Raw genomic sequence first — 69,754 nt, 5'->3', positions numbered from 1 at the left:
CGCCCCGATCGGAGGGGCGGGCGCGGTTGCCCATGGCGGCGGGGCGGGGCGGGGCGGTGCTCCCGCTGGAGGGCGGCCGGGGCCGGGGCCGGGGCCGGGGCCGGGGCCGGGGCTGGTGCCGGCGGGGGGCGGCGGCAGCGGCGCGGCGCTGCATGGCGCGGCGGGCGGGGAGCCCCCAGCCGCGCGTCCGCAGGCCGCCAGCCCGGCGCCGGGTGCCGCCGCCGCCGCCATGCCGGGGCACGGCCCCCCAGCCCCGCCGCCGCCGAGGAAGGTAGGGGGGCGCGGAGGGGCCCGTGGCGGGGCCGCGGCAGCGGCGGGGCTTGCCGGGGGCGAGCGGGCGGAGGGGCCGGGAGGCAGCCCCCGCCGCCTGCGGACCGCTCGTCTCCCGTGGCGGAGGATCGGTGCCGCTCCAAAATAATCGCTGATGCTTTTTTTCCCTTTAGCCCCCAAATTGGCTTTTCTTCCCCCGGTAATGCGTTTGGCTGCAGAGACGGAAACCGGGGGGTAGGGGGGTGTGAGCCGAACCCCCCCACCCTCCCGGCCGCTGAGGGCACCGCCGCTCGCCCCCCGCCGCTTTCCCGCCGGGACGGGGAGCGCTGCTGCTCCCTCCGTCCCCGCCCGGTGCGGGTGGGAGAGCAGCCGAGGGGACGCGGGGAGGGCGACGGCCCCGCGGATGCACGGCCGGCCCGAGTGGTCCGGGAGCGACGGGGCGGAGGAGCGGAGGCAGCCCAGGCGCCCGGCGTGGGGCCCCTGGGTGGACTCAGCCCTGCCTCGGTCTCCCGCAACAAAACGAGGAAACCCTGAGCAATTCTTCGGGGGAAGCCCGGGCCCTACCGGAGCAAGCAGCAGTCCCCCTCGGTTTCAGCAAAGCCCTGATTCCCTCTGTGATCTTAACTTTGTTTTTCCCTCTTTCTGCTGTGGATAGCCTGCTTTTCTCTTGGTTTGCCCTCAGCAGGAGGAAACATCTGTGCTTGGGTGCAGTCCGTAGATTAACAGGGTGGCATTTCTGACTCTTGCTTGGGACCCATGAGAGTATTCACCTGTCCCGAGGCGAGAAACACCAACTCACCTTCCTGTGGTACCCAGGGATGATGGGTGCTAATGGATTAGGCACAGAGTCAGGGGGAAACAGCAGCTGGGAAGGGAATGAGGAAGAATTTACAGCTGTCTGCTGCCTTGGTCCCAGGGTGTCAGATACAAACTGGAGGGTAAACTGTGCAAGGTGCATTTAGGATGCTTTCAGAGGGTTTGGTTTTATGAGTCTCTAAGGAGCCTGGCTTTTGATGCTCGGTGCTGGAAAAGGGATGGTCTAGGGGGAATTGAGGCTTTCGGACTGCTTGGGGCTGCACTGCAGCCTCACAGGAGCAGGTAATAAGGGCTAAGCACGGGGTGCTTAATCCTGCTCTTTACAAGAGCATAGTTTGTTTCCTGGATGGGTCAGCAACTTGTATGGGAGCTGTTCCTGACCCTGGGGTGTTCCCAGCCGTGTTTGCTCTTGCCATTTAAGCAGGGTTGTTGCTTTTGGAGAGGAACGTCTCCGGTGCGGAGCTCAGCTGGGAGGATAAAGAGAAGGGCTTTCATTTGCTACTGGGAGGCAAGCTGGTGGTGTTGTTGGTGGATTAAAAAGATGTTTTCTGTGTTGGCTGCCACCTTACTGACCACTCATTCTTGGTGTGTGGTAGCGAAGTCCAATAAAGTGTACTGGCTCTGTTTCTGAACCACCAGAAAGGGAGTCGTTACTGCATCCTGCCAGAGGAAAGGAATGAGTTTCCTCGATCCCTGTGTTGTATTCTGAATTGTTGTCATTGGGGTAGTGTTTGTGGAGTTTGGTGGTTGTTGGGTTTTGGGTGGGTTTTTTTTGGTTGGTTGTGTTTTTTTAAAATAATCCAAACAGTGTTTCAGCGTGTGAGAATGGATATCTACCATGTTGAGACAGACTTGGAAACAACTGAAAATGCTAAGTATGGAAATGAGAGAAGGCCACAGGATTTCCCAGGGTAATACAGCGCCTCTTTGAGAAACGGAAGAGAAGGCACTGAAAACAAAGGGCACTGGAGCGACCCGGGATGTAAAAAGCAGACTAAAGATTTATGGCTCAGCTGGGACCTCTCTTTGCCTGTGGGTGAGAAGGTTGTGTGCTGAAGCCTGTGTTGTCCTTTGGCACGTTCCCTGTCCTGACAGGCAGCACAGAAGTGCTCCCTGTTCATCAGCTCGGATCCCCAAGCACGGTCCTCCTTGTAGACCACAAGTACATGTGGAGTGTCCCAAAGTGCTGCTTTCAGTAGTGTCCTCAGCTCACTGCCTTGGGAAATATTTTAGGGCATTTTGTCTGCAGACACAGCCACGTGATGCTTTCTGTTCTCCAAAAACAAGAAGGGCATTTAGATCCTTTGTCAAGCACTTACAATATGGCTTGTCTTTCTCCCATGCCTGGTGTGTTTACGTGTTAGAAATGTTCATTTTGACAAGGAGATGATAAATAAGGCCACGTAAGCTGCAAGGCTGTGGTTTTCAGAGGTGATCTTAACTCAGTAGGAGCTTTTCCACCGAGTTATTCAGAATATGAGCCATAACAACTAATTCATATGGACAGGAATTAAAACCTCTCTTGTGCTGGGTGCTCTGGGGACACAGAGACAAATGCAATCCTTGCCCCAAGTGTAAGAAATTCTCCAGCAGATCTTCATGCAACAGAGCCAGACTGTTAAACATGGGGAGATGCTGGGCATTTCAGAAGTGCCCGATAAGCATTGTGTTCTTTTGGATCCCCCTGAATGCATCATCCAAGGCAGCTGTTTCTCCCTTTTGTAGCACCTGACATTTATTTCCTGACTGGAACTGTGCTGAAGCTGCTGCTTTCTAAGTGGAGGCCAGACCAAGGGGAGAAGGGGCTCTGTAGTGCAGTGTTAAGCCCATGAGAGCAGAGAAGAACCTCTCTTAAGCTCTTGTTGAGGCTGGTTAATTTTAGTGATCGGCTCTCTTAGGCATCCAGAGCTGGGGTATAAGCTCTTCAGGGGAGCATTTTTTAGCGGAAGGATTTAAGTACTAGTGGCTGATAGGTCTGTTGGCAGGATCCCAAGAGCTGGCTGGAGGAGGCCTCTACTGTGAAGGAAATGCTGAAATAGGACTTTTAATGAACTTGCATAGCAGTTCCTTAAGGACTGAGAAGGCTCTCCACAGGGAAGAATGGAGTGGGATGTAGCTAGAAAGAAATTCCTTGTTGTGTGCAAGTTCTGACAGTAAATGAGTGAGCCCAGTTTTGCCTAGATACAGCTCAGATAACATTGCATCTGCGGGGTACCGATCTGTAAGCACCATTTTACCCAGACCAGGCTGGAGAAGAGACAATGTTTTCTTGACTGTAGCTCTGAAGTGCAATGGAAAGGACAATAGCATGCTTATCTTGCTTATGGGACTTTTCTCTGGTTTTCACCTCTAAGTGGCTTTACCAACTACTGGAAATGAAAGCAAAGGCTGAAATATGTGAATATGCATGTTGTTTGGTGCTGGTTTCAGCCCAGACTTTAGTGAAGACCACTTTTATTCTTGGTGCCCGTGGTCAGCCTTGTGTACACCATATGATTCAACTCCAGGCTCCTGGCTTCATGAAGGCTGTGCTTTTGAAATGTAGGCTTCTGCAGGGGCCTTGGGTGATCTTGAAGTTGGGTGCCTAAGACAAGGAAGCTAGAGCCCCTGGAGCTGCTGACCCTCTACAGCCTGGTTTTTCAACTGAGGGCCGTGTTCTTGGGTGGAAGCCTGGCACAGAACAGGCTGAGGACCAGTTCAAGGTCTGTGTTGTCGGTATGGCACTAAAAGGCATCATGGCTATCTTCCATAAGTAAGTACTGAAGGTCCTATAGGGCAGTCCTGTTCAAGATCTGTCCCAGCCTTTATGTGCTTCACCACGTAATGGGGTCAAGGTACTCTCTGTCTGTAGGCATAGGACTGATGAGGTGAAAGTCGTAAGTCCCCAGCCCGGTTCCTGATTGGAGCAATGGATACTTGCCTGCCGCTCATCCGAGCCTTCAGCAGTTCATGTCTTTTAGCGAGCCAGCAGCTCAGTAGGAACTCATGTCATAGAGCCTGCAGCGAAACACCTTTGGGGCTCTGCCATCATGATGGTCCTGTCCCTCCTGTGCTGAGACAGCTCTGAGCAGCTCTGAACCAGCTCATGTGGTTCCAGCCTGTCACCGTTGCGGCTGCCAACAGCGGCTGTGCTCTTGGGATAATCCTGGTGTGATGGCCAGGGTAATCCTACGCTGAAACTCCCTGGGTTTTTACTGCTCTGAGGTAAATACGTTGCCTAAACATTTGCTGGTCAAATGTGGGGTGCCACGTATGTGCGACAAAGACCCCAAAAGGGGGCTCACAAGAAATCTTCCTTGCAAGAAGTTTGAAACACTAGGACTCCTTTAATGAAGATAACATGTATTGAGAACCTTATTTCTGTCTTCTCTGCAAATAGCACTGTCCCACGGTAAAGCTGAGGGGAAGTCAAGCATAATTGGAAAGATAGAAGCTCAAAAGAGTAATGTGCTGCTGGAATGAACGCTGTGAGTGGTGGTATACTCTTCAGCCTTTGTTTCAGTGCTGCTTCCCCTCCCTAGGTTAGGGAAGCCAGCTGCAGCTGGCATACTGTTAGTTCCAGGGATCTAGCAGGGCAGATTCAATAGTTACAGTGGTGATTAAAGGTCAGTTTTTACTAATTAAACTTGTTAGGAGTTAGTACATCTCTGAGGCCTTCTTGTAAATTGTGGGCGAGGTCATCATCCCACCGCTGGGACACTGCCAGCCAGGTTTGCTTGGGGTCTTCTGGTTTGGTTTTTTTTTTCAATAGCTCATGTGAATGAGAATTTGGCTTGACTGTTACCTGTTACCTTATGTGCTGTTACACGTGGTCCTTTGCGGTACGTGAGACACGTCTGTGTGGGCCATCTGATGAGCAGCTCATGGGTGGCTGGGGTAAGGCCTCGGGTTGCTCATCGGGAGCAGGGGGGCCAGGAGAGGAGGCGGTTGCCCTGCAGCCAGGCTGCTGTGTTCAGCCCGTGCAGGAGTCGCAGGTCCTCAGTCCCCGTGCGATGCAGCCAAAGCTCTCGCGCAGCCAGCAGCGTTTATGCGATGTAAGGGAGCAGAAGATGGCTTTTCCTGAGCGCTGCCTTTGCCCATACATGTGCTGGCCCAGAGCCAGGATGGAAACTCTGTCCTCATGAGCAGAGAGAGGGAGATGGGAGGGGCGAGAGATGGAGAGGGGCCCAGAAGCAGAGGGAGTTAAAATAAAACCACCAACCCACGCCGAGAAAAGCCTCTAACAGATGGGCCTGGCCGTCCCCAGGGTTCTTCACGCAGTTGGCTTCACGTGCAGTGCTGACGAGGTCTCATCTAGGAGTGTGGGTTTGGGACATGGGTCATTTTGAAATGCGTGATGGGAGATTAGAGTAAAGGGCAAAAGGAAGGAAGCTAGACAGGTAAGTTAGGTGGTGTTCAGCTCTATCTGTCACGCCTGAAGTGTGGTTTGTGAGTTGCTACTGGTGCTGTGCACTAATAAGGCAGATGCTGCTGCGTGAGCTGTTGGAGGGGCATTACTTTGTGTTCAACTGTGGCATCCTTTAACTGTGGCAAGTCTTGTCTCATCTCCTCTGTAAAGTAGTATTGCTAATGCTGATGGAGGATTGTTTCACTGGTCTTGTTCCTTCTAGCACATGTACATAGCAGACAGCTATCGATCTGGATTGAGAGGACCGTAAAGATAGGTTCTGCAAGTAGATGCTGGCAGCTCTATTTTCGTATGCCCACCCAGCTCCTCATTTAGGCATCACAGTAAGTAATCAGATTTACTGAACAGTTGAGCATACGGGGTGCTGACCTTGCTTGGAAGGGTGTTGCCTTGGTTAGATATCTGTGCAGGAGACTGTGCCTGGCAGAAAATCTGATCTCGGAGAAGCAGTCAGAAAAGCTTGGCTCTGAAAATTGGTTTGAAAATTTGGCCGAAACACTTAAAACGTTGAGAGCTGATGATGGTTAGGGACAGCTCAAGTGGGAAAAGGTGCCACCTCGCTTGGAAGTGGACAAAAGAGTTCTGGGTGGGACCCTGCCAGGCACTGGGACCCCTGCCAGACACTGAGACTCCTGATCCTGCAGATCGCTGAGAGCAGATGGCTCCTGACCAAGTTCAGGCATGTTAGTTGTGTTTCTAGAAACTTACTGGGGACTCTGGCAGTCCACCAGAAAGACTGTTTGAGGGGGCAAGGACTTACTGCTCTTTGTAACCAGAATTATTTTAAATGGCTAGATGCTCTCTGTTTTAATTAAATTTCCCTTTGGGAATCAAAGTGGTGAAGTGTTTCTGTGATCCTGCTACGCTTAAATATTCCGTACAGTGCCCCCAGTTTGGCAAATCATTTAAGCAGACATGTAGGTCTAAGCGCACGCTTAAATCCACCCAGCAGAGCACTGTGGCTCCCAGCGCAGTACATCATTCCCACTCAGGGAAGTCTGGACGGGACTTCATGCAATGCAAGCTTCAGTCTAATTGAAGATAGCGGGCTTTGAGCATAGGCTTAGAATTAAACACCTGCTTAGGTGTTTTCCTCATCACAAGTGGTCTCTCACACACCCAGGTGTATTCTGTAGAATCATTTTATATTAGCGATGTCCTTGAACATTGCTTTCCTCTTAATATCCTGTGAGACTTCTTGCCAAGTGCTTGCTGACAAGCCATGTTACTGTGAGCAGTTCAGGTGAGATGCTGTCACAGCCCTGGTATTTTGCTAGCGTTGTGAATAGGCATGCATATGTGAATGATTAAATCAACCCATCAGGGTGTCATCTGGAGAGAAACAAATGCCGAGCTTGCTTTGCAGGCAGGGGGAGGATGAGATCCCCCTCTGTATTTTTTGCTGAAAGCTTTTCTCCTCTGCAGATGTGCAGCTGCTGAAGTTCTGTGCCAAAAGCAGGCCGTGACTTACAGAGCTGGGGAACGTGCACACATCTGTTTGCAGAGGAGAGCAGTGAAGGGGCTCGGGTCTCCTGTCCTAGGGGATTATGTTCTCGTGATAGACAGCGCTGACTGTCATGGAGGGAAATGGCTGATTTCACAGGGCACTGTGAGGGCACTTCATCAACAGGAGTTTGCTTGCCACTGTCAGCCAAACACCACCTTACTAAATTAAAAAAGAAAGAGCTCCCAGAGACTTTTCAGACTATTGGAGCTTTTTTCTTTAAAAATGTTCAGCCCCCCCCAGAAGATGGATATGTTTTTCATGTACAAAAATACAATGTGCTTCAGCTGCAAAGCATGCTATGAATATAGGCTTCACCTTTTAGGTAAGGGTCAAGTCTTGGGTTATCCAGAGCTCAGAGTGGCATAGTAGCAAAGGGAAATAAATGCCCCTTACTAAAATCAAGAAGGGTGTCTTCTCCAGCACATGTAGCATTTCAGAAATCAACATCTGGCCAAAAACAGACCCTGAGGCATCCTCCACAGTCTACTGAAGTCCATGGGAGCTTTTCCGTGGGATGAGGCTGTAACTGAGAATCTGTTTTTCCCTGCCTTGATGTGTTAGGCTGTATGTGCGGCAATCTGTAGTCAAATTCTGCAAGAGAATTTCTTACTGAAAAGAGATGTGTAAGGTATTGAGCTTTTTCCAGATGATGTAAGAAGCCCTGATCTAGCTGCCTGCCATTTTTCAGCTTTGTCAAACTCGGAGAGAGGACTGAGAGGTTTCCTACTGGGAAGCCAACACGCGGTAACTGTTTTTTGCATCAGATTTCTGTCTCTGTCCCCCGGGATTACTATGAGTGACTCCAAGTTCAAGTTTTGCCATGGTGTCGCCTCTTGCATACAACAGTCCTGTACTTGTGTTGGTGAAGGATACTGACGGCTGTTGCCACTTAGTCTGTGCTAAAGCTTGCCCCATTGGTATCCTCTTGTTTGCACAGTAGGAAACTTTCCTTGTAGGAGGCTTTAGCATACACAGATTCAGTGGGAAACCAAGGTTTCCCCTGTTAAATTCCTAAATTCCTCCACTAGTTGGAGGAAGACACTTTTGGGTGTTTCAAGGAAAAATAGGATCACCTCTAAAAGGCAGAAATTTCATAAAATGTTGTCAGAATTTGATGTTGGGTTTTTTTTAAACTAACTTATTCTAACATGTAATATATTGCTTCATGTCCCACTTGCTTAATGTTTGCTTGCATGGGGTAAAGTTATTTTTCTGATCCAAAGGAATCAGGAAACATTATCAGAAACAGAGGACTTGTCCTGTCAGAGCAGTGAAGGACTTCAACTCTGACCAGCAATCGCTGCAGGAATAAAAATTCTAGCTTTTCTGTTCTTCAAACCAAACTACTCACATATGCTGATCCCAGTCTCTCTGCTCATTCATGCTCAAGGCAGCCTTCCATTTGATTTTTATTATTGTTATTGTTAGTAGAACAGAATAGAGTATTTCAGTTGGAAGGGACCTACAACAATCATCTAGTCCAACTGCCTGACCAATTCAGGGCCAGCCAAAAGTTAAAGCATGTTATTAAGGGCATTGTCCAAATGCCTCTTAAACACTGACAGGCTTGGAGCATCGACCACCTCTCTAGGAAGCCTGTTCCAGTGTTTGACTGCCCTCTCAGAAAAATGCATCCTAATGTCCAGTCTAAACCTCCCCTGGTGCAGCTTTGAACCATTCCCATGCGTCCTATCACTGGATTCCAGGGAGAAGAAGAGATCAGCACCTCCCTCTCCACATCCCCTCCTCAGGAGGCTGTAGAGAGCAATGAGGTTGCCCCTCAGCCTCCTTTTCTCCAAACTAGACAAGCCCAAAGTCCTCAGCTGCTCCTTATAGGACATTCCTTCCAGCCCTTTCACCAGCTTTGTTGCCCTCCTCTGGATGCATTCAATAGAAGTAGTTTTTTTTTACTTCAGGCTCCTGGCAAAGATCTGCTTTTTGAAAAATCAAGCCTGACCCTGGATTACATTGATTTTTCTTTCTTTCTATTTTTAAGTAAAAAGAAATTTTAAAAAAAGCCTGGAAACAGGTAATCACCAACCCATTCTTTTTTCCTGAAGGACTTAAGAAGTTCAGCTGCCTCACTGTCTCCGTTGCACATGTAACTTTTTTCTTTTTTTTAAAACTGAACAATATTTTGTGATAGCAGAGATTTTGGTATGACTTGCCATGAAATCCTTGAATGCAGAATTAAGCAGAAGATTGTATAATGCAAATCTTCTTAAGCAGTTGCTTCACAGAGTCAGCATTACTTAGTGATACACTGATGAAGCACAGTGAGATGTATGTGGATGAGACCACCAGAAAAACAAGGTGGTGTCAACTGTCATTGCTCCATTAACTTTAGCTAACCAATGACCTGGAAGTGAGGTTCGGGGCTTTTTGGTGCTTTGGAGGAAATTTTGTGGTATTTCTTTTTCAGTTTTGTGGTTGAATAAAAAAGTATATAAATAACTATTTGGAGAAAGGTGGCAGGGTAGCACCATCTCTTCCATTCCTTCCTTTTTTCCCCTTCCAAAAAAAAAAAAAAAAGTGGGAAGGAGGGGAAGCCTAAACAAAGTGTTTCAGCTCCTTTTGTAGGGAAAGTTTAACACGCACACACCCCCAATCTAGCTAAATTTTGGTGGGTAATGTAATTTCAAAATAACCTAACTCTTGTATACTTCCTTCAGATTACATTAAACATTTTCATAAAAGTTTCTCTGTCACTCTCTTTTTTTGGGGAGGCACACTGAATTTAGATCAAACCTGGCAAAAATTATTTCAGTTGATCAGAAACTGTAAGTAATTTACTCATCCAGCAACACTCAAACCTGTTTGTGATTTATGCAAATTGAATTGCTGAGACCATGCACCTGTATTCCAGGCATGTCAGTGGGATGCACCTTGCCCAGATAAGTTAGTTTCTGGACCATTTCTGGTCAGATAAGAGAAACGGGCAGTTCTACAGTACGGTTCAAAGTTTGTGAGATGCCTGCCTTGGGAAGAGAGAGTACTTCTAGAGTACAAATTACCTCTTGCAAGTATGAAAGAGGCTGAAAGAGTAGCTCACAAGTGGACATCAAGAGTTAGCTGAGATGGATTGGCCCACTGTTCAGTTTAGTTCCTGCATAGAAAATTACGTTAATCTGAGGTATCTGGGAGCAGATTTGCCATAGAATCATAGAATCATTTAGGTTGGAAAAGACCTTTAGGATCAGCCAGTCCAACCATTAACCTAACATTACCAAGTCCACCACTAAACCAATTAAGGATAGAGTAGCAATTTCATGTTTCCTGGCTTGGTGGCTGGATTATTTATAATGAAAGTAAAAACTAGGAATCATTAAGATTTGAAAGGACCTCCAAGATCATCAGTCCAACCATCAACCCAACACCACCATGTCCACTAAACCATGTCCCCAAGTGCCACGTCTACCCGTTTTTTGAACACTTCCAGGGATGGTGACTCCACCACCTCTCTGGGCAGCCTGTTCCAATGCTTGACCACCCTTTCTGTGAAGAAATTTTTCCTAATATCCAACCTAAACCTCCCCTGGCGCAGCTTAAACCCATTTCCTCTTGTCCTATTGCTAACTACTTGGGAGAAGAGCCCAACACCCACCTCGCTACAACCTCCTTTCAGGTAGTTGTAGAGAGCAAGAAGGTCTCCTCTCCTCAGCCTCCTCTTCTCCAGGCTAAACAACCCCAGTTCCCTCAGCCGCTCCTCATAAGGCCTGTGCTCCAGACCCTTTACCAGCTTCGTTGCCCTTTTCTGGACACGGTCCAGCACCTCAATGTCCTTCTTGTTTTGAGTGGCCCAAAACTGGACACAGTATTCCAGGTGTGGCCTCACCAGTGCCAAGTACAGGGGGACAATCACCTCCCTGCTCCTGCTGGCCACACTATTCCTGATACAAGCAATATAGACTGCTTACTCTTATCTCAGTGTACAATATTTTGAAAAGTCAGTCTTGCCAATCATATGACCAGAGGTAGGACTGATTTCTTATTCATCACCATTTTTACCTGTCATCAAAAGTCAGAATTGTGTGAAGAAAGTCTAAAGAAAAGTGATTTCTTAGTTTTATATGATGACTATTTACAGCACAATGCATCTCTAATATTCCTTTTGCTTGGGGAGGCATATAAGCAAAAATAACTTCTTTCTAACCTATTTCTAGTGCCAAAATGTGTCCTTATCATTATCAAAAGATTTGTTGTGTTCAGCCATGGATAATTGAAGCAACATAATGCAGCTTCTACCTTTGCATAAAGAAGGTGGTTCTGGTGAGGATTATCTGTGTAACTGGCCTGTTCATAGGGTACCGAATCTAGAGAACACGTGTGTTTGTTAAAACCGCCATCTTCTGCAAGGAGAAAAACATTTATGGACAGCCTCTTTGCTGAGACAGACCTTTAGAGCTGAGTGTGTAACGCTGATATTTTTGGGGCAGGGGGAGATGGGAACTTCACAGCAAATCTACATATCATCAGGGTGTTGTAGCGGGTAGGTCACTTGTCTCCTAGTGCTGGTCATCTACTGTGGGAGACCTCCTCTCTCACCCTGCTGGAAACCTTTGTATTCCTTTAACATCGCACGAGAACCTATGAGACTCGTCCCCTCCAGAGAAGTTTTATGGACTTGAGCTGAGGGGGCTCTGCTTGGGTTTCCGTAGGTAGACCTGTGTTGGTGAGGAGCAGAAATGAGGTGAATGTGGAGGTTTTGGTGGGTGAAATGCAAGCCACACCATAATCACTGGAGTCAAATCAGTACCTTCAGTACAGCTAGGATTTCACCTCGCATCGGACTGGAAATGAGATGTTTATAAGCATTTAAGATGAAAGGGGATGATGTTTATTGAATCGTCCAGGGGACAGGGGCTTCCACAAAGGGTTTGACTCCAGAAGACTACTTTGATAGTTTGTTCTGGGTCCTGTAAAATGTGCCCTTGTGAAATGCATTCAGTGCTGGCTGCTCTGTAGTAATGAGCGTTTCCTGTGCACAATAAACAGTATCGGGGCCCAGTCCAGGACAACGTTCAAACATCTTGGGTGGAGTATGCCCTTGTGGTTACCCTGGAATACAAAACTTGGATGCACGTTCTCCGTGTTGGAAGCTTCTGTAAGAATAGCTCTGCTTTGGTTGTGAGATAAGGGCTCAATGGAGGAAATCGTACATGGGTGCTCTGCTTCTGCTCCATTATCAAACAGTTTGATGTATATGAAAGAAAGTAAACAATGGAAATTGAAGGTCTCTAGAGTATGTATTGCCTTTAGCACATCCCTTGGAAGAGAGCAGTGAACAATATATGCCTTTTGGATAACTCCAGTTTCTAGGTTTTCTGTCATGAGAAACCCAAAGTAATGCTACAGCAAAGAAAAAACCCAAATCTCCCAAGTAAGTGCTTTCAGTATTTCTCAGGTGTTTTGTTTTTTAAATTTAGTAATGAAATAACTTTAAGCTTTTTTTAATTAAATTACACCCTCACTGGTGGATATATGGCCTCCCTAATAGCTTTCACTGAACTGTTGAAGTTTGTTAGGCACTACAGAATTACTGGGGACAAAAGACCATGGAAGTGTGTTAGTAGCATAACTGTATATCTAGTTTTAGCAGTCATTTTTTACTGCTTGCTTGCTGGTCAGATGGAGAGTTTTAAGAGATGGAAAGCAAAAAATATCTCTTGGGGAGGAAGAGGCACCTAGTAATAGTATTTTGAAAATATTTTTTTTGCAGTTTTTTGTTTGTTTTGTTTTCTACGGAGAAAATGGGAGTGAATTCTGTCTTTTACAGTAATTAATGACAGGTTGTCATAGGATAATCCAGGTTGAAAGGGGTTGTAGAAGGTCTCTACTCCAGCTTCTTGCTCAAAGGGGTTCAGGTCTGAGCTCAGACAAGGCTGCTCAGGGTTTTGTCCAGTTGAGTCTTGAAAACCTCCAGCGATGGAATCTGCAGGGCTGTTCCAGAGCTGTATTATCCTCATGGTGAAAAAAATTTTCCTTATATCAAGTCTCTACTTTGGTTCCACTTGTTTCCATTGTCTCTCATCCACCTAAGGGAGAAGCGGCCAAGGAATTGGCTTCAGGTCACACACACTGTGCTACACCAATGGTTTTGGTTTTATGAGAGGTGTTCAAAAAGTCACAACAGAATACAGAAACCTGAGTGTCGTTTCTGAAAGGGACTGGGACGTGTGGGTGGCAGTCCAGATGTGACTTGGACACGCTTAGGTGCAGAGTGTCACTGGGTCAGTCTGTCCGTCTTCTGAGCTGTCAGGACATGAGGAAGCTCTTTAGACCATGTCTGGATTAATCAGTTCTTCTGGAAGTACCTTTCCAGGACTGTGACCTGTTGTCTCAGACATCTCCCACATTGGCGAATTCTGCTGGCTCTGGAACTGGATCTGGCACCTGGTAAGTGCCAGAGTTTGCAAGGTATGTAGGTGCACGAAGATGCAGATAGATGTTTTCTCAATTTTCCCAGCAATATTTTGACAATGTCTCCTGCTGTAACCAGTGAAAAAGGAATGAGTGCTTACAATTATTTGAAAATGTTAGCTGCTTTTACAATGTTTGTTTAAAAAAAATCTGATCCTCACTTGGTTTTGAAAATGAGTCTTAAACTTCAAAGTTGTGCAGTCATTTCTGAAAATTTTACCTTTCTTGATTTTTTTTTTTTTTTCGGTGCTTTTGTGCCCCCACAGTGGCAGAAGAATGTGCTACCTAGCCATCCTGGTGTTGTGCCAGCATTTTTGCCTGATGGTACCAGAAGACCAGATCTTTTTTCCCCTCCTGTTACACAGTTTTCTTTTATAGTAAGAAGCAGCACCAAAGCCCCATGGGGGAGAATGTATGGCTGGTTATAAGGAGTAGACTTGCTTCTTACACTCCACCCTTGTCTGGTGGGTCAGGGAGCCAAAGAGCAAAGGGTCCTTCCCCAAGCTGTTTTGCGCTTGGGTTGCTAAATGCCTGGTTACTGAGAGAGCGTGGGCAGATGAGCAAGACGGTGATGTGAGTTTTCTGTTTCTGTTGCTTTCTTGTCCAGGGGTGCCAGCGTCAGCGCAGGGGGAGACCCTTGTGTCGCTCTAGGCCATTGCCCTCCCGACGTGCTCCTCTGCCGAACCCCTTCAGGGGTTCCTGTGCTCTGGATCACCTCCCAGTGCCTGGGAGGGAGATAGTATCAAACCGCACCTGAGAGTGAAAGGGTGGAGGAGGAAGAGCAATTTTCCCTAGGATTTGGGGTTTTTGGGTAGGGGTTTTTTTCCCACTTTTATTGGCCGTGAGTGCAAAGACCGCTTAACCACATGGACTGGGCTCGCTCCCTCCCCCACGCTTCCTCTCCCTGGCAGAGCACAGGCTCTCAGATTTCCTCCCAGTGCGGGCGGATGGCGGCTCTCAGCTACATTCCTCTAAGTACAAAAGAAAAGGAAAAACTGCTCTCCACACGGGCAGATGGCCGACTGTTTCCTGGCAGCTCCGCTCCAGTGTCCTTTTTCCTATTGTCCTGACAAACACACGCACGCACACACCCACAGAGAGCAGCTTTCCTCCTGGAAAACTAAATAAATGCAACCCCTCTTTGCAGAGGTTTTTCTTCTTTGGAGCTGTGCAGGTTTCCTCCTCGTGATGGGTAAATCTTCGGTGGCTCACGTGCTGCCTGGCCCTGCTCTCTGCTGAGGAAGCTTGAACAAGGGGGTGGTGTGCTGTGCTGCGGTTGAAAGATTTCGATAAGATCTGCAATAAGCAGATTCTGCATTTGTAACGGCTGAGATATGTGGGAGAGGGAGGGTGGGAAGAAAGAGGAGGTTGAGCAAGGCAGGGGGAAGTGGGGTCTTCGGAACCAAAAAAGCAATCTACAGGTGACTTTCTGCTTGATCTCAGAAGGTGATGCTTAATAGAGGCAGGCTGTAGCAGCAGGTCATGGACTTGCCTCTGGTGCAGGAAGGTCTCCTGGAGCGTGCAGCTACCAGGGCTCTGCAGATGGTGCCCCAAGGTTGTGGTGATGGACGCTTCAGGAAGCTGTGTGCTAAATCCTCATCGGGAGGGACAAGAGTCAGCATCCTGCAGGGTGAAGGCCACCGAAGGAGAGATTTGCTGAGGCTCCGTTTGTCTTCCCTGATGATAACTTACTTTGGAAGAAGTTGAGGTTCTTCGTTTTAATGCTCTCATTTCCTTTCTGAATGTGAGACAATTTGTCTTCCTGCCAGGAAACTCTTTGCAGAGTTGTTCCTCGAAGGGACCTCTTTGAGTCCTGTTTATGCTAGACTAGCAGAGGTTATCTCACCACAATGAAAATGAATTCCAGTGTGTTTCATGAGCTGAACACTCTATTTTAGTGGCAGGTTGTTTCCTATGCTGTCAAATGTTTGGGTTTCTTATAAGCATAATAATAACCCTGAATTCTTTCCAATTCTTTTTACACTAGCAGTGATTTACTGTTGTAGTAGGACTGGTATATTTGTAACACAGCATTCCTGTCAAAGGAGGAAAAGTATCTACACCAGTTGGCTATGCTGGTAGAAATGCCTATTTGCCAATGCAGCTTCATCTTTGTTGGGGACTGAAGCCAGTTCCACTGCATCTGCTAGGAATCCTGCCTCTTAGTGTGGCTGGTAGATGGTTCTGCTGGCAAATGTCTGCTCATGTAAATCTGGTCCATATTTCTTTTGTTTTATTCCATATTGACTACAGTCGTCTTGTATGTGGGTAGTTTCAAAGCCAAAGAAAACAGGTATGAAACGCCGGCTCCACTGATGTCATCAGCGAGCTCGTGTTTGCTTCAGTAACACAGGATTCACCACTAATGTCTTCTTCAGCCTTGTCTTAATGTAACTGAATTTTCATTTATTAGGCTGAAAAGCATACGTAAATATTATCCCACTTTGAAAGGCGCTGAGCAATCCCACTTTGTGCACACATGCGCTAATGCAAGATCTAAAGCACAAGGAGATGATCTAGTATTGCCAAGAACCATCACAGAAGAGCTGTCCTCTACTCTGCCTTCACTTCCCAGGGTCTTGGTTTCTCCATCTGGAGTTATAATTTTTTTTTTAATCTTTTGTTCATGACTTCCTTGTAGAAATCTTAGCCTGAAATGTCATTCCACTAAACACTGTAATTAGACTTCATTTTAGCAGCCAGGCTGGGAAGTACTGAATCTTTCTCTCCCTTCCCATGTGAATTTTTTCTTAGTATTTGTTAACCTGCCTTCAGGAGTGAGGACTCAACATGTCTCTAAGCAGCAATACAAACCATACTTGCCACCACAAAGAATAACGGTATTTACCTTCTACAGAAGGAAATATGCAGGGCTTAATCTGTGCTTGTGAGCTGTGGATTAGAAAAAGAGCATTGCTGTTTTGTTTGACATGGTCATGTAACATCCCACCGCTAACCCTGGAAATGCTGTGTTTCCAGCTGAGGGTGTGGTTGCCTGAAGGAAACTGGAGGGATGTCGAATACTCTTTGAGTTGTTGAGCTTTTCTTCTGTTTGTCATATGTTTAGAGGGAGGAACAAAGGGAAAATAAGACATTGGGAAATGTGGGACAAGCTTAATAATAGTGGGTGCAGCGAGCCCCACCTTTAACAGAAGACAATTCACATTGTGAGACCCTGTTTTCGATTTCTGCCTTCAGGTCAATTTTTTGTTGTTGTTTCAGTGTGCAGTTTTCCATGCTGAGCATTGCCTCTGGCTGAATTACTTTTGAAAGCCTTCAGCCAAAATGTTTTAGCTGTTTCAAAGAGTGAAGTGAGGGGAGAAAAATGTGCTGTTTCCCCTGTGTTAGAAAATACATCAGGCTTTCCTTTTGCTAAGACTAATCTTACGCTTTGAAACAGAAGTGTTACATGCTGGTTTGGATCAGGAATTTGTCCTGTGCCACTCCTGTGTCATCTCTACCTTAACTTCAATTAATTTCAGTTGGCACGTGGTCAGCAGAGGCTTTTATTTTTAGTAGCTAAAATCTTCAGTAGTTACCTTGTTCCCGAATGTGCTGTCCTTCCAGCTCCCTGTGCCAGGCAGGTGACACTGGTGCTATCCCTGTGGAGTTCACCTACAAACTTCAGCAAACGGGTGGTGGAGGGAAGTAATGGACAGGAGGTGAGGATAGTTTCTCAAGGGTCCAGCTGCTTTACTACAGAACAGGAATGGCCTAAGGATGCAACTGAGACCCAGGGTGACCCACCAGTATTGCCTACAGCAGGTCCTGCTGCTTTCCCTCTTCTCGTTGCTGAAGGTTAGCTTCTTTCCAAGCTGAGCCTTGTTACCAACCCAGTCCCAACACTGGTCCTATAATGAAGTCCCAACCTGGGAGTCATGTGAATGGATACATGCCATCTGCAGGTCAGAGCCAAAGGCTGGCCTCCTAAACAGCGGCACAGAGTACGTTTCTGGGGTTTAGTGGGACCTCCTTGTAAATCTCTGCCCAGGAACAGTTGGACTAGACTACCAGGAGTTTGTTTCTCTTGTGCTGTTGATTATCCCACTGGCACTGTAAGCAGAAAAGAGGTGGAAATGGCTTGATTTACTGGTATCTAGAAGAGGCAAAGCCTGGACTAGGAAGGAAGGAAAAGATCCTTGGTCCTAGTCAAGGTCAGTGATTTGGACATAAAGATGCAGTCATTCTGCCTCTAAAGAAATAATTGCTACACTGTGCATGCCGGGGTGTGCAGTGAGGGAGAGGTGTAGGATCCACTCAGGATATTGACAGTGGAAGTGCACCTATGGAGTCCAGCATCTTCAACATGTAGGTACAGACTGTCCACGTAGGGCAGTGTTGTCTCAGATAAGCACTGTGGCCATGCAGAAGCTGTATCCAGGAGTTCGGGATGCTTGGTAGCCAGGAGAGAGCTGTAGTGGATGTAAAACCTGGGGAAATGTGCAAGCTCTTCAAGTTCTGCCCTGTAAGGGCAGGCAGAAAGGAGGTGCTCAAGCCAATCTGCTGTCAGGTGGCTTTGTTTTGGTGAGACTAGGCCTGGAGGCAGGTAAAATAAAAACCTGGAAGCTGTAGGGAAGCAGCTTTTAAGGTAGTAGATGGAGTGGTGGAGGCTTCCTGAGGCTGGAAGTGTGGAGGGGGAGGCTGTTTCTGCTGGAGCAGGGAGGTAGGACCGGGGTGGGCAAGGAAATCTGAGGGAGGGCTGAGGGCTGGGTAGACCTGGGACAGCCCTTGGTTTCAGCAAGGTGGGGGAAGTAAGGGGAGGAAGAGTCTGCAGCTAGGAGCCATCATAAAAAGTCCTTGGAGTGGAAGGAAGGTATTTGGACGAGCTATGGGTAGAGAAGGACTGGCTAAGCAATGATTTGAGGGGACTGGTCTGGAAAGAGAGGGATACGGGGAAGTGGTGATAGGGAGGGTGGGGAGGGGCAGAGGAGGGCCGGGCTGGGACAGTTGATAGTGTGAGATTAGCAGTGGGTGAGGAAACTGGGACTTGAATAGGGACCTCAGAGAGTTAAACCTGGGCTGTGTGGGTGAGGGGAGATCGGGGAAGGAGGGACTGGTATTGAGTAGGTGAGGAAGACTCTGTGTGACAAGGTTCTAGTGTCAGGAGGTGAGAGGACAGAGAACAAACTTAAAAATAACAGCGTGCCCCCCATGACCTGCTTCCTTCCAAAGCCTGGAATGGAGCCTGTGATTCCTGAAGGTCCTGGTGCCCCGGCAAGTGTGTACAAAACCCCTGGCAGAGCGTCTGTCCCATCCTCTTCCAGGAGCTGCTGCTGTTACCAGCTCTTCCACTAACTCAGGTGCCAGAGGTCCCTGTGGTAGAGCCAAAGCATCCAGCCTTCCTGGTAACTCCGTGCCGTCCCACACCATGGGACTCCAGTGGGGTTTTTTTCTCATTTGCCTTTAAACCAAACCAACCAGCCCAAAGCTGCAACTTTGTGTTCTCCAAATGCAATTTCTGTATGTGTGAAATGGAGCACTCGGGAACTGAGAAGCGCCGCATTTATGGTTGTCCGTGCCATTTCAGTTCTGTCTTCCATACGTGTGCACTGCAGCGATCAGGCTCGGCTGGGTGGTCACAGGCATCTGTGCAGTGCCTCTGCAGCCTCCTTCAGAGCAACAGAAGGGGCCTGCTCTGGAGGCGAGTCAGGGTAATGTAGCAAGTAAAATGGGTGCCTGCAGGGGTTCCTTGCTTAATTTGGCAGGTAATGAAGGAGAAATGGCTAGGAACCTCCTCACCTGCCCTTCCCAGAGCTCGCCGCCATGTCAGGCGAACTTTGAAAGTGGTGGTTTTGCCAGCTGTAGCCAGCTGTGTGTTCACTGGCCTGGGTGCCAGACATGGGGCTGTGGGGCTGGCCCCATGGCTGCTTGTGAAGGTGGTGGGGTTTGCAGTTGGAACAGTTTGAAAAATCAAGCCCCTGTGCTAAGAGCCAATTGTAGTTTTGCCTGTAGTCTGTGCAACCCAGTTTGCCATTTATATGCTTATATGGTGAGCAACAAATGTCCTTGAAGGGAAGCAGTGAGGAGAAAGCAAAATATTCAGTGAATCTGTCCTAGCAGTATGATTTCATCCCTTCCCTTCCATGTGCTTCAGTGCTCATCAGGTTTCCATGATGGGTGACTGATGTCACTATCCAAGCAGAAAACTTTTTGGTTTTCCCCCCGTTTATTTCTTTGCTGTTTTAGCGAGTTGAACTAGCTAGCTTGCTAGCCCTTGCTAACTCAGAAAGGGCTTTACAAGCATTGGAGCTGATACAAAGGAAGCAGGAGCAAGAAGGGAGGAAAAAGGTAGGCACACCCTTCGTCAATGGCAGCTTCTAGATCTGATGAGGCATGTCTTTTACCAAGGACAGGGATAAGACCACGTTGCTGGCAGCGAAGGGAGGAGCAGGGGCCCAGGGAAAGGGAGAAGCAGGGCAGTCTCTTTGATAGTAATCCTTTAAATCGGGTTAGTGACATATAAGCAGGCAGAGTTTGTTCCGTGGGCTTAGAGAGGGAGAAGGTCAGTAGAACGAATTATATCATAAAATTAAAGACATATCATAACACACAACACAGCTTTTCTGCACGCAGGCTGAACGCCGACACTGCGAGTTTCTGCATTCCTTGCATTGCAGCGTCGTTTCTCTGACATGGGGTGCATGCACAAAGAGAGAGGTTGCGGTACGTCGATTCCACTTGGGTTTTCTGAAAATACAGTTTGTTTTCACACATGGGATTCTCCTGACCTCTTTGTAAGCCCTGTGGTGTAAGATATGATAGATCAAAGGGAAAAGTTAGGACAGAGTGGGATAAGGGGGATAGGAGGCTGTGTGGGATCTGGCTCTAAAAGATACTGTAGGAGCATATTGCTTCCCAGTCATTGGCCCTTCATGGATATGTTTACTGAAGTTTATCCTGCTTTTTTTTCTTTAATAAATGACTTGGGCCCGGCAATCCACAATTAGGGTCCCATTATGAGTGTGATGAACTGAACAGTCCTGCTGTTGGTGTCTTCAGTCTCCGTGGCCCGCAGGAGACTCGCATGGCCGGGACAATCAGTGCCTGCAAAGAGGTGAGAGCTCACCTTGCCCCAAACTAACTGTGCCCAGCACAGGGTGGTGGAGTAGCTGAGGTGGGGAGGCACCTCTGGAGATGGCCAAGTCCAACCTCCTGCTCAGAGCAAGGGTCACATAGAGCAGCCTGCTCAGGCATTGTCCAGTCAGACTCCGAGTATCTCCAAGGATATAGACTCCACAACCTCTCTGGGCAACCTGTGCCAGTGCTTGGTCACCCTCTCAGTGAAAAAGTTTTTTCTTGTGCATAAGCTGAATAGTCCTTTCACTGGATGCCACTGAGAAGCCCTGCTGGTCCAGAGGTAGCCCACCCATCTGCAGGGCTGACTGGGAGAGAAGTCCTCTGAGGAGAAAGTGTTGCTGCTGGCAGCTGGGAAGGGCTCGTGGCACATGTTGTGGAGCTTTGGGTCAAACACCCTGAGCTCAGGTTTCAGAAAACCCTTTTGTCTGCCTGCAAACACCCTTCTCCGTACCAGAAACAGCAGGAGGGCAATTAGCTGATGTCCCGAGTTGCTGCACCCTGGTACATGAGACCCAAGGCGCCTGGCTGGGTGACCAGCATGGACACGCGTGGGCCTGGGGTCTCCCACTGGCGGAGGCCACCCGGTGACCGCCGCTGCCCAAAGGCGCCAGGCCACATGGGGAGGCCAGCACAGGGAAGCATTTTCCAGCCGCACGTCCCCGTGCTGCAGCAGGGAGCTCCTGCCTCCTGCTCCTGGGAGCCCTCGCGACAGAGGGAAAGAGGCAGCAGCCCAAGGCTGCAGAGGGGTTCGGAGCCGTGGCAGGGGAGCACGAGCCGGGGGTCAGGCCTTCGTGTGCGAGGCTGCCGGGTCAGGGCAGGCTGGCCTTGCCTCGCCGCTGGGATGGCGTTGGGCACCTCAAGTCAGCGACTCCCAGACTGCGAGCATCTTGTTTCGCCAAGGGAGCCCGCTCTGGGGTCCCATTGCCCTTGTCGGCTTTAGCTGCATCCCCGCTCGGCTGGTGTCCTCCCTGCTCTGCGGGGGCTCGCCCCCTGAGGTCACGCTGCTGCTTGGGGACCTCAGGAAGGCAGCGTGTTTGTACCCCGGCCCAGGGATGCTGCCTGGTGCTGGGACTGTGCACAGGGGCCCCCACAGTGGCCTGTGCATGTGTGTTCGTGCACAAGCGCGCATCCTCACGCCTGCTTCTTCCCCCAAAGGGAAACGGGCTCCGAACAGAGCAAGGGCTGGGGGAGGGAGCCTTGAAGTCTTTAACTGTTGGCTTCCCCTTACTCATGATTTTCCTGTTAGTGTTTTGTCTTCTTGGCATCCTTCCTGTTCTTTATATATGTATGTTATACATTGTTGTCTCATTGTTGCTGTCTGTATGTTACATCCTTCGTTCTGTAAAGCACAAGGAGTGGAGAGGTGTTACTTGCAGGCTTTGTCTGGCTGCTTGGGGTTACTCGTGAAAGGAACTGGAGAGACCATTTCTGTGAGCACCAAGGAGAAGAAAGCATGCGTGGGCTTTAAACACAGTGTGTCTTTTTTTCTTCTTGGAGGAGAGTTTGACCAGCTGCTGGTTGCTCCTGGTGCTGTGAAGCATTACTGTTTATATGCACCAGGGGTGTGGCTAGTATCCCAGTTAAGGACTTGGATTCAATTTTTGTGCGAGGTGCGGAGTAAACAGAGCAAAGAAGATTTTGAGACATGGCCTCCAGCACACAGCAATGGTAATGCCCATCCCCAAACCACAAGACCCTTTGAGGTATGCTTAGTTTATTCCCCACAAACGAAAGAGCAAAGAAGGGTGGCCTGGGAGTCTTGCTGCCATCACTGCCTGACCTTATCGGAGGCAAGACTCCACGTGTGTGACCCATGTGCTGGCTGCGTACGTTTCTGATGATGTAGACTGCAGGGCATTTGGTGCTCTTCTGTCATCGTCTGGTGGCTGCACCAAGTGCAGTGGGCAAAGCTGGTTTCTTCCTCTCCCTGAAGGAGTTTAGCTCGTATTCCTCTGGAAGACTTCTCTGTCCTTTGGGGGTGGGAGCATGCCTACTGTCAGCGCCTCTTTTTTATTTGCCGGTTGCTTCGGAAACATCGTGTAGTATCTAGTGCCCTGAACCAGATGTGCGTACTCCAAAAGCGTTTTGATCGGAAGTGGGGAAGAGGGCACTGGGGAAGGGGGGGGGGCGGGAGGAAAACTTAAATTAGAAGCTATTGCTGGAGACAGATGATTACAGCTCATTTCAAGGCTGTTTCCTGCATGCCAATGATAGATCAGTAAACAAACGCCTCTTTGCGAACACAAAGCAGGCAGGAACTCTGTTTGGAAGAGAGAGGTCGGGGTAGGTCTCGCTTCGCTTGGTAGCAGGAAGCCCCTATCACATGGCCCTGGGAATCGTGAGGCCGGGTGCGTGTGGGAGATACGCCGAGAGGCTTCTGCTGGGAGACTTCACGTCCTTCCCAGGGTCCGGCCAACAGGTTTGAGAGCTCCCTCCCCTCCCTCTTCCCTCACGCCTCCTCCCCTGTCCTTCCTTTCCCAGTTTAATTTTGAAACATTTTCAGATGAGTGCTTTGTTCCCCCAAACAATGGCAGGGATTAACTGAATAAATTGCAGTGGTGAGGCTCTCCAGATGGGGCTTGGCATCTTCTCTCCCCTTTTATGGCCTTGCTGCTCCAGGATGTACATGCCAGGAGCAGTGGCCTTGGGCTCGGGTTGCCACGGGGCTGTGCCTCCCATTGCCAGTAGAAAGTTTTTGTGTGGTTATTGGAGAAAGCAGCAATCAATCAAGAAGTACCAGCTTGATGTATGTATGTCCTGCTTGGGTTGCCTGCTAACTGAACTCGGCCCTGTTTCTTTCTTCTAGGCAGTTTGTAGAGCCCTGGTCATGTTGCACATGAGGCAGGAAAGCAGAGCATTTCAGATGACGCTTCTGAGCCTCTAGCAGGTCTCCCCTCCCCATCCCTACACGCACTCTCTCATGCTCTCTCTCCCCACTTCCCTCCCTCTTTCCCTCCTGTCCGCACAGTCTCATCGCCTCCCTTGTACCTGATCGGGTGCATGTTGAACCCCTTCCATGAGCTGCTTTGTCTAAAACCCTCAGTGAGCTATATCAGGTCACAGAGGTGCTCCAAAGAGAGCCCGAGCCAGCACACAGTCAGGGTAGTATGTGGTCGATCATAGCAGAGATGCGGGGAGACAGGAGGAATAGGAGCTCCCCTTGCCCTTTGCAAAGAACTGCCGTGTTAACTGTGGGTGCCTTGCGGAGCCAAACCTCAGTAGAAAAGATCTACTTTTTGTTTTCCTACTGGAGGCAATTTTCCATCACTGCAGTCCCAGCTTCCTTTTGTCAGGTGTTGAGCAATGCCTGTGGGTCAGGCCTGCAAGCTGTTTCTGGAGGAGATGATCCCATCACCTTTGAAGTTCATTTGGGCTTGGGATTGGCCCCAAGGAAATTATCTGACTGTTGGACTAATTGGGAGATACCTGCTTATTTTCTGCTGTTTTATTCCAGACGTGACTGGTTTTTTCCTTCATGTCTTCCAGTGTGTTTGGAAAAATATTTACTCTTTTGGGCAGGACCAGCTAACGTGCTACGATAATGCCTAGGTGATGGTGAGGACACCCTGTATACCCTGCTGCTCAAGGGTGAAGGCACAGCAATCTCTGTATCTTCTAGGGATGACTTTACTCCCCTAAGCAGCGTGCGTTGTCAGTGGGTGTGCCAGTAGGTACCTGGTTGTTGTCACGTTGCAGCATCTGATGTGTTGCTGCTTTGGAAGCTCCTGGCCCTCTCTTTAATCTGCCTGGTGTGAGTGCGTTGCTTTGGTTACTCCCGCCGCACATGGCGGCTGGGGGGGAGAGATGTCCGTCTGGCCTTGGCTCCAAGTCTTGCTGATCTGCTGATCGCAGCAGAGCTCCTTTCATGGGAGACTCTTTTGCAGCGCTCAGCAACTGCTTTGTGCCTCGCTTCTGCTCAGCGAGGGTGATGGGGTCTGTCCCATCCACTACAGATGAGGAAACGAGTGCACCTTTTATTCTGTATTATCTTCTTTTTGACCTCTTCCACAAGAGGTACATCAGGTACGTGACTGTGCTGAGCACCAGCACACATTTGCTCATACCCAGATATTCATTTTCAAGGCAGCGTTTGTTCGGGGACTGTTGGAAAAGGCTGAGAGATGGAGTTCCCTCATGAGGAAATTGTGTGATCGTATCAAGACAGAGGAGCTCATCCCAAGTGAACATTCGGTGTGGCAGTGGAGCCACCGTAGTTGGGTGTATGCCACCTCCCGTTGTTGTTATGTTTCGTACTGCTACAGGCAGTGCCAAGGAGCTCCGGCCACTGACCCCTGCTGTGTGAGGCACTAAATGAGTGAGGAGTGAAGAGACCGTCCCCGCTCCAGGGATGTTGTAAGCCAAGTGCAGCGCAGCCTCTGTTGCAGCTTTGCAGGAATCTGCTTTGGCTGCCTGGATGAGTCATTCTTTGGCTGGGGACGCGAGCGATCATTAGTTTTTCATTATTCTCAATCCATAACAGTTAACTGAGGGATGAATAGATTTTGTTCCTCGGGCTGGTATATTTTGTTGACAGTGTTGCAAGGCCGCTCTGTGTCTAGAAGTGAAGTGAGTGTCTGTTCCAGTTACTAACGAGGAAGAGAAGCCAAGGGGGTTTATTGTCTGGGGAAAGAGAGTCCGCTAAATGGTTAGCAATGAGCTGCCCCGAGTGTGTACACACTGAGTTGACCCAGAGTTCACTCCTCGCCTCAGGAACGCTGCCAGTGTGGGATAAAGGGAGGGAGAGAAAACTGCGAACAAACAAGACTGACTTTTTTTTTTTTTCCTTTTTTCCCCTCTCTGCCCAAAATACTTGAACAGTGGAAATGAGAGATCCTTTTGTTCTTTACTGTTTCTGGTGTGGTGGGTTTTATTTTTTTAACGACAAGAACCTACTAAATTTCCCGAGGCGCTCGGTCTTGTTGCCAAATGCTAGGCATGGCGGGGCAGCATCTGGCAGACCAGCCAAGTGGACAGATGTGAGAGGCTTCAGATTTTCCAAGTATTGCCTGCAAGGTAGTAAGCCTGTTATCATTGCAGTGCTGCAGAGCAGGCAGACCACCCTGAGAAGTGAGGAGAGATGGTGCTGCAGAATAATTCTTTTTTTTTTTTTTATTTAAGCAAGAGTATTGTGGGGCAGTAAAAAGAGGACGGAGTCTGTTGCATTGACCAGGTAGCAGCAGTACTCAAAAGAAGGAGAGGGACAGTCGCTCCATGAATGCTAGAAATCATGAGGCAAACAGAATTACTCATTTTTGTGACTGATTTATCTTACCCCCACAAGGAGTTGTCCTCCAAAATCAGATCAGTAGCAGCCTAACATGGCCCACCAGAGAGAAAGAAAACAGTGGCTGCAGTGCAGTGTCTCTTCAGCCTAAAATGTTTTGGGTCCCAAGCTGGGGATGTTGTGACAGTGTTGCGTGCACAGGGACCGCTTCGGTCATGTGGCCTTAACACAGGTTGTTTTAAAATTGTTTTTGTTTTAGTCTTCTGCAAGGGAAAAAATCTAAGTCCGCTGAGATTTTGGCAACAATAAAAGCCTTCATAAAACACGCTCCATATTCAAGTCATGGTACAGCAGCTGATGCTGAGTCAAAGATAATTTTTGCCCTCAGAGCCCATTGACTGGGATAATGCCATCACTCCTCTTCCCATTTCACAGAGGAGGAAACCAAGGCTGTCCTGAGAGAGCTGTCATGTCTTGCTGTTGCTCTTCTGGATTTCAAGGCGGAACATATGTGTGTGTGTGTGTGTGTGGAAGGAAGAGAGAAGGATGCTGAGCACGGAGCAACACCTCTTCCTTGTGCCTGTCTGCAGGTGACCTGCTGCCCTGCTGTGTGCTGACATGATGACAGCAAGCAAGGCAGCCGATGTGAGCAGCAAGTCTGAAAGCAGTGTCTGCAAGTCTGTTGAGAGGTGAGAGCTTTCCATGTTTCAGTGCTGGGGTGATTTGCTTGTCTTTATTATCCCCAACAGAAAGAAAACCAAAGGAAGGAAACATTCTCTCTGCTCTGTGCTGTACCTCTCTCCTCGCACGTTAAAACACGTCTCAGGAGGTCTCAGGTGGTTTCATTGCCATCTCAGGACTGTGATGCTGTGCATTTTAGCATCCAGTCAGACTGATAATGTCCTAGACTCACAGTGCTACAAGAGGTCTGCCCCAAGGCAAGACCGTTTGGGCTGATGATATCCCTGTCAATGTTTGCCCCCCCTGCACTTGAAATCTTCAATGTTGGAGACTTCTCAGACAAACCCTACTGTCCCCACCCATTGCAGGTTTTTCCCAGTGTCCAACCTTGGTTTCTACTGCACAGTCCAACCACCAGTGGCACTGCAATGCCCTGCTCCTTGGGAAAGGCCATGGTGTTCAAGTGCCAGCTCTTAACCAAAGCATGATGTTATCACTGAGACAGCCAGGAGTTAAATATCTGTGAGGCAGGGAAGAACAGTATCTGGCTTGGGTCCCATTTCTTCTCAGAAACCCATCCCAGACTCAATTTGCACTACAACTGAGTCTGCAATGGCTGCCAGCGTTGCTTAACTCCAGGACAAAGCTCAGGGCTTGCCAGCACGCAGGGTATCCACATGGATGCTCTTATAAGAGCGCTGAGTTTTGGAAGAGGCACACTTGATACATTTAAGTTAATGGAGCAAATTCCCAAGTTGAATCTCAGTGTTGGGATCGTGGTCAAATGGGACTAATGATACGGGTTTGCATCCCAGTAACTACCTTGTGTTGTCCTGGTGCTCTTTCCCAAGCCCAGGCAAACACCAAAGACATGGCTAAGTGCTTTGGTTCAGAAACATTTTCTGTTGGAATAACTGTCTGTTCAGCTGGAACTTTACTATATTGATAAAATATCACAATAGTGATACTGTGATATCACACACTTGAAAATCCCTAGACTAAATATATTAGGGATTTTTGGTGCAGTTTGGACTCAAACAGTGAAGACATTTAATCCTCTGCGAATGTTGAACCTGGTGTCTGGGTGCTACGTCACGTGCTCTAGGCCGAGGGAGTGTGCCTGAGTACGTGGGAGTCCAAGCCCATGTGTTGCCTGGGACGGTAGTGCCATAGAAATGTCATAATAAAAGTGCAGTCTTTGTGCATTAATTTGCATTTGGGGAACATTTGGATGGACCAAGAGAGATCCTCTGAGCAGGCAGTAGAGGAATGCCAGCTGTATCATTTGTTTTCTTCTCTGTTTAACAGTAGCAATTTTGCTGCTGTTTGCAAATGGTCCATTTTGCATTAATTTGCAGTGGACCTGCTTAATGCCCTGATGATGTCCAAAACTCTACTGCACTTCGAACACCACCCCCACCCCCCGAAATACTGGTGAACCTCTCATTGGTATCAGCATGTCTGATGTACAAAAAATACCTCTCTCACCTGCCACCTACTTCTGCCACAGAGAAAGACTTCATTTCAAACTGTGTCTTAATCATAACAAGAAGAGAGCATTGTGTTCTGGCTAGAAGGACCCTTCCTTGAGCATCCTCCCCCATAAGCCCATCTCTCAAGTATTTGGTTTGGGCATCTTCTGCTGTTACCAACTTTACAAGTAGAGCTTGTGGAGCTGGTGGACTAAATCGAGGGTGAGCAATGGTGGTGAATGTTTGTTCTCTTTTTGTCTTTCATGCGTAGGATCAAGCTTGCAGATAAAAACAATACAGCAGCTGTGAAGGAATTAGAAAGACCTTTGTGTGGCTTTTTGAGTGAGAGATGTTCTGAAGGTGCCTCTGTTACTCTGGGTTTAACACCTGAAGCTGAACCAGTTTCTTCTGTGGTGAAGAACCCACTGGGAGCCTTGGAGAACTTGATGCTGGATCCAAGGCTAGACTGCTTTCAGCAGAACATGCTCAGTCCCAAAATGATCATCAGTGACCCATCTGTGGATCTGAATGTTAAAGAAAACAGTAAAATCATCAGGAGACAGATAGGAGGCACTCAGAATATACGGTCACCTGGAAAAATTGGCTTGAGGAATAAGTCCTTCAGCATCAAGGACAAAATTTCAGAATGGGAAGGGAAAAAGGAAACGCAGTCTGCTTCTCGCAGAGAGGAGGAGCAGGGAGTTAAAGAGGAGCACAAGGTGCCCTGTGTAACTGAGAAGACGAGTGGGGAAGCTCTGGTGACTCGGAAGGTGGAGACCAAGAGACTTACGAACTGGGAACTGGAGTGCAAAGGGGCAGGCAAAGAGAATGAGCGGAAAGCAGGAACTCAGAAAGGCACAGGGCAGGCAGGAGAGCGAAAGGGGGAAGCGCAGAAAGTTGAGGAAATGGAGTCCAGCCCTGGAAAATGCAAAGAAGTGAAAAGTGGGAAGTGGGAGGTCCAGAAGGAAAATCTTTCGGTGCTTAGTCAGGTCAAGAAGCTAGAGCAGGCTTTGAAAGACGGCTCAGCAGAGCTGCAGCCACAGTTGCCTGGTACTTACTATTCCCCCCAGTGCTTGCAGGAGAAGGCAGCACAGGGACACCCTGCTCCTGAGGGCCATGAGAGCATATGTGGGGCTGAGCTCAACAAAAGGCTTCTTGGCTTGGACTCTGAAATCAGTGAGCCAATTTTTGGGACTCTAGAAGAGGTAAGAACTTCTCATGTGAAATCCAAGGACTGCACAGTGGAGAACGTGTACACAGAACCAGGGGTGCCAGAGAAGAAACCCTTCATCAACCCGCTGCCGAAGCCCCGGCGGACTTTCAAACACGAGGGGGAAGAGGACTGGGTGCCAGCAGCTAGGAATAAAAGAAACTTACCCCCTCTGCCATCCATTCCTCCCCCTCCTCTTCCCTCCTCTCCTCCCCCATCAGCCGTCAGCAGGAGGCTCTGGAGCGGGAAGCACAAGAACAACGCCGACCACAGGTATTTGGGCTGTGTTTCACAAAGGTGTGGGTCTTGATGGCGGAGTCCCGCCTTCCCATATCTCTCTGGGAGAAACAGATCTTCCCTGGTCACTCATAATCCCCAGAGAGCTTTGCTGGCCTTAACCAGCACTCGGTCATCTCTTTGAGAACGTACGAGTGGCCAGTACAACTTCACAGGATATCTGTGAAGGGATAAGTCATGGCAGTTTTGGGCTTTAAGGTCACTGTATTGCATGGCTTAACCTTCAAGGCCAAGATTGAGGGGTTTGGGGTTTTGTTTTGGGTTTTTAGCAGAAAATCTATTTAATTACAAAATGACTGCAGCTGGTCTGGAACGGGGTCTGGAATGATAATCTCTAGACTCTACCGCAGCATTTTCACTGTTCATAGTAAGCCTATTCCTCTAACTGAATCTGATATATATATATTCTTCTGGAGTGCTTTCTTGCTTTTTCTCCCCTCCCACATGATTGTCACACATTTTTTGGGCTGGGGAGCATAAAATGCACAGCTGTTTCTAATGCCCTCTGCATAAACTGTCACCTAAAAATTCCTGGCCTGGGTGCAAGAAGGAATTTGAAACTTTCCAGGTTTGTTAGCGGAGGACACTTAATTGTTTTTACCCTTTTTACCATCCTGCATGCAAGTATTGCTTTCCTGTATTGCTCAAAGAGAGATGATTTTGGGCCCCCCCTGTTCCTGCTGAGGGTAGGATCTGTGCTGTAAATGGGACCTCTTACGGCCTAGGGTTCTCTGCAGTGTTGCAGGATGTGCCACTTAACATTTGCATCTTCACAGTGTGCTATTGCCATGACAACCCAGATTATCTACAGCATCCCCAAACTGCCTTTATTTATGGGGCTGATAAAAATAACCGATCTTAGTGTTACTTTTTCATGCTTTATATGGGATGAGGCTGGGAAACGTTCTCTTCTTGGTAATTCATTTTGCCAGCTGTGTGGCATGTTGGAGAAGTGAATTAGCTGTGATTTGGGTATAGATGCTAGTTAACTCTATCACTCTCCTCTTTGCTCCTTCTCCCCTCCCATCAATGGTGCAGGAAGTCTTATGAGTTTGAAGACTTGCTGCAGTCATCGTCTGAGAACGGCCGGGTGGATTGGTATGCACAGACCAAGCTGGCCCTCACACGCACTTTATCTGAGGAGAACGTCTATGAAGACATCCTGGGTAGGAGCTTTGGACAGCACATACTGGGTAGGAGCTTTGGACAGGGGAGGGATTTGACTGCTAATGCTGAGTAACTGAGAAGACTCGTGGTCAACAGGCGCTCACCAGAGGTGCTGAATAAAGTATGTTTATTATCCAAATGCAAACCAAGACACATTTTACAGAGATTATTGGCAAGTAATAAGAAAAATGGACAGAATATTTCAAAACTCATCAGCTTCAAAGATGAACCAGAGGCATGTGGGAACCAGCTTTTATTTTTTGCTGGCATCTCTCCTCTGTCTTCCTTTTCTCCTGTGGACTAATTCTCACAGCTCTGGTCTGTCTGTTGTGGTAAGCTTGTCACCGCTGAGATGATGCAAACAGTCTGAAAACATAGCCTCGAAGTCAATTCCACGGTTCAGAAATAGGATTGTGTATGGCTCCAGGTACCATTGAAATTAAGAAACTAGGTCCCCAATCTTTGAAATTGAGTTTTATTTCATTCTCTAACTTCAATGGCAGATCAATGCCATTTTAAAGATTATTTCCTGTAACACTCTCAATTTATGTAGTATTTTTTAACATTGTGAGTTAGATGGCTTTTTGTGGAACATAGTTCCATAAAAAAAGAAGCCTTTAGAAGTTTTAGTAGCTGCAGGCTGGTGCTGTGTAAAGCTCTTGGCTGAGTTTAGCAGCATAGGAAGAGAATAGCTGCATCGGCTCATACCATACAGCTGTAATCCTGCAGTGGAGTTCTGTGTTGTTTGGCGTGGGAGGAGCTGCGCTTTCTCAGGAGCAGGCAGGGCATTATTATTTTGATATGAATAAAATCTGATCATACTTGATGAGAAAGATCTCTCGAAGGAATCATGTTCTTTTGGGACTGATGGCAAACAAGGTGATGCCAGTCCATCCTTTTTGACATTTTTGAAGCTGTTGGCCTTGTTTGTGGAGCTAGGGGCCCCGTGTTTGCCTTTTTCTTCTCTTTACTTGGGGGGCCAAAGGAACAGGGAGTGCCTGAGCAGCTGCTGGGTTTTCTTGTGTTGGGGCGTGGTGGGAGGTCTGAGAAACCACTGAGTAAGGGTCACCTCATCAGCTGGAATAACATGGATAACATTACAGAGTGGCTGTACAGGCAAATCCATCCGTTCAAACACAAGCACACCCCTGTGTCCCAAGCTTGCAGAGAACTCAAATACCAGGCTGAAATTCCTCTGCCTTGCAGCTTTTAGTTGCAAAGATTAAAAGAAAACAAAGTTATGGGTAGTTGTCAGCTAATGGGGCATGTTTGGTTTTTTGTTTTCTTGCTGCACGTTTAGGCTTTGCCTGGAGTCAGTGATCTTTAATTGGTTCCTGCAGTCCTGGTGGTGTTACAGAGGAAGCTTGGGCAAAGGGGTGGACAGGGATAACTTGAAAAAAGTTAGGTTTGTTTTTCACAAGACCGCAGGCGGGTATAGTCCACAAAACATAAACAACATGTGAAAACCGCACCAATGGAGGGAGAACCAAGACTTCACCTGCGGGACACTAGTGCTGACCCACAGATAATCATGTGTGTGTGTCAGGGCATGGAAGCACACACATACACCCCATATTCATATGCGTGACTTAGGGAGGATTCAGCTGTTGGTGGGAGAACCATTCCCTTTCCCAGCAGGTCACACAGATTCCCTTCATGCACCATCTTTTTACCCATTTGCCATTGCTTACCTGGAATATTGGAAATTGTGCTGGGCAGATGGATGACAAGGTTTATTTGTCAAAAAGAGGGAAGCAGTGTTCTTCTAGACTGAGGCTAATTGGTGAGGCTGCTGAGCAGTTTGAGGATGGGGTAGGCAGCAGAACCCAAGCTTGTTCTTTTTTCTCCAGTCTACCCAGTTATGTGACAGCTGAGGTATATTTTCAGTACTGAAGTGCGCCATTAGCATTAGAAAGTGGAGCCACTTTCAGGGACAGGAGGACGTTCGCTAAAACATTCTTGCAGACTGGCTTTGCTGGTGTCACATGTGCTTACCTTCTCCTCCTTGGTGAATTCAGAGCACCACTATAGTGCTGGGTATCACCAAGCCACTGTAGAAGACAGTGCTGGAAAAGACTTGGGTTTCTGTCCTTGTCTGAAGACTTCAGCTGCCTTCCAGCCCCCATGGGGCAGGCAGGTGGGAGCACGCCAGTTAAACACACCCTGCAGCCATTACCGGTTCCTGCTCCAGAGGCTGGCAGCATCACTGACCTCCAGTCTTTGCTGTCAGCCAAGCATTGCATGATGATAAGAGAAAGGTAGTTGCTTCAAGTCCCAGCTGTCCACTGGGATGGCATGAAATGAGGGCAATGAAGAGAGGAATCTTGTAACAAATCGCCTGCCCATGCAGATGCTTGGGCTAAGCCTAAATTGCCTGCCCATGTAGATGCAAGCAAAGGCTTTGTCATTGGTTTCCTAGATGCTCGGATGGAGATGCCACAACCTGCTTTTTCAGAGTTGTGCGTTCTTTTTGAACAGGCTTATGTTTGCATTTCCCAGCACTGCTGAAGAGTGGGATGTAAGAAGTTCATTATATGTAATTTTGGGTGTTTAAAACTCAGATTAGTTGTGTGCTTCATTTCCAGAATCAGTGGAAAGGGACACCTCTGTGTGGTCATTCAAGCTGTGTGTTTTTGAGGGGATCCTAGGTAAGAATGAGCTGAACGTTACTTCAGAGATGTCTCTCCCTGTTCCCCTGCCCGCCAGGGAGAGAGCATCCTGACTTTGGATGGCCTGGGTGAGGTGAGGTGAATCCTGCCCTCTTTCTGAAGTGGGGCATGTGAGATTGAGGCATCCATGATCGGTAGGTGTGTTTGAAAACCTGTGTTGTGTGGCAGACATCCATGTTCAGAGGGTGGATTAAATCTTTCTGCAGAGTCAGCCCAAGAGCAGTGCATCGCTTCAGCCCCAATTAAATGATGACCAGAGGTCCCCCTAAACGTGCAGCTTAAGCAGAGGAGAGAGGACCCTTATGCTAGCCTTCAGCTCACAGTTTCATTTGGACAATTCTAAGCAGAAGACTGGAAAGAAGGAAATATAATTATGAACCAATGTGCATGAGAACTTTGCAGCTCCTCTGAAGACAGGGAAATGAACTCGAGGACTTGCTGGGTCTTTTCCATCTGTAGTATCTGTGATACGTTCCTATGGCTGCATACGTCAGTGTCAGGGTTTGGACACTGTCCAGCGAGCAGCTGGACTTCTAGGGCTATGGAGAGAATGAAGCAATTGCAGGAATGCTTGAGAACAGGTCTTTATGTCTGATGTGGGAGGTGGGAGAAGGCCAGCAGATCCCCAAACAGATTTTTATGGCAAACCTCAAGGATTTTCTGCACTTACAATCTCTTGCTTGTGGCTTTTTTGCTGCAGATCCACCATCAAAGGAAAACCCTTATGAAGACATTGAGACCAACAGCCGCTGTTTGGGGAAGAAATGTGTCCTGACCTTGGCAGCATCCCCCACCTCTTCCGTACCTGGGACTCCCACTAAGGTGCTTTGATTGAGGTGGCCACCTCTCCTGCTCCAGAAGGTTTTTGGGTGAAATCCAGGTTCTGTGTGGAAAAAGTGGAGTTTTGCTGATGACTTTCGTCATCATGTCAGGATTTTTTCCTTTTTGTCTTTTATGGTGTGGTAAGAAGGGATTTATTGCCCTTTAGCAAGGTGAAAACCAGCATTCCCTTATACAAATGGTTGGTTGGCTTTCACTTTTTTTCACTCTGGGGCTACCTTCCTCTGGTAGGGGGGAAGACCTTTCGCTAAAATAGTGCAGGAAAGGTCTTCCTTCCCTGAAAGAGGGCATTTAAGTGCTTGGATAATCAAGCCCTGCAGTAGTCTTGCCTCAGTGTCAGTGGGCAGTCTGCCCATGTTGATGCCAAGATGCCTCTGCAGCCCCCTCCCTTAGGATACCTCTTTTGCTCTCTCCTTGACAAGCCCGGGTAACTAATGCAATGACAGTCCCTTGGTTAGGGGGCCGATACTAAAAGGATGTCCCCACCAGCAGCACAATTCACAGCCTGGTGCCGTCTTCCTCCTTGGCAGTGAAACGTAAAGAAGAGGTAAAACATTTGTCTGCACCTCTTGCTCAGAGCTCAGGGCTTACCAAGGCCAGCCCTGTTCTCAGCCTCCTAAGCTGTTTTGGTTGGTTCCTGTTGTCTGTTTAGATAGTCCAAGCCTGGAACAGCAGGGGCAGTGTGACAGCAGAAGTCATCTTGGCAACAACTGCGTTCAGAGTGGATAGCAGGGATCTAAACATGGTTTTCCTGACCAAAGGGTTTTCCCATGCTCTCCAAGTTGCAGCTATTATTAGAGCTGTTTCCCAACGTTTGCAGAAGTTTGACGTGCAGCATTTCTTGATGTGTTGCTCTTTTCCAACCAGCTTAATCAGCAACTGAGGCTTCTTTGGATAATTCAACACTTAAAAGTGAAAATTGTTCTGTGGTTCTCAATCCATTCTCCTTGTTGCTAGTTAGGTCTAGAGCAGCAAGGGTCTATATATGAGTGTTGGAATGAAGTTGATTTTCCTCAGAGAGCTTTGCACCTTTGCCTGTGCACCCTGATTTCCCACCTGTCCTATATAAAGGGGTCTGCAGGGTTACACAGGAATACCTTTCACCATAGATGTGGTTCCCAGCAGGAGACAGTAAAGAACTGAACAAGAGTAATTATGTTGCACTACAGTGCTTTGACATCTAAAAGCCACAGAATCATAGAATCGTTTAGGTTGGAAAAGACCTTTAAGATCATCCAGTCCAACCATTAACCTACACTACCAAGTCTACTCTAAATCAATCAAGGGTAGACTAGACTAAACCATGTCCTGAAGTGCCTCATCAGTCAGAAAAGAAGTGCTGCAGCTCTCTTGGCAACTAACAGGTTTGCAACTGCAGTGTGAATCACTCTGTAGAGCCTGCCTAGGCTAGGGACTGAGGGGGAATGGGTCTGGACAGACCTTCAGTTGTAGCTTATATCACTAGTGCAGGACGAGATTCTTCAGTGCGAAGGCTCTTCCCAGACTCATTTTAACATGTGACTTCTCTGTGGGTGGTAAGCGTTTTTGTGAGTTGAGCGTCTTCTGCCAAACCATCCAGAGACACCTGAGCTAACCTGCATGAATGAATTGGTCTGGCTAATAACTCTGCTGAGCGTGTCTGTTGATGGAGGCAGACCATTATGCTGCCTCAGCTGTGGTGCTGCTGTGACTTGCTTAGAATTAGCTTGGATACTTCTCCCCCACACCACTTAGTGCCACGTAGATACATCCTCTGGGAGTGCAGATACAGTGCCTACAAAAGGTGTGACTCAACCTTGTCATAACTGCTGGGGAATTCTGTAGGTGAAGGCAAAAAGAGTTCTTATTGAGCATCTTTCTGGTGAGAAGTGGTTTGCCCTTCTTTATCTGGAGCTGAGCTTTCTGCTTCTCTGATGCTGTTTTTGGTCAGGGACTTTAAGTGCTGGTACTTAAATATTTATCTATTGTTGTGCTCCCACTGAACTTGGTAATGAGCTTAGGAGGAAACCGGTCTCCATAATTGCCTGTCATGGCATTTCTGGTACCCTCCTCTGAAATACTTAATTCTGGCTACTGTCAAAGACAGCCATACTGACAGTGCTTTTTGTCTGGTCTCACTGCTTCTCTGTTCCTTCTGGCTAGCTGCTCCTTATCCCAAATGCTTGTGGTTGGCTGGTTGGTTAGTCTTGTCCTATTTACAGTCCCAACCTCTGGATTACACAAGTCCTGAGAGATTTTTTTTTTTTTTTCATGCTGGAGCAAGGCTCCTTGGACAACCCTTGAGATTGCATTCTGGTCCAGAATGAATATGGGATGGTTAAATCGCTGGTCAAGATAGTCGTGGTCTAGCCCGGCAGCTGGGCAAGTTCCTTGTGTGTGCAGAAATCTGTGAGCGTTCTCAGAATTTGGGCTGTTTTGCCAGCTGAGTGCTGTGCCTGCCCCACTGGATTTACCGCCATGACAGTGTTGGCAATGAAGCAAAGGTATGTAAGGTGCTGTGTTCATTCCTTCCTTCTCCTCTATTTCCAGTTGCTTTCCAAGCCCATTTTTTTCCGACAAAACTCAGAGCGGCGGAGTTTCAAACTGCCAGACATACGGAAACTGAGCCGTGATGGGACCGGGTCACCATCCAAAATCAGCCCTCCCTCAACCCCCAGCAGTCCAGATGACACCTTCTTCTCCCTGGGAGACCCTCAGAATGGCAAGAGGAGAAGGAAGATTCCCAAGGTAAATCTAGGGCTTTCTCTCTTTTGCTTGTCTTCTTACAGGCAGGATAGTGAGTATGAGACAATGTTTGCTTTAGTTTCCAATGTGGCATCCCTGCAGTATAGCTGTTGCCCTGGCAGTTGACTTGACTTGTGTTTAACCCCCTTTCTGCCTGAAGGAGAATGCTCACAAACATCTTTGCAAGTTTTGAAGTTATTTTTCCATCTGAGATATCATGATTGTCAGGAGAGATAAAATAAGAAGGAAAAAAAGGCATTTTAATTTTTGGATAAAAGTTGAAGTTTGTCACAGGGGAAAAAAGCAATTAATATTTTTGCAAAAAATGTACCCCATCATATTTCCTCCTTTGCTTGATGGATAGGACAGTCAGAAATTGTCTTGTGTGTTGTGTTGGTGTTCCCTCCTGGCAATCTGTTGTTCTTTGCTAGGTCTGATTCATGTATTGGCTGTTTCTAATTGAAGGTAGGGTGTGATTGTAGGTGAACAATGAAAATACTGTCATTTGAGTGACAAAAGAAGTTGCCTGTAGTCATGAGCATTTTCTGGAGCAACGCTTCCTACTTCATATTTGGATACAGCATGACTCCGTTTCAATTTTATTTTCTTTCAGATCTAGCAGGAAGTGTATTCAGTCCAAATGAGGTTTGGCAACAGTCTATCTATTGAGTGTTTCAAAAACACAGTTATAAAAACACAGTTGCTTATCCCAGTCTTTGCAGGACAAGCAGAGGCTACCAGGGACTGTCTGTGGTGACTTTTTTTTCTGAACCCACAGTTCTCATTTGGGGAAAAAGGGATGTGTTTGTGTATCTTCTTTGTTTCCTGGTTGCCACATCTGTGTTCATGTTTGCATATCTGATTTTTGAATGCCTTCTCTGTATGCCTCAGCTCTTCAGGAACAAGCCAAAGACTACAAATGTCCAGGGTTTTCTTTCCCAGTATGCCTACACATCTGTGCATGTGCTTGAGCTCTATCAGTGTGTTCACACATACTTTTATGTTAACTGAAGGGCAGATTACAAATATATATTTACTGGGCAGTGCTCCTGAGCAGTCTTGCAGAGCAAGCTCAGAACTGAGATTTACTGTGTCAGTAGCAAGATCAACCTGAGACTTGAGCTGGGTGGCTGGGTGGAGACTGCACTTTCACATCAGAGCATCCTGCCTCTCAAATATTTGGGTTCAGAGTTCCCTGACCAAGTGTGTGGTGGGCCTGTCTTACCGTGAGCGCTCGGAACATGTGTGCAGGGATCCCAGACTTTCTGGAATAAATCTGAATGCTGTGGCCATGTCCTGCTGCTCCTGCCTGGGACCTTGACAAGGAGGCAGCTCTGCTCAAGGAGGCTTGGGGAAGCCTGGCATCATCCTTCTGCAACTCCGCTCCCCTTCAGGGACAGATAGGGAGACCAGAGGCACTGAATGAGGCACTAAACCCAGCTATGCCCAACGCTGAAATGTCCTCTCTCCTGGTCAGCTGGGAGGCCAGGGATTAAACGATTTGCAAAGAAAACCACTAGTATGAAGTACTTCAGCATCATTGGCTCCCACCCATCTTGATTTCTTCAGCATTCTTTGTATATGTTTCACCCATGCTTGGTATGAAGGCTTTTCCAGCACATCCCACAACAGATGTTAAAGGCATAAAGACATTAATGTTTGCTGTCACCCTCCAGATGGTTTTCTGCTTTCAAACCTGCAGACCAGGGCAGGTTCCCAAGGGACCCTTTGGTGCTCCCTGGAGCGTGGACCATGGTATGGAGAGGCCCAGGTGGGCACCATCTAGTTCATACAGCCACACAGTGTGGAAGTGCGTTAAGGCCTGGCCTTTCATCAGGGCTTGTTACCTTGGGATCCTGCCATGCCAGCATGACTGTACTGCTTCTGTACCAGAGTGAGCGTGGCCATTGGCAGCAGAGGTGGAGGTTGCTGTGCAAGGTAGATGCTGGTAATTGTCAGTTCTGGGCCATCAAATGAAAAGTTTCACTGTGGCCAGGGTTGGGAAACAGAGCACTTTGCATGAAATTCTAACTTACTTTCTTACCTGGGGAGGAAAATAACCTTGTTTTTTGTTTGTGTGTTTGCTGAGCAGCTTGTGTTGAAAATCAATGCCATTTATGAGGCACGAAGGGGAAAGAAACGTGTCAAGAGACTATCGCAGTCTACAGAGAGCAATTCAGGGAAAGGTAAAGGAACTTTGAATCATCATACATCTAAGACTTTTTGAGGACTTTTCTTAGGGTTGAGGCTGACTTAGTGATTTATGTGACGTTTTCTAGCTCTTCTTCCAGTCCAGGGGACTGAGTTGGGGCTTCTACCCTTTCTTTTGGGAAGATAAAGGCTGTTCTTCTGCCCAAAAGACTTCCATTAAAACAGAACTTTTTTGCTTTTCTTGCTTTGTTTTCATTCCATGGTTTTACATGATAACCTCATAGGTCACACCAAAAATGTCCCCCCTTTTTGATGTTTATTTCTGGAATAGGCTGGAAGCTTTGGAGAGTAATGTTCTGTCCAAAGAGTCTGATTTGTTGAGATCAAAATATTTTGTGGGAATGTGTCACTTTAGTGAACTGTCCAATGGAAGACAGTAGATTTCGAAACAGTCCTGGTTCCTTCAGCGTCCCAGTAAACAAATAGCCTCAGTTGGGAATCAGAGTTTCCAGACTTGACTGTAGGACCATCTCCATCATACCAAGACTGAGACTTCCAGCCTCCTACGGTCAATCAACAACTTGTCAGAAGTGTTCAGGTACTTCAGAGCAATTACTTTTAAACATCTCATCTCTGGAAAACTTAAAATTACATCTTTCTGACACAGTATTTTTTTCCAAAACACCCTAATTTCCAGCGAAAGGTGACCACCAGCTCTATTTGTTTCCCACAATTATTTGTTACCGTTTGTCCTATTTTATATAGGATGTATACCCACAGGTGTGTTTATATGAACCTCCAGGGGAAGCATCCCAGACCTGTCTCTACATCATTTTTTATACCCCTCTCTGAATCATCGAAGGCATCATTGACAGAAACAGCCTATTGGACCATATAGACCTTGAGTCTGATTCAGTCTGGCAATTGTTTTTTTGTTTGTTTGCTTGTTTTTATCCCTTATCCCACAAACTACTGCATATTAATCAGTATTTTGCCTCGGTGTCATGCTTATACAGACTTGGATAAAATACTGCTTTGGTGTTTTATTCTTTATGCAACTCTTTGGCTGTGCAAAATTGTTTCTGTTGTTTGTTTTTTTTATTATTCTGTGAATGGATGGGAAGATACCAGAGTTGGTAGGCTAAATGTCTGTGGGTATGTGCACCCTTGAAAAGAACAAGGCCTGTGGGATCTGTACTGTCTTCCCCCTGAAGTTGCCAGGCCTGGCTTTCTCATGCCAGTGAAAGAAATGCACGATTATATATAGGCTTTACTTACTTCATCTTCCCCTTTCTTTTTTCCTAGTTACTGATGAAAACAGTGAATCGGACAGTGATACTGAAGAGAAGCTGAAAGGTAAGGCAAATGTGTGAAGAGAGCAAATGGCTTCTGATAAACTCTGCTCTGAGATCCTGGGTCAAGATCTCTCCTCTGTGTACTGCCTTTGGAGAAGGAGCTTGTTTCCACTCGGAACACAGTGAGGAAACAAAGGTCTCAATACTGCAGAAGAAAATCCATGGGCACAGGACTGTAGGAGTCCAAAACAAACATCTGTTCCAATTCCCATCAAAGCTCTTTGCACTGCCTTTCCTAGGAGATGGTTTGGACACTGGAAATACAGTGAGGTTTTTCTCAGTACGCAGTCACAAATGTGTGACCAGACTGACAGAGGCAGTATTGCATGGGACAGGGTGTTCAGAAAACCCACTACATGTTTACTAAGAGAGAAAACCCACCAGCCGTTCTGGCCAGCTAGGAAAACAGAATTGCACTGTATGATTTATTGCTAGTTAAACTCTTCTGCATTGGCTGAGTTGGGATAAAGCGCTGCATTGCTTGCTTCACTCCGGTAGAGCTATATGGTATACTGGTCTCCATAATACTCTTCTGAAACCTTCTTGTACTGGTAATTAGCCCTGTGACATGCTGGTGGCATTACAGTCTTTTGGGAATTTATATGGCAAATTCAAAGTCCAGGCAGAGTTAGAATGCAAGATGGAAACTCCCTCAGATTCCAAAGTGCATGACTCACATGCACACCTGATCTGGGTAGCAAGTCAGTTCCCAAGCTGAAAAGACAGGCATAAGCAGCAGTTCCCGCTGTGTCAACCGCAGTGCATTGTGCTTAGGAGTGCTCGTCCTTACCCTCTTTCAGGTTTTCAGAACAGAAACCTCAGACTGAGTACCTTCTTTTAAGCACAGCTTCCCACACAAGAACTACTGTATGTTCTTGCTCTCATCTGCTTTGGGAAATCTTTTATCTGTACTGCTGCGTTAGCAGGATCAAGCTGAAATTTGCTGCCACCACCTACCTTTTGACAGGTTCTCAGGCTAGCCTGGAGACAGGGAGAGAGGGGTTGCAACCAGATTGCGCAGGAATTACATTCACAACTGTCTTGAAACACGATGTTGTGAAATACAGTCCATTTTCTGTAGCTGAGAAAGACTGTAGACGTGGCCAGGAAGACTCAAAACTCTTGTCTGTTACTGGTTGCCGTAGTGAATCATGTGCATCACCCTGGGTTTCTCTGTAACATCTGTATAACTGCAGCTAGGAACTGCCTATAGAGGGGATGATGGAGATTGTGTGAAGTCACCTCAGATCCAACAGCACTGGACTCTGAACAATATCCAGATCCATACCTGGATCTGAGTGACTCTGCAAGTCTACATAACTGAGAACAGGAGCTCTGGCACTTGCTGTTTGCTCTAGCTACACCTGTATTTTGCTTTATGCCTTGTTGAACTGTCAACTTTCCTATTTTTAAATAGGAAAGTGAGATGATTTAGCAAGTTTCTTTTAGCTAGGACTTTTGATTTTGTATGTTTTACTTAACAGACCAAACACACCAGCCAGTTACCTCTGCTTAGCAAGTCACTGTACATCATCTGAGACACAGTAAATCGTCAGACGGCAATCATCAGACTGTATGTCAGAGCCATAAGTGCTGACCCTTGGGAAGGAAAAACGTTCAAAGACAAACTCTGCCATGGTGACAGCAGTAAAATCTTGGTATCTTTAGTAGGTTGCACAGAATATAAACAATGCAGAGCTTGAGCAAGCTTTTCAGAAGCACTCAGCATTGCTGTGACACTGCTCCTTTTGAAGTCCCTGGTAAAACAGAAACCACTTCTGAAAACTTTTGAAGAATTACAGCCTTACAGCAAACAGCATAATAGGTGATGAGAGAAAGGAGTCTAAGCTATCTTTCCAGGGCTTTAATTGTCCAGGGATTGTTACACTCTCTGATTTAAGAGGCACCTCAGGATTGCTTTAAATTACATGGTCTGGAATTGTCCATGAGTGGCACAACCTTACCAGACAAAAGGTCAAGAGTCTGTCCTAAAGTATATACCATCTCTCAGGAAGCCCTGTCTCCCAAGCAGACATCTTACGTATTTGGAGTTCCCACAGTATCCCTGTGGTTGCTGTTTCTGTCAAAATGTTGCGTTGCCACTCGCATTTGCAAAAAGCACAGTTGTGAGAATGTGCTGTAGTCTCTGCTTGTAGTTAATTCTTTCTTTCTTTTGTAGTAGGGGTAAGGGAGACATCATGCAGATGTAATTTGGGATGCGACTGTAAAACAAAGCAGGGGGGTGGTCTTAGGGAATCTCATCTGGTCTCTTCTCAGCAGGCAGCTTTTCATTACTTTCCATGCTGGAATGTTTATTGTCCCACAGCTCATGTGTGTTGCAATTACAGCTTGCTTGGCAGTTTTTCTTGTTTTCCCATTGTCTTGGGTGAACTTGTAGAAACATGGTCCTGGGAGATAAGTTTTAGGCACAGGAAGGACTGGCATGAGCCAGCCTTTTTCATTTGCACCTCTTTTCATGTTTTTTTGTTCTTGGCCTACAGCCCAGCCTGCATTACTGAAGCTGGGAGTCCCCAGCATTACTCAGCCAGTGGAGCACTAGCCTGACCCAAGTGCAGGTCTTGTAAAACCGTGGGGATCGCTACCCACAGCCTCCTCTGAACAAAGGTGATCAATCACCTAACTGTGCTGGCTTTGAAAGATGCGTAAACGAATGCTAGGATGAATGCCCAGTCATTATCTGTTATACCATGTCCCATACGGATGTCAGTTTGGGTTGTCTTCAGCTGTAAAAGCTCTCCATGAAATCTTTCTGCAGAGCTCTTCAGAGTGATGGCACTCACCAGATTATGTCCCATCTCTGTCGATATTTATAGTGCAGCTTCCAAATGGTTCCTACCTCTTACTCAGCCACTGAGAAGGTAAATGCAGTGCAGTGGTTTTGAGTTTATCCATAAGTCTCTGCAAAGCATTGTTGGTGCTCTGTGCAAAGAGGTAGACAAAGTCACAATCTCTAATCTTTTTCTTTGTAGCTCACAGCCAGCGCCTGGTGCATGTGAAATCTCGCCTGAAGCAAACCCCGCGGTACCAAACTTTGGAACGGGACTTGATTGAATATCAAGAGAGGCAGCTGTTTGAGTATTTTGTCGTGGTGTCGCTGCACAAGAAGCAGGCTGGGGCTGCCTATGTCCCTGAGGTTACCCAGCAGTTCCCATTGAAGGTGCGGTGCCTGTCGGGAAGATCTGGTTGACATGTCTCAGATTGCGTGGTGCACTTGCACAGCTGGAGAAGCCACAGCTTCTCTGTTGACCACACATTATATCAGTAACCCCTCTGCTGTGTCAGTGTTCAGTGAGACTGAAGATTGAGGGACTGCAGTCACCCCCCCGAGAATTGTCATGGTATTCCTCACTGTTGAAAGAGCAGCAGATTTATATCTTTTGCTGCCCTTGGCTATGACTTTTATGTAGCTATTCCCTTTCTCCGCCCTTTCTCTTTAAAGGAAATCAATGCCTGGGAGAAGACACATGTTCTTAAAGGGAAGGCACAGCTTTCACCAACAGTCTAGCTCAAAACAGGGAATGAGGAATGGGAGAAACAGAGAGCCAGTGTGACAGTGTTTGTAAATGGGATGTAACCAGAGCTCCCCTCAGACTTCAATTCTCTCACCCCTTGCTGGAAGATGTGTCCCAGATAGGAGGCACAATATAGCAGGGGCAGGTGCTGCAGATGCAGGGCTTGGTGGAATTGGGAGCACAGAGTTACTTTAAGATACCTAAAGATTAGGTGAGCCAGAATCACAGAAATTTTAATATCTTCCAGGCAGAAGCTTAGCTTCTGTCATCACCTCTTCATTTGTCACAGGAAAAATATTTGAAGTCATTCCATCCCCACATGACTAATTGGAAACATTCCTTCTCTCTGTTCTGTTAGCTTGAGCGCTCGTTCAAATTCATGCGTGAGGCAGAAGATCAGTTGAAAGCTATTCCCCAGTTTTGCTTCCCTGATGCAAAGGACTGGGCCCCCATCCATCAGTTTGCCAGGTAAGTACTGTATTTTGTATCCTGATTCATGAGAAACAGATTTATGCATCAAGCTAATTAAATATGAGAGCTGTTACGGTAGGACATTAGGCAGAGCCCTGAGCGGGCTGTGTTGGAAATGCAGAAAGATTGTGAGTTTATTGGGTTTGTATGTCAGAGACTTTTAATGTGGGTGATGGGTATCTTGTCATTCTGCTTTCTCTTTCTGCAGTGAGACATTCTCGTTTGTCCTGACGGGGGAAGATGGAAGCAGGCGATTTGGATACTGTAGGAGGCTGCTGGTAATTATCCCTGTTTTTTTCTTTGCCTAGAGATGCAGCCTTCCGTGGGGTTGGTGTTACTGGCACCCGTTCTGGAAAGTGGAAAGCTCCTGCTCTTCTCTTTCAGTGTGGAAAGAAAGAGCTGCAGCAGAGCAGCTTTGCTCTCTTCTGCTCTGCTCAGTGCCAAAGTCCCTCTCTGAGTACCACCCTCCACTCCAGATATAGCTCTTTTCCTTACACCAGTGCCTAATGTTGTGACCATGGACTGTCGTTTCACCACTAAGCTGAAGATAGGGTTTGTCTCCCTTACGTTTAGATAGCTACTAAACAGTTGTCTAAACCTGTGCTAGTCCTGCACGCTGAGTTGTCTCTGTAGAGCAGTATGCCCTGCCTTAGTCATTTGGCTTAGGAAGGTTGGGTTCATACTGTGGATGTGCCCATTTCTCCCGTTTCTAGTGTACTAGGGTTTGAGCCAGACTTAAGGTATTGTCAGCAGCAGCATGCTGTCAAATGTCTGCCAGTTTCTAAGCCAGCCAGCGAGCTGCAGAACTAAGAGACCAGTCACTCTGTCTCTGCAGTAGTTATAACTCTGACGCTTTCTTGGTGTTTTTTCGGTGTGTGTGTATTTGCGTTTGTCTTGAAAGCCCAGTGGGAAAGGGAAGCGTCTCCCAGAAGTTTACTGCATTGTGAGTCGCCTTGGATGCTTCAATCTCTTCTCTAAGGTGAGGAGGGAGAGAGAGGGAATTTGTGCTGTAGGCTGAGAGGGACCTCAAAGTGAAGTCAACACCAGAAAAATGGGGATCAGGGAAGCTGATGGCTGAAGAAAGGGCCTGAAATGGTGTTGGCAAGGCAACTGCATGCTAATTCCAGAATCTAGCAAAAGCACCGTTAAAAGGAAAACTAGATTGTCAGCTGTTGCCTTGTTCCTTCAGCAGAACTACCAGAACACAAGCACTGAGAGATTAAAAGGTGGAGTCCTGACTCCAAGAGTGGTGGGGAGTTTGCAAATTGTAAGCTTTCCATTCGCCTCACTGGAGCTGCGTTTCTCTTGCTGAAGGAAATTAAGGGTCTTCAATTGCACCTTTTCCCTTATGATTCCAGGCTCCGTGTCAATGCTGGGTTAAGGAGAGAACATAGATGCTGGTGCATTTTATTCCTGGTGTTACCTCCCTCCTCCTCATTTACATGTTTTTGTGTCTTCGTGCTTTTATTTCAGATCTTGGATGAGGTTGAGAAGAGACGGGGCATTTCCCCCGCCTTGGTGCAGCCTCTCATGAGGAGTGTCATGGAGGCACCTTTCCCAGCTTTGGGCCGGACAATTACAGTCAAGAACTTCTTGCCAGGCTCAGGAACAGAGGTAAAGACACCACCCTAGAGAGTGGGAGACTTAGACTGGCAAATGGTGTAGGACTGGCGACTGGAAGTTGGGACTGTGACATAGCACTGGGGATCTTCAAGGACAGATTGTCTGGCAACTGTGTGGGGAAGCTGGGGAGTAAAATAGGGGACTGGAAAGGATGGCATGGAGACTTCAGTGACCTCAGAATCAAAAGGGAAATCATATGGTAAAAAGGAATGTAAGGACATAGCCGTGCTAATATGGCAAAATGAAACAGGGCATTGGCCTTGAGGCCAAGTGGCACAGACTCGTGGGCCCCATGCTGCACAGCACGTGACCTTGGATCTGCGGATCTGCTCAAGGTCCCCTACACTTAACTTCCTGAAGGCAGGATTCATAGCATGTGCTCCAGCATCCTTAACACAGAACCACTGTTCATGTGGGACGGGGCACGGGGTTCTGGTCAAAAAATACTGGAAACTACAGAAGGGCAATGTTGCAGCCTTTCAGAATGGTATTTTCACAGCATGGAGGTGAGGGTACATGTTGCATCTCCCACAGTGTGGTGTGAGGACAGTGGGAGGGTTTTAAGAGGGCAGAGCTTTTGGGAGTAGCATTGAAGGACTGTGGGAGGGTGGAGGGAGCCAAACTGAACGTAGTCTTGTTGGGCATGGTATGCCTTGAATGTGAGAGAGAAGAAAGCAAGCGAGTTGATAGAGGTTGTGTCTGAGGACTTTCAGCATAGCACTACATGATGACGTTCTCCTCAACCAAACTGAAAACAGTCCAAACTAAATTAAATTACTGCAGAGCACATGCACAGCAAGTTAAAAATCTGCACTCGAGGAGTAGAGTCCCAATGGTGTGCTGTCAAGTTGTGAGGATGTTTTGGGTGTTTTGTTTCTAAGATTCTTAATGTTCATTAATTATCTGGTTGATGGCATAAACCCCACATTTACACAATGTGGTAGGTGACAGCATTGGGATGGGTTGCAGGCACTTTGGAGAGTAAGGGATTAAAATGACCTTGCTAAATTGAAGGTTTGGTCTGGAATTCAATATGGGCAGGAGCAAAGTGCTGGGAAGAAGAAATGAGTAGTCTAATACAACATGGAAGCAACTGAGTGAGCAACAGTGCTTCAGAAAAGGATCTGGTGGTATTGTGGGCCATAAAGTGAGCAGAAATAACAGTATGGTAGTATTTAGACAAACTCCTGCATTGTGAAGGAAAATGAAGGGATGGATAAAAGCAGTTTTTCTGCTTTCCAGCATTGGTGGAAATTTATTTAGAGTATCGTTTTCCAAGAAGTGCAAACACTAGGAGAAACCAAAAAGAGTAGTACCACTTAGTAAGTGGTTTAGAAAACACAGGCAAAGCTTGAGAAAATTCTTTGCTTAATATAGAAAACAAAGGACAAAGGAGGACATGTGATAATAACCTTCCAATATACAAGACATTTCCTACAGAGAGGAACGTGACCAGTGGTTCTGAGCGTATACTGAGAGTAAGACAGCAAGTAGTTGAAGTAATTTGCCACTGACATGTTTCAGCTGCAGGCTTGGTGTTGGTAGTTCAGAACTAGCATAATTTTCTTGTGGGATTTATGAAATGTGTGGTGTTGGAGGCCTTCAAGAGCAATTTAGATAAGCATCTGTCTAAGATAAGGAGTACGAAGCGCTGAGGTGCTGTGACAGGAATTATTTAAGTAGATACAGACAAAGAAAAATGCCCACAGGCTGCTCTTTTCTGTAACTTGTATAAAAAAATTTATAGTCAGTAGGTTAGGCATCCAGATTCTTGCAGTAAAAAAATTAAATAAATAAATAGTAACTGTAAAAATAAGAGTGCAGATTTGAAAGGCTTCATGCTGTTCTGCTGCTTGAATGCCAGAAAGCCTGGAAACCACTCCTAGCTGGACACAACCTAGTTTTCCTCCTTATGAAGAGCTCCCTGTCCTCAGTCCAGTGGGGAGAACTTGTGGTTGGTCTCATGCTGTGCCCATTGGAGTGGCCTCTGGATCATCTTCAGCTTCATCTGGAAGAAGGATTTGTAGGAGGTAACACAAGGGAAGACTGTTTGAGGGCTTAACGCTGTGCAGTGTTCACCAGCGCAGTCGGTAACGCTTGCTAGCCGTCCACGCTTGCCGCAGTATGGGTGGACAGCGAGAGCTGACCTGGGGTCTTTTTCTCTCCAACAGGTCATCGAGCTGCGGCGGCCTCTTGACTCCAGGCTCGAGCATGTTGATTTCGAGTCCTTGTTCACATCCCTCAGCGTGCGGCACCTGAGCAGAGTCTTCGCCTCCCTGCTTCTGGAAAGGAGGGTGATCTTTATCGCAGACAAGCTCAGGTACCCTTCTGCATTTCCTTAAACAAAAAGCTTGCCTTCCAAGGAAGGAAGGCTGAGAAGACTGCAGTGACTGATCTCTCTGCCTTGTTCTTTTTTTCTTCTCTGCTCTTTTCCAACTTCTTATCTGACGTGAGTAGGGCTGTACTTCCCAGGAGTAGGGAACTCAGGCCATACACCATGATATCGCTTTGCAGCTTGCAAAAAGCATGTTGCATCTTGTGCCCGAGGAGAACCAAATTCCCTTTCCTCCAGATGGTTTTAGAGCAGAGGCTTGGTGCTAAATAAATGAAACCCCTCCTTTTGCTCCATGATGCTGCACTGTTCCCCACTGAGCTGTGCTGGAGTTTCCAAGGATCAAGCCTCGGGCAGAGATCACCATTCCTTCTGGGTTGTTCCCTGATGTCACAAAATCTTCTTGTATCTTCAGCTTGTGTTTTAGTATTGGTACCTAATGACTTTTTTCTTGTGAGAGATGAAAGTAAAGGATGCAGTGAGGGGGAATGAGACAGAGGACTTCCCTCTTCTATTTTGAATCTGCTCAACTTGTGGTTTTGTTTGGGTTTTTTTTTTTTTGTTTGTTTTTAAAATTTTGTTTTCTCTCCTAACTTACAAGAATGGGCCCAGGTTTCTTTAAGATCTTGTGCAGCTGGTGGCTGGCAGCTCTCCAGCCCTTGAAGCACTTGAGGATTCAGGGAGGAGAATTCGCCAAGGCTGGGGAAAGAAAAGCTGCCTGGATGAGTAATGACACTTAAGAGCATGCTCAGGTTTCAGGAGTGTACAATGCCCCTAAGCTGTCTGTTTTCACAACTTCCAGCCAGCAGGCTGCAGCTCTGGGACCGAGCACTGGGGCAAAGGATGGGGAGGCCCCTTCTACAGGAAAGCTAAGGGAAAAATTCATCCTGCAGGAATCCGGGGCTTTTTGCGGGCAGAGCTCAGGCAGTCTCATCACAGGAATAGGAAGGCTGGAGAGAGGGAAGCTGTAGCATCCAGGCAGCACTGGCTGCTTGCAGTTTTTGGCAGCTGCCTTGGGTCAGAGAGGGGAAGATTTGCCTCTTTATAATCAGTGATACATTATATGCATAGATATTTAGTATTCTGGATACTTAAGCCACACATTTCATGCAGAGCGTTCTGACTTGCATTAAAAATGAGAGAATTCATGCAAACACTGTATTTCTACATAGCATATATGATTTATGGGATAATTTATGATGACAGGCTTTGTTTTCAAAGGTTTTTCTCCTCTGTAGGACAAATTTTACATTCTGAGAAAATCTGTTAAGGACACAGATGACATTGTAATCTCTATATAAGGGCTGGGTGGTAAAAGTAAATGGTAGGGAACTTTTTTTTTTTAAGGCATCACTTCAGAATGAACCTTTATTTACCAGATCATTCCCTATCACATCTTTATATGACAGCACACCACCATGTATTCTGAGCATGGTGTGTGTTACAGAATATCTCTAATTCAAAGTACTTTGATGGGTTTTGGTGGGTTCCCCCTGCCCCACCCCGTATCTTTTGTCAGTATATCCGGGGTCCTTAGGAATCAGTCCAGCTGCCCAGGCCTGTAAAAGAGAATGGGAGAGAGCTGTAGAGTCATAGTTTCTAGAATCTCTAAATAAACAGCTTGCTTCTGTGAAAAAAAGAATTGTCACATTTTAAAGATCCAGGGTCTGTTAGGCTGCAGGGCTCAGATTCAAATATTTACCGTAGATTTGCCAGCTCTCTACAAGACTTCTAATTAATTGATGTTTCTGAGAAGACCTTGCTCTGAGTAATTTCAGGAGAGTCTTTTTCTTTTCCTGTAACAAAATATGAAGTTTCTCTGGCTCATTTTTGTGGAGAAAAAAATTGAAAATTACCCCAAAGGACTGTAAAGGCTTGAAAAACATAAAACAAAGAAAATGACCTTCAAAATTAAGTAAACTACTGTATTTTAATCCAGTCCAGTGACTTGAGTGCGCTGGACTGGTGAGCCTTTCATAAGGTCAACAGTCTCTTCTGCTTGTTGGTAGAAATTCCGTGGTTTGGAAGCTGATGGTATTGTAGATGCGGGATCTTCTGTCCAAATGATACTTTTGCTGGGACAGGAACACATTGAACTCAATGAATATTAAGTAGTATTTACTTTAGGGGTGAAAATGCCAATTTCAGAAGAAAAAAAAGAAACACTTTTTGGCAATAGCTTAAGAGAAAAAAAAAAAACGATTAAAGCAGCTGTTGGAAACTGCTCAGAGGTTAGGAATGCTAGAAATAATCCAGCTGAGATGGATTAACGGGGAGGGTGCAGGTGACATGGTGAAAGATGCATAATAAATTACATTTATCATTCACCTTTGCAGTCCTTCTTGTGGGCACTATCAATAGCTATCTGTGCGTGTGTGTAAAGGTGTGTCTGGGTGTGAGTGACAGAGAAAATGATGTATGCAATTTATTTACATCTTTTAATTGCTATAAAATCAGTCTGTGGGAAAAGAAAGCTGAAAGGTCTCTTGCCAAATACTGTGTGAACTGTGAAATGTTTTCAAGCTGAGCCAAAAAATGCATCTAACAAGTGTACAGCAAGTGAAATACTTTGTCTTTTCCATCTTTAGAATGAACATTGAGTGTTTTTTAAAGACCTGTCAATCCAAAGCTTGGCAGCGGAAAAGGAAAGAATTTGGTTTATTAGTTTTTGGGTCGGTTTTTTTTTTCCCCCTCTATTGCTATGGAAACCGGAGTATACATCGCCTCGCAACCCAGGAAAATGACTTTGTTAAAACTATGTTGGTCTGTGTAGTCTTCCCTACCTTTTGTTCACTTCTGCACTGTAAACTTTAGTCCTGGGGCAGCGGAGGCCATGGCATGGGTTAGGCACTGCAACAGGAGAGCTGCTTTTGTTTCCAAGTGATGCTGCCTGGCACACAATTCGAGGCACTGAAGACCAATGTTTTAGAAGGCATCTTCTAAATAAAAGTGGCTTGATTTCACAAGGTACCTAGAGCTGGGCAGTTTTTTCTGGCCTGAGGGAGATGTGTTAGATTCAGAGAGCTTTTTAAATTGGGAAAACTTACACAGGCTTAAAATCGAGGCACCCTTTTTCCAGATCTCCTCAAAAGCCTGTTGTGGATCTGACCAACTCAAGCAATTGCCTCTGTCTGTGCCAGAAACCACAGCTGTGTCAACAACACGAAGTGGTCATTGTTATCAAAGGCAGATCTGAAAGAATTGGAGTAGACACTTTAAATGTGGTCATCCCCAGTAAAACGTAATTAATCATCAAAAAGAAGCCTTTTCCATGTGCTACAAAAACAAGTCTGGGACTGTGAATCCCAGCCTCCCAGATTTCTCCTTTTTGTATTGTGGTTAGGGAGAAAAAGAAACCTAAGGATGAAGTTTGGATGTCAGATAATAACATCATTTCTTCAGAGCATCTTAACGCTCCCTCCTTCACTTGCACTAACCTGCCACGTCGGTGGGAGGCAGTGACGGTCCCCACAGCTGGTGGAATTTGGCATTGCCCTGGAGGGATTTGCAGCAATGCTGCACAAAGTCACGGGGCAAAGTTTGGAAGCTCCCGTGCCTGTTAAATGTTGTAAACCAGATCTGCGATCCATCATAAGTAAATCCAGATGTGACACAGTGTCAGAAATCCAAAGGTGTTTGTAAAACGAATCCTACTGTAGCAGAGCTTATAAAAAAGAAAAGAAAAAACCATGTAATCAAACGGTATTAAATTGCCAAATGCCAGCAGATTTTCAGCAGTTTGGTTAGTTCAGGGAACAGTGGGCTTCCTGGCATTAGACTCCAAAAGGCAGATTGATTCAATAGTGGTTTTCAGAAATCATGAAGTAGCCTAAACCCAAAGAGGGATTGAGCTTGGGAGGCATTTTAGCATAGGTGCTTGCCTTTGGAACAGAAAGCTGGAAACCCTACAGTCAGTCTAAAGTTTGGGAGGAAAGCAACCAAACTGAGCAGCCAGTATCCTTCTTTAGTTGCAAGTTGTCAGGGTGTCTTTTTAGAGCAAGTCAAGCTAGTGTTGGAGCAAGTTTTGCCAGGCAAGGAAGAAGCATTTCTATGTAGCTGCAGCTGTTGTGTGCAGATTCTGTACTGGCTGCCTCTGTTCAAGGTGACTACCAAGAAGCAGCAGCTGCATAGGGTGCTGTGTGATAGGTTTTTGCATGGGATGCCATGCGGTGGGAAGGCCTGTCGTTCAAGCAAACAAATGTCACATATTGCTGCGATGCCATTGTTCTGACCAAGGGAGTGCTCAGCCGGAGAGATCTGTGTGTCGGTCTGTATCCAAATCAGCCCTTTAGGGAGAGATCTGACGTGGTTCTTTGTGTACATTGATGCTTTTTAGCCTCTATACTAGCGATATCTCAATTCAGTCTCTCTTGCAAGCTCCTGTGCAAGTGACATCAAACGTGCAGCTCAGCCATGATCCCTACAGGAGGCTGAATGAACCCATGAAAATGTGCTCAGGATCTTGAAAGTGTACTTTAAAGACCTGCAGTGTTTTAAGGATTAGCTGCTGAAACCAAAAGCCTTAAAAAGCGGTGTCCCTGTCCCATTTGAACGGCTGGCGTTGAACTTCTATGGCCTGAGAGTAGTGCATGGCACTCCCTAGAGTGCACTGCAGTCACTCTGGATAGTTCTCTGCATTCCTGGTAACATCTCCAAGCAAAACACAGCATCCTGTGTCAGTATTACTCCAATGGCAGCAATCATCATTGTGGCTACGGTGCATGTGTCCTGGGATACCAGGATTTCAGTAGGGATGTTGGCTGCAGCTACCCAGAGTCATTGGCTGCCTGTTTGGTACAAGAGCCCTCGGAGGGCTGATGGACGCTGAAATAAATAGTGCTTTGCAAGTGCATTAAACTGTTCAGGTTGTGTTAAGGGGCATACATATCTCACAGAAAGAGGCATCCAGCTTGAGCAGTGCCCAGAACTTCAGTGGCCATATTCACCTTCTACGCAGAGGGGTACCTGCCGTATTGCAGCTGTGATGTAGTTCAGGCAGTCTCCCCCATCACTGTTGGCTGAAGAGCACACGGTTGCGCAGATGGCATAAAAGGAATTTCTCGTCTGGATTCTTTTGCAAGGCTCAGTAGTCGTGGTGTGACTCAGCAGTCCCGTAGTGCTTGTCGCAGTGCCGCATGCAAGAGAAGGAGGGAGCTTAGGCTGGAGTCATTCCAAAGGACCGACGTTCTGCTGGGCTCCTGGCAAGCTGCAGCTCCCTCAGACTCTCTGCAGAGCAGGTCTGACTGAATGACATGTGGAAGAGACACCTCAGTGTTACCTCCTCTGTGTCCCTCTCTGAACTGCTCTGCCTTCAAAAGAGGCTCACAGACCTCAACCCTACCAGTATTTTTCCCTGAAAATGTCTTCCACAGAGAAGTGTTTCAGAGCAGAGATCATTAGGATTTATTCTGGAGGTGATGAGGCATTCACAGATGGAAAGGTGGAAGGGGAAGCTTTCTTTTTTACTTCCCACTACGTGGTGCATACAATTTCAGGCTTAGACGGCTCTGTCTGTGACTTCCACTAACTGGACCTCAGCCATCTTTCCTCCCACTTAATCTCTCACGTACCGTGTGTACTCGCTGGGACTTGAGAGCAGGGTTGAGGGAAGAGCAAGCCGCTATAAATGTAGTAGGAGACAGCATGCCGTAATATCTCACCATGCCATAAATAACCATGTACTTCAGCTGCTCACTGTTCCTCTCTGGAGCTGCCTGGAATCACAGAGATCCCTTCCCTTGGTTTTCAAGTGCTGTCTATAAAGGCTTTACAGTAATGGAGGGGAAGAGAAGCTCCTGCTTTTGCTTCTGCTAACGTGGCCTGAAATGTATGGGCCTACAAGTAACACCACCTCGAAGGAGACAGTTTTTAAAGGATCTCATTAACTTGGAGTGCACCTCGAAGATTCACTTTTGTTGCAGTTCCTCTCAAGATTAGAAAAATAATGTACTCTGATACCATTCCCATATTTTTTCTGGGTGTTCTTTTTTTTGGGGGGTGGGGGGTAAACGTTCCTGTTTCTTACTAGCTCTGTGTTTTCTCATTATTTTCGTTTTGTTTCTCTCAGATTCATTATCTACCTTGCCTGTGTGGTAGACACAGCAAGACATGGCCTTGCTGATGAGGGCAGGCACAGCTTGAGAGGAGTGACAGAGGGGCAGCCAGCAGGGATGAATGGAGAGAAGGGAGGGGGGATACTCTAAGACCTTCCTAAACAAGGATTTGGAACTGAGGGGTTTTTCCCATCTAACGGCTTAAAGCTACCATAAAAAAAAAAAGCTCTGTTTTTATGGAGTATCCCCTTAAGAAAAGACGAGCCTCTGGGAGTGCAGGGAGAGGAAACTGTCCCCATCTTGTGAAGAGACTTTCTCAGCGCACACGTCCCAAGCGTCCCTCCCAAGTGCCCGTTCCCTACCTGTTGTGGTCCTACATAAAATTCTCACATTAAGCAGATTCCAGCCTCTCCCCTGGGAGTTACTTATCTCCAAAAAGCGTCATGTGTTTAGCGATGTTTACTGCCTGATTACTTCATATGGTCACGCTGATGTCCCAGCAACCATAATCACGTTCTGCTAAACTGAACTTAATCTGGTGAAAGCCAGCCAGCTGTAGCCCAGCTCAGCGTGTGTTAGTGTTCCAACACAGGGATTCAAATCCACCAGACTTAGCTGGAGCAGGGGGTGGCGGGGGGAAAGCAGGCTTCGCTTTTCAGAGCGAGCTCGAGTCCACACCCATCAAACCCCTTCCCTCTCAAGTCAGCAATAAACTGCCAGATCCGGGTTGCTGAGTGTAAATTCCCCTGTGGAGTTTAACAGGAGCCAGCTGCGCGCCCTTCCTCGGCGACACGGATCCTCCTGGCTGCACCAGCCTCCCTCCCCTCCTCCAGCCTTTCGAGACCTGGATGCTAGTAAAACAAAGTGACGTTATGTGCAGGGTTTATAGTGGCGAGCCTTGCCCCTTCCTCAATGCATACAAACGCTTCCAGACCCGGAACAGATGAGTAACTGGTGCCCTGCGGCGAGCTCTGCCGTGTCTGACTGCAGACCTTGCCTGCCTCCTGCCAGAGAGCCGATGGGGTTTCTGGACGGACCCTCTTGGAAGTTGTCAGCAAAGGCGCTTACAGCCGAGCTGCTGGTGGCATTTGAAGGGGGAAGAAGGAAGGCTGCGGTCCTGTGAGCCGCAGGCAGCATCCCGCAGAGGCTGGCCATGTGCTCCCCTCCTGGGATTTCACTCTCCCGTGGTTCTGAGTAGCCTTGGCAGGCCCCACAGGCTGCAGGGTGCCCGGATAGGCTCGGCTGGAGACCGCTGCCTTCCTCCTTCCCTCATGCTCCGGCATGGCTGTTAGGAGCTATCAGTATGATTGGGACTGATAGAAAAGCGTGCCATTGGCATGCAATTAGTCATGCTAAGGGTTGCCCAAAGCCAAAGTATATATCCTGCACAGGTAGCAAGCCAAGGGGCAGGGGTGGACCGTGGCTGGAATGACCTGCAGGAGCACCTGGGGACCTTGTGGCTGCAGGTTGCGCCCAGGGCTTTGCCAGGGGATCCAAGCAGGCCGTCCAGCTGTGCTGACAAGGCCAAGAGTATGGCCAGCAGGTAAGTGTGCCACAGTGCAGCCCAACAGGTAGCTGCTGTAGTAGTGGAGCTGTCTTCCACGTGCCACGGCTGTGTGCTGTCTGTGCTGGACAGTATAGCCTCTGTGCATTCAGACCCATGGCTTTCCCATGAAAGAGAATAAATTAATTTCTCTGATGAGAGGCAGTGGCATGGAAGATCCCATGTCTGTGTGATATTTCCCGTCAGGGCACTGGAGGAGCAGATGCTGGATTAAGGGGAACCCGTCTCCTGTCACATGCATGTGGGTCAGGATTGTCTTTCGAAACGTGGGCTCCTGTTACAAGTCACTGCTCCTGAAGCTGAAAAATGGAGTTTTCCCAAAGAAATTTGGGGAAGCCCCTAGTAATTACAGAGATCAATCAGAGAACAATTGAAAGAGCCCTGATTTCTAGGCAGCGCCACTCATCTCCTGACTGACTGGCCATTGCCCTTGGTTGTGTTTCATCTTCCAGCACTCTCTCCAAGTGTTGCCACGCCACGGTGGCCCTCCTGTACCCCTTCACCTGGCAGCACACCTACATCCCCGTGCTGCCGCCTTCCATGATCGACATCGTGTGCTCGCCCACCCCCTTCCTCATCGGCCTGCTCTCCAGCTCCCTGCCCCGCCTGAAGGAGCTCCCGGTGGAGGAGGTGAGCCATGCACCCGCACCAAAGCCTTGCTCCCCGTTGCTTCCGGTGGGCTGAGTTGTCTTCTGTCCCAAAAAGGCTGCTCTTGAGAGTCTGCCTTGGCAGCTGGGGGCATGAAGGAGCCGAGGTCTCGTCCTCTGGCTCCTGCAAGCGTGGGGTGAGGGAGGAGGTGGACATCCCCTGGGGAGGCAGAGGGCTGGGTTCTGCCTTGTCCACAGCTTGGGAAGGTGGGGAGCTGGGATCTCCCACCGTGGGGCTGCTGCAGGGAGGAGATGATTTTATTAAAGTTTCTGTTGGTTTCTGCGTAGTGCTGCCTAGGGGCTAAGCACAAAGTCTGGCAGGCTTGAAGTGTGATTGCTACAAATTGGCAAGGATAGCTGCCCCTCTAATTGACGCAGGTGCCTAATGAAAGGAATAAATAATTAAGAACCAGATTCATAGTGCACAAGGGTGAACGCAGCAAGGCTGACCATGGTTAGGGAGTCATTTCCCTCCCTGCCCACCCAGGTGACAGCGGTGCAGTGCACGGGTCGAAAAGACGGAGCTCTGACCCGACGTGGCAGTGAGGAGCGGTGGGCTGGGCTTGGAGCGCAGCCTCCTGCTGTCCAAGCTGTTCTGCGGTTTGCGGCGACGTCGTTAGAAAGCCGCAACAAGGGCCCCGCTCTTGGCTCGGGCTTGGGTGCCTGCTCCAGCTGCGGTGGTGGGTAGGAGGAGCAAGGGCAGAGCCAAAGCGTTTCCTCCAGAGCAGTTACAGATTAAGATAAACTCCAGTGATGGAAAAAATGACTTGCCCTTTTTATTCTTGCTCTCTCATTCTTAGGTCCTCGTTGTTGACCTTGTAAATAACCGGTTTCTGAGACAGGTGAGCAGAGCTATTTCATATCCTTCATCTTCTATCACCTTCTTCCACCACACCGTACCTCCATCTGTGTTTGCTGACCTGCCTGGCTGGCTGGATCGCTCACTCCCCACGCAAACTGAGGCAGGATTCATGGTTGGCAGTGTTACAGGGGTTGCTGCGTACGTATGGAATATGAGAGTCCCAAACCACAGCTGTTGAGGACCGAATCATTGTGCATTATCTCTCCCTCTGTTTTTTTTTAAAGAGGGGAAACAGTGGCACCTGAGCACTGCGGGTTCTTAAGTGGCATCCTGTAAGGCTGAGGGCAGAGCTGGAAAGCCTCAGCTTAGCACTGGGTGCTGGGGAGCAGCGCAGGCTCTTCCAGACTGCGTCTGTCAGTCCCGCTCCTATCGCATACCCAGCCCTGAGCCGGGAAGGGAGCCTTGATGATTCCTTCACATCCCTTCCTTCCTGAGGAGCTTGAGATTCCTCACTCCTTGCACTGGATGGGTCACAGGCAGGAAGCTGTTGCTCTGCAGATGAGATTGCCTGCTGATTTTTACTTCCCTTTGTCGTGAAGAGGAGGAGTGGGATATTGAAGGGAAGAGGATAGATGAGCGAATGTGCTCCTGGCCCGGGGGGCTAGTTCTTGCCCCCAGGCTCTCTGGCAGATGGCTGCGTGGTCTCTGCCATGCCTCAGGTCCCGCGGGTGGGATGGGACGAGCGCATTTCCTGCTGCAGGCAGCAGCGCGTGGGTGAAGGCCGCTCCTTCGGCGCGGTTCTCGCTTGCCAGCTGCCTTAGCTGCAGGGGAACGCTTTGCCTTGCACCTCTCTTTTGGAGGTTCAAGCTGAAATCGCGCTCTCTCAGCCAGGGGCTGGTAGGAGCTCGCAGACAGTCACCGGCAGTTTCTCGGTCTGCGGGGACTCATTACGCCTCCGAAAGGCGACCGGTGCCTGAGCGGGGCTGAGCAGGGGGTTGTGCTCGCCTGGCTGCGCGCCAGCATTGTTCGGGGGTACGTCCGCTCCGTGGTGGTGCGAGCGCGCTCGCAGGCCGGCGGTGTGGGGCCACCGGTGGGTGAGCACCGCCCGGGAGCTGCCTGGATCGGACGCCTGAAATTCTTCCGGAAGAGGAGAATATTTGGGACGAGGCACCCCCTTTCTCTTGCCTCTCGTGCTTCTTTGATAGGCCTGCCCTGGGAGGTGCTGGGAACGTGCCAAGCCTGTTACGCCTTCTCCCTCTCCCTCTTCCTCTCCTCATGGTTCATTTTTAGTGCTCCCCCTGCCGTGCTGGGGACGGGATAGGAGCTGCTGAGGAGACGGGCAGTGTCCTGGCTCCAGGCCCTGAGGAGGTGGCTCTGTTTTGCAGATGGAAGATGAGGACTCCATCCTGCCCCGCAAGCTGCAGGCCGCCCTAGAGCACATTTTGGAGCAGAGGAACGAGCTGGCGAGCGACAAGGAGGAGGGCCCTGTCAATGGCAAGCAGGGTAAAGCACGGTGCCTTTCAGCTTAAAACCACGTCTCTTCCTGCCTCTTTTTCTCCTGTCGCTTCTTAGGGGAGGACTAGGCTTGTATTGAATTTAACACCACAGAAATTGGAGGTAGGTGAGGGTTTTGGTTGAAGCCGTGTTAAATACTCCATTGCACTGGGGACAGTTCTCTGTGTGAAGAGAAACAGTACCTACCCCTTCCTGGCTCTGTCCGTCCTTCCCTTACAGCTCCAGGGAACACCTGTACCCCTTTTGGCGGCCAGGATTTGGGGGGGGGGGTGTCCCACAGGCCTCTCTCTGCTGCTGACCGTGTGAGTGATGCAGGCTCCTCCGCGGGACACTCCACCCGCAGGGCTGCAGTCGCGGAGGCGGCCGTGCCGCTCGCAGGCAACTGGGCTGAGACAGCTCTTTGGGGAGCAGCATGGGCATCTCCTGGTTTCGGGGGAGCCGAGACAAAGCTTGGTGGCTTTCGAAGTAATAGCCGCCCAGTTCTCTTTCGTGGCAGGCACTTCCTAGGATCCTGTCTCTCTTGAGCAGCTTTTTCTGCTCAGGCTAGGGAGTTAGGGCTTCTTAAAAAAAGCCAGGGAGTTTGTGCCCAGGGCTTTTCCTAGCACGTCCTTACAGCACTGTCCTCACTGCTGCCTCTTTCTTTTCTCCTTAGAGACCAGCCCTTTGAACGAGGTGGTGTCCGAGGCCTTTGTCCGTTTCTTCGTGGAGATTGTGGGCCACTACTCCCTCTTCCTGACGCCCACCGAGCGAGAGGAGCGGACCCTGCAGCGCGAGGCTTTCCGCAAGTCCGTCTCCTCCAAGAGCCTCCGACGCTTTCTGGAGGTTTTCATGGAGACGCAGATGTTCGGGGGCTTCATTCAGGAGCGGGAGCTGCGGAAGCAGGGGGTCAGAGGTGAGGGGCTCTGCCTGGGCTCTGCAGCCGTCGAAACTCCGCTGTTGCTGCCATGAGAGCCGGGAGGTGCTCACCAGCCACCAGCTCCATCCCCAGCACCGTGGCTGGAGGCTGCAGTATCCATGAAGGGACACTGGGAGGGTTGTGGTAGGGAAGCGCTAGTGCAGGCTGATGGTTTGTTCTGACATCCCTGTGTGGCCTTCAGGAAGTCATTCAGGGATTTTTTGTCTTTGTTTCCTTATCTTCCCAAAGGGGAGCATCACCTTACAGGAGCGTGGTGAGACATAGTGTTTGCACAGTGCATGGGAACTGGCTGCTGGAGAACAGGGGCTTTTTCTGTGAGATCTGGTAGTTTCTCATTGAGGTTGGGGTTACAGGCACCCTTCACCACTGCAGTAAGGGACATAAGCAGTATCCTCCATGTGCGTGCCTCTGTTCCATGCTGAATTCCCGTCAGGGCTGTCACAGTACACTGCTGGGATGACTTATTCTTGCAGTCCCTCACGTCCCCTTCCCACGTCTAGAGGAAGAACTGGCTGGACTGGTTGTGGCTGTTTTGGCTAGTAGAAAACATGGATGCTCGTGTCCTTCCCAGAGCTGCTTCTGTTGTTTCACTCCTGTTATCCCGCAGTCCCGAGGGCTCTGCTGGCAGCTGAAGTTTCTCATCCCTGCTTGCTGCTTGGTGCTGGCTTAGCAGTTTCCTCCCAAGCACTAATGAGCGGTGGACACTTGAATAGGTGGCTGAGTAAAAGAGATTTTGCAGCGTGGTAAATCCCCCATGGTAAATTCCCCAGATGAACTCACTTTCTGGACTTAGCCGTGTTCGTAGCAGAATGAACGGAGGTTTTGTCTCTCCCTGTGCGAGATACAAAAGCTCAGTCAGCCTTGCAGTGGGGAGGGAGGAGGCAGACCAAAGCTCCTGTCCCAGATCCAGGCTCAGCTGGTGGAGGAGGTGGGGCGAGTTGTTCCCTCTTGTGTGCAACAGTTTATTGATAAGATGGGACAGTATGCTTGCAGATGGGCATTCTTTTATTTATAGGGAAGCGAAATAGAAGTTGTTGACTTCTTTCTTTCTGCAGGTCTGTTTGAGGTACGGGCTCAGGAGTACCTGGAAACACTTCCCAGTGGGGAGCAGAGTGGAGTCAATAGGTTCCTGAAAGGCCTAGGTAAGGAACCAGCAAAACCCTTGGCTTCTCAGGAGGCTTGGGCTTCTTGTTGCCTTCAGGTTTGGCAGCAGAGAAGCTGCTGAAGGGTGGCAGGACTCTGCTAGTGGCTGGGTGTGCTCTGAGCCTTGAGTGATTAGTGCCTGGCCATGTATCCCTGCTCTGGCACGCTGTTGGCTCTGCCCCCTGATCTGCCACTTCTTTGAAGGCTGGTGGAGAACGAAAGTTTGGGCCATGAGCTACGTCTGTGTTTTCCAAAGGAGATGGGAGGGTCTGAGGAGGCAGTGGAGCAACAAGTGACCTGGGGGTGGTGGATGCAGTTCCTGATGGGGGGAGTGACACAGTCTCCATGGCCTTCAGGTTTGCCCTGAGGGATCAGCTGTGGGAATCGCCCAGGAGTATCCTAAGGTTGAATCCATTTTCCACTCTGAGAGGACCTAGATGAGAGCTCCAGACTGAGCTCAGGAGTCCTTAAGTCATTGGCACCATGGCTAAGAGAGTTCGATCTTCTGTTCACATCGCATCCCTGGCCCTCTTGTCTTTTCTTGGCCATTTACGAGCAGCAGTGTCTGTGGGGCTGGTGTGCCCTGCCGCTCACCCACACACACTCTGGCCAGGTGAGCTTAGTAATACGTTCACCTTCCAGGGCATTCACCTTCCAGGACTGCTGGGCAAATGGGCTCTGGAATGTGTGCCGGGGGGCTTGCAGGGTCCCAGTCTGCAGCGCTGTGACCTGCTCTGCAGGCACCTGCTTGAGCTTTGCAGGGCAGGGGGCTGTGGATAGGGACCCGGGGCTGGCAGCACGGGCGATGCGCTGCATAGGCTTGCTTGGCTGGTGGCGCTGGGGCGAGTGACACTTGTTTTGCCTGACACTGTGGGGAGCCCATTGTCCTCTCTCTGTCTCTCCAGGTAGCAAAATGAAATTTCTCCACAAAAAGTAAGAGCGGAGCACATCCTCATTCCACAGAAGAGAATGGCTTTACCATTTAACAGCAATAAATCAGACTATTATCAACCGTTCCCATTCAGCCTGCTCCCGGGAGCTGACAGCCTTGGGCGAGCTGACCACAGTCGGGACGCGCTCACACAGATGTGTGGTGCCGCAGGAAGATTTGATGGCTGCGGGGATGCCGGGACAGGTTTCTGGATATCTACAGTACCATGCACTGGACCAAGCACTCTCTGAACTCTGCACTAGCATATTGCAGGCATCCCAGCGGATTGGATCTCTTAGCTAGTCAATTCTTTGTTTTGTTGTATTTTTCTATTTATATTGGGGTTAGAACAATTATTAACCGATGACTCTTGCCCTGCCTCCTCTCTCCGCCTGGTGCTGCAGGAGGCCAAAGCGGGACTCCCACGGCACTGAGCAGGTGAAGCTCGGGCGTGGAGGAGGGGAGAAGCAGATGTGTGGAAGTTGGTCTCTGCAAAGCGAGGGTGCTGCGGGCTGCAGGGATGATGTGGACTGACCAGGAGGAGCTTCCGAGCAAGGGAGAGGGGTGAGGGGGAACCACTAAACCTACTGAGGACTTGATGGGCTGGCCAGCTCCCCGGGTGGCTGTGCCAGGGGGTCCTGGCATGAGGAGAGGCCTTTTCTTACGCAGTGTAATTAAAAGCGAGTGGTGTAAAAGGTGTGCGGACCCTTGGTGTTTTGGGGAGGGGGATGAGCTGTGTCTGCCCACGGCCCACCCGGCGCCAAGCGTGAGCTGGGGAGGACATCGAGCAGCTGAGCCCTCGGCTTGGCCGAGCCCTCGGCTTCCCCGTGAGCCTCGCAGCCCGGGTGGCCTCGTTCCCCTGCCTGGCTGCTTGCAGGGGGAGCCCAAAGTGGAGCTCACCTGCAGGGTCTCGCCCGGGAAACCTCCTTCCAGAAGGTCAGGCAGGCTCTGCTCTCCTATCTCAGGTGTTGCTGCTGGGGAGCGCGGTAGGAAGCAGGCAAGGGGAGGGTGCCTGCTGCTGCCTTCTGCAATCCCAGTTGGGGGGGAGGTAGGGCCTGCCATTGCCCCCTTCCTGCTTGCCTCTCTGTTTTGGTGGGGAGGAAAGGTGGGGAGGTGGCAGGGGAGGCACTTGGAGGTTGAGGGGGGCAGTGAGGGCTCTTTGCTTCTCTTGCAAAAGCTGTTCCCCATGCACTGCTTGTGAGGGCAGGGTCCGGAGCAGCTGGGGCATCCTTGGGTCTCCTCTGCTCTTCAGAGAGGAAGCCAGAGGGCAGCTCTGCTACCGCCCGGAGGGAAATCTCTTCCCCAGCTCTCGGACGGTTTCAGGGCGAGAGCTGCGTGCGAGTACCTCTCGCCGCGGGCAGCTGTGCTACGCGGGGCTATGCAGGGCTGCCAGAGGTTTTGAAAGTGGTCCGGGTGCCCCTGTGGTCAGCGGGCTTTCCCAGGCGAGAGGGCCTTGTTGACCAGCAGTGGGGTTCAGAGGAGCTCACCTCCACTCGGTAATAGAGGGGGAGCTGTGGGTCCTGCGCTGCTCTCTCAGTCTTTTGAAGCCTGCGTTTCCAAGTTGCCTACAGTGGCAGCCTCTCCTTGGCTGTGGTTAAGGACAGAGGAAATGGGTTGCGATGGGTGGTGGCAGGAGCGGGCAGCTGGGTGGGTGGAGAGGTGGAGGGGCGAGTGCTCGGAGAGGTGGTGCGTCGCTGGCCCCCGCGTGATGGGGCTTGTAACGCCTGTGACACGTGCCGCTACCTGGGGGCCAGATAAGCTGGGCAGATGGCTCTGGGTGGCCCTGCTTGAGCAGGGGGTTGGCCCAAATGACCTCCAGAGGTCCCTTCCCACCTCAACCCCTCTGTGGTTCTGTGGTGAGCACCATAAATGCAGGACAGCAGTAGTGCCACGCCGGGCAGGGGGCAGGCAGGCAGCGCCTGCAGCTCTACGCTCCCCAACTCGCGTGTGGGGACAGCTGAAGCAGCAATAGTGGGGGGCAGAGAAGCCAGCAGCATTTGTCTCCCCTCCGCGGGGGTCAGGCTCCCGCAGGGGTGGCCAGGCGAGGGCATGGGGGGCTGCCCCTCGGGTGTGCTGAGCAAAGTTGGCACTGCTTAAAGCCTAGTCCGTCACAGGAGGCGGTGGTGGCCCGCCAAAGGAAACTGTGGTGGAGTTTAAGGGGAATCATATGCTGTGTTTTGGTTCTCTTTTTAAAAGGTGTTTTTAATGGTAGCAAAATGGGGTTTTGCAAAGCTGGGACGCACCCACACATGCAAAGGCAGCCAGGGTGCCTGCAAAACTTTGTGGGGTGTTAAATAAAAAAAATGAAGTTGATCTTGTGGCTCAGCTCAGGCCTCCAGAAGCCGATGTCCCACGTGGTGCCCCGCCACCAAGCCTGTGCCCGGGGGCTCTGCGTTCCCCTTCTCAAGTGATGTTTTCAACAGCATGGGACTTCGCCTTCCTCAGCAGGAGCCGTGGTGAGGAGCTGGGAGGGTTTCCTGGGCTGCCCGATGCTGACAGGCTCCTTAGCTCAGCTTGAACTCATGTGTGAGCATGCGAACATACCGGCAGCTTTTACTGCAACATCCTACTTGCTCAAATCAAAACGGGTTGTGAAATAGCCCCGTTTGTCTCATTTGGGGGCTCCAAGTGGGCTTTGCCAGCACGGGGCTCTGTGGCCACTCAGTGCTTTCGTTGGCAGCTCTCAGGAAAGCAGGAATCAAGCCTACATAGTGTACAAAATCCGGGGGAGGGGTTGTCTTAAAAAAGAGCAGCATGAGCAGTACAGTGAAAGAAACATTTACAGCTGTGTCATTAAGGATTTAAAATGAAGCTCAGACAGAGAGCGTTGGTCTCCAGCTGCAGGACCGCCCTCTCCAGCTTTACCTCGAGCTGTGTTGCGCCGGGATGAGCAGGACCCTGCGCCCCTCGGGGCTCTGGATGCTTTGGAGGAAGCCACCTGCGAAGAAAAGCCGTAAGGCTGGCTGTGCTGGGTCTGAGCACGGGGCCGTGTGCGCTCCCGTGGAGGCTGCCGACAGCAGATGCCCAGAGAGGACTGTGTGAACAGAGCGTGTATACTGGGCACGCCCTAGGTACTGTAAACATACATGCACACGCTGTCTATACTACATATACCCAGAACATTATACTTGCTGACTGTACGTCCCACCACCAAGGGTTTCCCGCACCAGAGCTGGTGTTTGTGTGTTTCATAGCCTTGGATGAGTTTCTCTTCCATAACCGTGTGTACGCGGGTGCAGACAAACGTGCTAAGGCAAGAGGCCAGCCCGGGGGCACTACGGGTGTACCGAGGGGCACCGGAGAACCGGGACACGCGCTCTGTGCCGTTAAATGTTAAAAGCCGCGATCTCTGCTCCCTGATGGTCCCTGGTTAATTAAGCAGCTCATGCATGCTGACTGGGAGCATGCTCTGACTCAGAGCAGCTCTGCAGGGCTGGGAGCCCGTGATGCCTGGGAGAGCTGCGCTTGTCGACTCCCAAGCCACCAGCTAAACCCTGAGCCCCGCTCCCCTCCTTGGCTTCCCCGCACGGGCTGTCAGCATCCTGGGAGGGCTCAGGGCGCCGGGCAAACCCTGGCTCTTAGAGATACTTATTGGAATGTCCCATTCACCATACAGTATCTGTTCATCGTTGACGGTGGCCAATGCCGGCAGGACAGACAGGGAGCCTCGTGCAGCCGAGTTTAGGGGACGAGACCCTGCCCTGCACAGGGTAGGTCTGATTTGGGTTTGGAGGGGTGTAGCCAAAGGGCTGTGTTTGCAGACAGCTACATGTGGGGGTCCCTGCTGCCAGAGGCCAGGGGGCTTGCAACCTACCTCTCTGCCTGGAGACGGCTTTCAGGTCGCAGGTGCCAGCGGGCAGCTTGCAGGTGTAGAGCCCCAGGCAGCCGCCGCAGTCGGAGGGCTTCTGGCAGGGCCGGGACTGGATGCCGTGGCAGGAGTGCTGCAGGGGGAGGGAGAGAGGTGGCCGCGGTGCCGGCATCCAGCCTTGCCCAGCCCTGGGACCCCCTCCCAGCCACAGCTGTGTCACCACGCTGTGCTCATGCCCCTGAGAGCCCCGGCCCCGAGGAGCCTGTGCCATACGCAGGCTCGAAGAGATACCTCCTGCGTAGGCTTGGGCTGCCTGAGAGCAGCCTCCCGTAAAGTCAGGTGGTTTCCTTTCGGGGTGTGCATGCCCCACAGCTGGTTAGTCAGTCGTTTATGGGTGACGTGAACCGCTCAGCCCCAGGACTGTGCTTGCCAGGGACTGACAGCTCCCGCACGCTCGAGCTGACAGCGGTGGGATGCCTGGGGGTGAGATGAGCTCAAAAAGAGCTGCTTCATCTCCCCCAGATGGGCAGGCTGGAGAGGTTCTTGTTAGAAAGCAAACCCAAGTTGCAGAAGATTATAATGGTATATGGAGATGAGCATTTGCTGCTGGATGTATTGTTTCTATTTAAAACGGTAAAATAACGCAGTAAAACCTGCAGTAGCAGGACAAGCTGCTCACCAGGCTGTAGAGCAGCAGCTTCATGCAAGGAGCTGGAGAAGTCGAGGCCCGAGGAAGCGGTTTCAGGGGCAGCTCATTACCGCTTTTGGCAGAAAGTGCGCTAGGTGACTGGCCCCCGTGGCCGAAGGGCTGCCCCCAGCCCACCTGGGGCGTTTTGGGACACACACCCAGACCTGTGCTCGCCTCCTGACCTGCTCACCGCCAGCGTGCATGGCCGTCGTCTCTGCACCAAGCCTCACCAGGCACCAGACGGGGTTTTAGGGTTGTCACTGCCCACCCCCCTTGTCTGCACCACAACCCAAACAGTGCTGTGAGGCTGTGTTGTGGCCGGCGCTTTCACGCTCGACTCAGGAGGAATGGCTCGAGAGCGGCTTTTCTACCTGACGTTTGCAGGGACGTGGCACACTCGGCAGCTGCTCCTGCTGCCCTCAGTCCCATCTGCTTTTTATGTCCCCAGGGTGCCACGGGGACTGCCGGGCAGCGAGGCTCTGCGCAGGGGGTGCTGGGGCTCAGCTGTGCACCGGGCACCCGGTTTTGAAGCTGGAGAGCTGGCTGAGCTGCTCAGGCGGGTACTGCCAGCGTGAGGGCAGCCGGTAGCAGCCCTTGGGTCACCGTGTGGGTGCAGCAACCCTCTGCCTGGAGGGGAGGTGCCACTCCAGTCCTGCTCTCCCAAAACCCCAGCCTTGGCTGCCTGGCATGGGTGTGTAGCCAAATAACTGCAAGCATTTGGGTGGTAAAACTGCTGGGAGCTCAGGGCACGGGGCCGTGGTGGGAGGATGCTCTCCTTTCCCTGCGTTGCAGCGTGGCAGTGCGTTTTGGGGCTGTCCTGCCTGGTTTTGGTGCCTCTGTGCTGCACAGCCCTGCCAGAGCTGCTGCTGGCTCCCTGTTATAACAAGCGCCGGGGGCCAGCGACATCCTGCCCGCCCGGGAGGAACCCACGGAGCTGGGAAGGACATGTTTCTTTGACCCTATCCTCCTCGTTAGGCGCTCGTAAACGCCATTACACGCAGCCCCTCCGTGCCCTGCAGACGCCTCAGCCGAAGGGGCTCACCGAGCTGCCCGAGCCCGGGGTCAGGATTGGGGGGCTGGTGCCTCCCCTCACTCCCGTCCCCCTGCAAACCCTCCGTGCAAACCCTTATCCTCGCTGGCCGAGGGCAGGTTGTGCTTACCGTGTCCCCGTTGAACTTCCCGTGGCCCTTCAGGTGGTGGCTCAGCCCCAGGCTCCTGCTGCGGGAGGGCTGCGGTGGGAGCCTCCGGGGCTTGCCAGGGGGGTCCTGCTCCCCACTGCCCACGGGGGGCTTGGCCATGGCCTTGCTGGGGGACCCAGAGCCAGGAGGGGCCTCTCCCACCAGCTCCCACACACGGGCCGGGGGGCGGCTCCCCTCCGAGCCCTGCCCGGGCAGGCTGTCCCCTCCATCTCCAGGTGGCAGAGGGTCTTCTCCGTGGCCCCCAGCTCCTGGCTGCCTCTCCGGGGCGCCGGCCCGGCCCCCCAGTGCCTCAGATGGTGCCGGGGCCGAGGAGAGCAGCACCAGGAGGAGCGCAGGGACCGTCAGTGCTGGGCTCTTCATCCTCGGGGCCTGGCTTCGCTTGGGGTCCACCTGCTGGGACGATGCTGTCGGAGGCAGGAGCAGAGGTGGAAGCTGCCTCTCTTCCCTACCGCTGGATCCAGCCGAAGTCATTTTTATAGCGCAGGGACCTGCCCCGGGGGCACAGCCCTTTTCCCCCGCCCCTGCCGTGTCCCACCTCCCCGCTTGCCAGCAAACCTGGCTGCTTGTGTGGGCCCCCACCCCCTCCCTTGCGCTCCCAAACGCCCCAGCACCCTCCTGCCACGGCCACCCCGTCCCCGCTACGTGACGGGTGCGTGCGTGCCTGTGCGCGGGCGTGTGGCATCTCTCACTTGCGAGCACAGAGTCTTTTAGCGGAACCCCACTTGCAAGGTCTTTGTAAAGGGGGGGAGCTGCCAGTAAATGTTTGCGTGTGGGAGAGGGAGGGGGGCTTGTATAAGATCAAAGCGGGTCCCTTTGGCCTCTGAGAACGCAGCCATTATATTTTCATTTTGGGTTCCTAAGGAGGTAGTGCTGCTGTGATACAGCTTTGTCAGTTCTCCAGCCCACCCCTCGTGCCTTCTCAGCTCTTTGCCCAGTTTTAGCCAAATCTGATGGAAAGGCGGCAGGCTCGGAGGGCAGGAGTTGCCACAAGCCTGGTGAAAGTGGTCTGGCTAAAGGGAAGACACCCAATTAATGGCTCCATCCATTGCAGTGGGAGCTCATTTCCTATTAAAGAGCAGAGTCCACACAGGAGAGCTGTGTTTGACCAAGCTTTGGTTGGCTTTTGCGTCATGTTAGATACCGGTGATCCGCTCCTCAGTCAAGGGTCCTTGCCAGTGGGTGACCTCTATATGAAACAAAGGTTGAGTCCATACTCCAGGCTTACTATCCATCAGGTTCAAAAAGCAGCCAGCACCAAGACCCAACTGCACTGGAAATGAGTTTTAATGAGTTTCAGTGTTCACCAAACTGTTGGCTCATTACCCACAGTGACCGCAGTTGCATCTTGTGCACATTGCGTTGGGAGAGGGGGGTCATCATTCCTCATTGCTTCCGTGGGAGACGCCCTTGCTCCCTAATACTTGTCTGTATTTTGGCGTCTCTCTTGGATAGGGACGGGATGGCACCCTCCACCACATCACAGCCTCCCCGTCAGCACCTTCTTGGACGAAAGGTTGCAGTCACAGTCCTGAGCATCAGGACTATCCCCTTCTACTCAGCCCCACTTACTAGCAGGGAGGCTCACCCCCAGAGCATTTTTCCACTGAGTTCTGGCTCCTCGTCCACCAAAGGGCAACATTTGCACATGCATGGGGCTACAGGAAAGATGCTTTGTTGTTCAGAATTGTTCTATGTACCTGCTGAGGGGGGACTGACAGCGCTGGCTTTAGACACAGCATTTGAGTAGGATGCAATTACCGCTTCCAGCCAGAAGATAGCTCTGAATTAATAGAGCTGGGCAGAACGGGGCAGCAGTCATGCCACTGCAGCCTCCACTGCCTCTGGCCGCTCCAAGGACAGATTTCCAGTGTGAAAAGGTGTCTGTGGTCCTGGCTGCTGCGCTGCATCCCTGGGAGGAGGGATTCTGGAGAGTGTAGTGAGTATTTTTGTGCCTGTGTAAAGCTGAGAGACAGTTCCCCCTGTCCCACCATGGCTTAAAATTAAAAAAAGAAAACCACCGCCACAGCAGCCTCTCCTGCAGAGTTGCCAGCCTATTCCCCTGGGTGTGAGCAAAAGGAAGGCAGGAGACCATGAATGAGACCAGAGAGCTGATGTCTACACATCTGCTGTTGTTATTTTCTCTATAGACAGTAAAGGTGTACTAGAAAAACACAGGTATTTTCATGCACGGGCTGTTGTAAGGATGACGTTGGACACTGCAATCAGTGGCAGCTGCTGTGC

At 49.3% G+C, this 69,754-nt stretch overlaps 1 protein-coding gene across 1 annotated transcript; it reads left to right on the top strand.

Annotated features, from left to right (window-relative positions):
* Window positions 1-26,340: 26,340 nt before the first annotated feature.
* On the top strand, window positions 26,341-62,430 carry DENND2A (DENN domain containing 2A). Its single transcript, XM_009493492.2, has 19 exons — window positions 26,341-26,411; window positions 28,147-29,358; window positions 30,421-30,548; window positions 33,919-34,040; window positions 36,588-36,785; window positions 38,875-38,968; window positions 40,239-40,289; window positions 43,279-43,466; window positions 44,180-44,289; window positions 44,501-44,570; window positions 45,194-45,271; window positions 45,766-45,906; window positions 48,087-48,235; window positions 56,317-56,494; window positions 57,312-57,353; window positions 58,699-58,816; window positions 59,481-59,720; window positions 60,800-60,886; window positions 61,793-62,430. Exons 1-19 carry the CDS (start codon window positions 26,341-26,343, stop codon window positions 61,822-61,824), a joined length of 3,309 nt encoding a protein of 1,102 aa, XP_009491767.1. The 3' UTR covers window positions 61,825-62,430.
* Window positions 62,431-69,754: the final 7,324 nt, after the last annotated feature.

This window comes from Pelecanus crispus, chromosome 1 (genome assembly GCF_030463565.1).
Source record: "Pelecanus crispus isolate bPelCri1 chromosome 1, bPelCri1.pri, whole genome shotgun sequence".
In the NCBI taxonomy this organism is placed as follows: domain Eukaryota; kingdom Metazoa; phylum Chordata; class Aves; order Pelecaniformes; family Pelecanidae; genus Pelecanus; species Pelecanus crispus.
The sequence above is the reverse complement of the archived record's forward strand: the minus strand, read 5'-3'. Positions and strand labels throughout refer to the sequence as shown.

Bases quoted from the DNA above. Each gene is read 5' to 3' on its own strand.
- DENND2A (XM_009493492.2), top strand. From the start codon at position 26,341: ATGATGACAGCAAGCAAGGCAGCCGATGTGAGCAGCAAGTCTGAAAGC. The intron at 43,467-44,179 runs GTGCGGTGCCTG...CTGTTCTGTTAG, and splicing joins CCCAGCAGTTCCCATTGAAG to CTTGAGCGCTCGTTCAAATT. The intron at 44,571-45,193 runs GTAATTATCCCT...TTGTCTTGAAAG, and splicing joins GATACTGTAGGAGGCTGCTG to CCCAGTGGGAAAGGGAAGCG.